General features: G+C 42.1%; 1 protein-coding gene and 1 long non-coding RNA gene across 8 annotated transcripts; both read left to right on the top strand.

Annotated features, from left to right (window-relative positions):
- The first annotated feature begins 3,254 nt into the window (after positions 1-3,254).
- Positions 3,255-32,293, top strand: LOC127952322 (gastrula zinc finger protein XlCGF8.2DB). 7 transcript variants are annotated; one of them, XR_008152899.1, is made up of 4 exons: positions 3,369-3,396; positions 8,406-8,517; positions 27,760-28,972; positions 31,945-32,293. XR_008152899.1 is itself a non-coding variant. In XM_052550717.1 (3 exons), the coding sequence occupies exons 2-3, from the start codon at positions 8,457-8,459 to the stop codon at positions 15,585-15,587; spliced, it is 1,050 nt and encodes a 349-aa protein (XP_052406677.1). In that variant the 5' UTR covers positions 3,301-3,396; positions 8,406-8,456; the 3' UTR covers positions 15,588-16,333. The 7 variants fall into 7 exon arrangements, 6 of the variants coding, with proteins under 6 accessions (XP_052406676.1, XP_052406677.1, XP_052406678.1 ...); XM_052550717.1 differs by lacking the exons at positions 27,760-28,972; positions 31,945-32,293 and adding an exon at positions 14,599-16,333 and having other exon boundaries at positions 3,301-3,396; XM_052550718.1 differs by lacking the exons at positions 3,369-3,396; positions 27,760-28,972; positions 31,945-32,293 and adding exons at positions 3,440-3,633; positions 14,599-16,333.
- Positions 32,294-40,107: 7,814 nt separating this feature from the next.
- Positions 40,108-42,114, top strand: LOC127952334 (uncharacterized). Its single transcript, XR_008152913.1, has 3 exons — positions 40,108-40,181; positions 41,491-41,626; positions 41,743-42,114. It is a non-coding gene; the product is annotated as an uncharacterized LOC127952334 (long non-coding RNA).
- Positions 42,115-53,618: the final 11,504 nt, after the last annotated feature.

The raw sequence follows: 53,618 nt of genomic DNA, 5'->3' as shown, positions 1-53,618 counted from the left end.
TGTATAGCATGTGTGTAAGACTCTAATACAGTTATGAAGTAATAATTTCATGACAAATAAATATTTCAGTGAGTAAAACTGGCTGTCTAGTAGGCTGTTATGGACTACACAGTATTTATATTATTTTTAAATATTTTTTTAATGATTATTATTTTAAATTATTGTCCCTGGATCAGTGCGATACTCTTGTAATAAAGTAGCGGTGGTAGCAGACATATTTTGAGTATCAGTTCTGGTTGAAAAGAAGCGATCTAATCCTGTTTACATGAAATAAGCTGCTCCCGAGCAGGTTTAAGCTGACGGACCTGTTGCTATGACAGCAGCTACGGGATGAACTTCGAAGAACCAAATGATTCAAGATCACGCCAACATTCAAATCCAGCTAACTGAGTTAGCGACGTACAGAGAACAGGCCCCTGTTTGAGTTTGGCACCCCTAATTTAGATGAACATGTTGATGTGATTGATTACCAATAGAAATTATTAAATTAATTGGAGTTTGCCGCTTACAAATTTCTTCCAATCTTTCTGACAACATTCTGTCTTGTCCGATCGGACATAAATAGCCTCTTTTCATTCCCGTCGAGACACGTTACTTCTGATTGACCTGGGGGTTCCCTTTTGTTTCCAACATGTGGTGATTTGACTGCGGCTGTGCGCCAGCTTTTGTTTGCTCCTGAAATGGTGATTCCTTTTGCTTGTTTCAGGCATATGTAAATCAGTTCATGCGACGCTGCAGGATCAAAATGAGACCAAGCAATCTAGAAGTGTTACGGTTCAGTGTGCTTGACTGAGTTTATCGTTGGGTAAGCCTTTATCATAGGAAGTTATGGGTACTGTGTGTTTAGGCACTAATCTGGAAAGTGGACATGCTTTTAGCTTGTTTCAGGCATATGCCAACCAGTTCATGCATATTTTTTTTTTTTTTTGGTTTATTATTACTATTGTTTTCTTGGTTGTTTATATTGACTTGATCTATGCTTAATTTATTTTATTATAATGATTTTGGCTTTTGTGTGTCTGTGTGTGTGCGAGAGTGATTGTGAAGTTCTTTTGCGAGATGCTGAGGACTTCAGCCAGGAATCCTCCCTTGTTTTCTCCGAGTGTTGGTGGTGGTTTGAACACAGGGTGCTGGGTGCAGTGAGACACGCAGATTTTGTGTGTGAGTGATAAGAGTTTACTCCAGTGTCTGGTTGTATTTCTTTAGTCCTCAGCCAAAGCCTTTGAATGTAGTGTTTTTTGTATGTTAATTTTGTAGTGACTGACTGTTGAAAGACCGTATCTCTTCTCTGATAACATAACATTCTTTTATGGGGTTAGTTAAATCGAAAAATCTAAATTATGTAATTAATAACTCACCCTCATGTCATTTCAAACCCGTGAGACCTCCGTTTATCTTCGGAACACAGTTTAAGATATTTTAGATTTAGTCCGAGAGCTCTCAGTCCCTCCATTGAAGCTGTGTGAATGGTCTAATGTCCATGTCCAGAAAGGTAAGAAAAACATCATCAAAGTAGTCCATGTGACATCAGAGGGTCCGTTAGAATTATTTGAAGCATCGAAAATACATTTTGGTCCAAAAATAACACAAACTACGACTTTATTCATCATTGTCTTCTCTTCCGTGTCTGTTGTGAGAAAGTTCAAAACAAAGCAGTTTGTCATATCCTGTTTGCGAACAAATCATTCGATGTAACCGGATCTTTTTTAACCAGTTCACCAAATCGAACTGAATCATTTTAAACGGTTCGCATCTCCAATACGCATTAATCCAAAAATGACTTAAGCTGTTAACTTTTTTAATGCTAAAAATCAAGATAATGAACAAAAGATCGACTCATCGGTTTTCGGATCACCAGTAGTTCTTTCAGACAGTTTGATTCAATAAATCGGTTGAAGAAAACAGTTCACCAGTTCTTTTGCACCGATGTAATGGCGTCATTTGTGATGACTGCCCTTGATTCAAGCCTTCGGTTTACCCGCACCCATAACACTAGCACAGAATCAGTTCAGAATCAGTCACCAAAAGAATCAGTTCAGCATCAATCACCAAAAGAATGAGTTCAGTTCAGACGCTCTGTGTGTCGGTCTGCTTCACGCTGAATCACACATGCGCAGTATCATCAGCTCCTCGGTTCACGAATCGGACGCGTCTGACAGAAACGGTTCTTGACTCGAGAACGAGTCAGTCTATTGTACAAACTTGTTGAAGTAATAGTTAATGACGTGCAGGTAATTCTTAATATGGATATAGACATCCAGCTAAATATAGCCAAAGCTATCTGTACTGTTGATAAGCCGAATAAAAAGAAATGTGAAGATGGTAAACAACACACGATTATGCCAATAAATGATTTATGTGTTTCATCTCCTGGTAATAAAAAAGCATCTGAATAATGCAGTGCTAACTGACATAGCATTTATTACACTTAGCTATAGATACCATAAAATATATCTTCTGCCTTTTTCTGTGATACAAATTGGGGGAAAAAAGTAGAATATAATTATAAAATCACAAAACTGCCATTAGGAAAATATAGGAAAAAATACAAATACAAAATATAAATAATACAAATTAGCAGTAGAAGTTAAGTAACAGAGTGCAAACACTTCTGGCCCATTTTAGAGTGAACTAAATATGCAAGACTGGTTTTACATGTCTCTGTTTATAACAGGGTGTTCATCCTTTGCTGGGCTGTTTTATAGAAAAATGGGGGCATAAATTAAAAGTATACCCACTTCTCCAGGCACAACTACACCACTGCTAATGTCAACCCATTTTTCATTCTCAGTCAAAATGCAACGTCTGTTTGACGTCATGATCGAGCGTGCTTGAGTGTCTGCTGCTGAAACTGTGGCTCCACATTTGTTTGATCGTGATTATTTGTAATTAGAGATATGATATCACATAGATTTACTTTACATTTATATTTAGTTAATTAGCATACACTTTTATCCAAAGCCACTTACAAATGAGGACAAACAACAAGATTACTGTCTAGACAGCTTTATTTATTTATTTTTGCAGCAGGTCTGTGCATGCATGTATATGATGGAAATAGTTTAAATTTACAAAGACATTTCTTTACACTACATTATTTACAAGTTTACTTATATTGTTGTAATGTGAAATGTTATATTGCTTTAGTACTGTTTCTATCTCAACATTTTTGAACAATTATAAAGTGAGCCAGAAACTGCCTATTATTTTCATAAATTATTTTTATTGTCAACACAGTATTGTTGCTAGTGTACCATAACACTGTTCTATGAAAATTTCTATGCACTTCTGTAATGTTCGACGAGCGTTTGAACTGGACTTTTATTTTGGTGTGGCGCTCTGACGTCACAAGGCGGCGCCGCGCTCCAGCATTTGTTGTGATTCGACTGAAGAACGGTTTGTGGTTTTAAGCATTTAAAGCGTTTAAATCAGTGCTCCCTTTGCGGGATGTTTTTACAAGTGATGTAAAATGGCTTAATTATTATTGCATGTAACACTACAATGCTTTCATCTAACATGTTTTAGCTTTACACATGTGAGTGAAGCGCATCCACACGCGTTACAGAAAAGACGCGTCTCATTTCGCTCCTTATATCGTGAATCAGTTTATAATATACATTAACTCAGTCACTGGTAAGTAGAGATGAATAATATGAGCTTTTAGGATCTTGGATGGAATTTAACCAAATCAATTACCCCGCAAAATGATTAAATGATTCAAATCGCTCGATTCACCGCAGACTGACGGCATCTGCTGCTCAAAACCCTGTAAATACATCAACTTTAACAAACAAACTGCAGATGTTTTTATTTAAAGTATCAAATGCGTTCTACAGATGAATAAATGCCTAAAGTAAACCACATCTGTGCGGACTGCTGAACACAGGAGCTGATTGAGATGCGCCAGAGAGTTTAATCTCGTTCAGACTGTAAGAGCAAATCTGATTGTGTTTATCTGGAGTGAATCTGATTTGAGTGACTGATTGTGCATCGCACCTGTTCATATCTGATCTGTGTGTTCAGAAACTCTTCGTTTTACTGAATGTGCATTGGTTTACATGGCAATGCTGTTTCATAATACAGGGGCCTGTTTCATAAAACAAGTTTACCAAATAAGTCTTATTTCAGTATACTACAGGGCAGTTGAATGCTTGAATCTGATTGGCTGACGAACGTTCTGAGATCTGCAGTTATTTTCAGGGAAAACCGGCAGCTCTCTTGACCGCATTACAGCTTAGTTAACAGTATTTACGGTCACGCAGTTTGCACAAAAACTGATGATTTTATCAGTTACCTGCCGATTTGGGTTGATCTGGGAGGGGTCTGAGCCGGTTGGCCATGACGGTAGGAGACACTATCGGTTGCGGCACCGAGAACTGGACAATTTACCTCAATGCACACATATGGACAGTGTGAATTATCTTGTTTTTGGTGTAAGTCAACGTGCATTCACAATGTTAATGGCTTTAATCTAACCAGGACATTTGCATCTTGCAATCACACATTTAACTACCCTAGCCTACCCAGAACTGGTTTGTCCACTTTGCAGCCCCCAACACAAAAACCTGGTACAGTATGTGTCATTGGGCTAAAATCAAATCATAACTAAACATACACAGCTTTAGCATACATCAAAACATGTTGGAAATGTTTGTGTACATTGAACATCTCGTTACAATCTAGTGTTTACGAAACATTTGCTATTGATTACTTTGTCATTTTCGTCGAGAAGTGTCTGCTAAATGCAATGTAATTACAATACACTAAAACGCATGTGAATATACTTACTTTGGCCAGTACAACACTGTTTTCATCACCTGCTGTAGATGGAACCAGCCACAGCAGAAAGCCTCGTAACTTTCCAAAGACTTGTGGCCTTTAAACTCCTGCATTGTGTAGTAACTTAAACCAAAAACAAGATAATTCACAATATCCATATGTGTTCATGGATGTAAATGGTCCAGGTCTCTGTGCCATTCAGCTGCAGGGAGCTCGTGTGGGTCGATATTTTGGATGCATGAGAGCTTCTCTTATGGCAAAAAAAAATCCTGTGTCCAGGGACTTTTTTTTTCTTTTTTGTCATGCATTGTTCATCGAGCTCATTAATTGCAGCGGTGCCTCAGGTGTTGAAATAGATTTGTTATGCATTATACAGGTTCACACATACTCCGTTTGCAGTGTCAGGTGTATACAGTATGTGTCTGCAGTGCAGAAGCAGCAGCGAGAGTGCGTTATTGTAACATGAAAGCACATTAAAATAATGCACGAGCGCGAATCTCTCTGTTCGCACGCAGATTTCCTTTGCTCTGTCACAAAACCAGACGTTCTTGCTCGAATACACGCTGCTCTCTCGCGGAGAGAATGCGCACTTAAAACATGTCTCCTCTCACTTAAACTGCGTCTTGTGCACTCACAACTCTCTCTATGCTCATGTGCTAGATATTCATTATGTTTGCATGTTTTTATTTCTATCCTGTTACCACGTGAAGTGTGAACGCTCTGATCCGTCAACATGGGCTCGGAAGAGAGACGCATCACAGACAGAGTGTGAACCTGGAGTTAGGCAGATGCCCAGTCTGTTCTGTTCTCGTGATAGGTGCGTTGCTGCATTCTGATTGGATCAGATAGCATACTGCGGGAGGTCAAGGCCGCTGAAAATCGCGATATAAAGTTATTTAGAAATCGCGCACGCCCAAATAGTAATTGGCAGCCCACCTGCAATACCACAGGTTGAAAACCACTGGTGTGAGATATTGGAGCAGTTTTAACGCAGCAGTGGTTCGGTGCCTTGCTCAAGGGCACCTCAGTCGTGGTATTGTCGGGCCAAGACTCAAACCCTAGGGTTAGGAGTCAAACTCTCAAACCAGTAAGCCACGACTTTCCCTTTAACTTATATTTTGTTCTAATACATAAAACATTTAAATTGGTTATGTTAGTATTTTGTGTAGGCATATAATATTATGTAGGCCTATTTTTTCAGGATTGTTCAATAAAACCATTTAATTACTTGGTTTTGATACTTTATTTGAACCGATTATTATTACCTCATGTTAGTTTATAAATAGTCATCATTTTTAAATAGTTTTTCACTTCTGTCTTTTAGTATTACTAAAAAATATTAGATAACTCAATTGTCAAAATAATCAGGAGATTACCAAAAAAGTATTATTTATAGCCATAGATTAGTTAACATGTTTCAAAATACAACTGCATTGTTTTATGTGGGTGAATAAAAGACAAATACTTTGTAATTAAAAAAAAAAGAATCTTATCTTATATTGTCTTATTCTAGTGAACCAAGTATCTGTATATCTCCTGAACTAAGTGTATTATGGTTATATAGGTCATAATTTCCCCAGTGTGTGATACAGCATTAATTCTTAAGGTCAGTCATATTCATGAAAAACAAAATCAGTTTGAACAAGGAGAGCGATAACTTTGCCATAATATCCTTTCAAATGTTAAAGTTGCCACAGTCATTGCATGCTTTTGTGCTGCACTTTATTTGTGCCATTCAGTTTTATAAGTTCATTAGAATTTGAAAGATAATAACAAAATATTTTGATAAGCTATCGAAGTTGCTGAAGTTGATCAGCAGTTTCTAGCCATGCAGTCTTTCTCTTAGCTTTTATGACAGCTGTACCTTTTATGGTTGCAGTAGAACATTAAAACATTACAATCTAAAAAAGTCAGAATTATTGTGCTATAATTCTATTGCGTTCCATCTGTTTAGTGCGCAGCAGCGCTCGTTCACTTAAACGTTGTTCTCTCCTGACAGCAACATTTATATTTATATATATATATATATATTAGAGGTGTAACGGTTCACAAAATTCACGGTTCGGTTCGATACGATTCACTGGTGTCTCGGTTCGGTTGGGTACGGTTCGGTACGTTTTAGATACAGCAAAAAGAAAAAATTTTGCAGATACAATTCCTTGATAAAAAAAAAAAATATTTATTAAAACTAACAGCGTATATATATATATATTTTTTTTTTACATTGAACAATGATGGAGCTATTCTTTACCCATCTTGTATGGTGTTTTCTTAGCAGCATACTGTATAAAACAAAAACAGCTCTTTATTAAAAAAAAATAAAATAAAATGTTATATTGTTGTAGTAGTTATGAACAAATACAAAGATGTAACTTTTTATATGGAATTCTATAACTTTATATTGGGTGTGTTTTTACTCAATTGGTTCTCTATAGGGCTTATGTTTTTTGGAACAAAGCAGGAATTACGCTCTGGCTGAAATGGGCTCGTGAAGGAATATTGTAACGGGGCTCAATTACATTAAGCATGTTCCTAAAACCTGCGTTTTCCACTATAGGCGCTCGCTCACTCAGTACGTGCTGAAGGCTCGTTGCAAAATGACTAAAGGGTCTTTCACACAGGACGCGGTGCGTGGCGCTGGACCCTGGGCTCAGCGTTGCTCTTCAGATACAACGCAGTTTGTGCTGCACTATGCCAAGAGCAAAGTAGGTGGAGTTTTCAAAACTGCCCGTGCATACGTTCTATTTATAACAGTTCTTCTATCTAATTACGTGCAGGCCTGTTAATTGAATCGTACTGCTCAGGAAATTCCGACACAGTACAGTACTAGTCCATTTTGATTTCCGTGCTTGTTTGGATGCCCCGATCGATTGGTAAAGTGCACCCAAACACCAGACCTGTTGGTTACTGGAGAATCTTCTATTTCTGGTCAGTTAAACGCATTGGCCATTTTGCAATGAGCCTTCAGCGCGTGCTGAGTGAGCGAGCGCCTGACTGAGTAGCCTAACATAAACATAAGTTGGTGTTTTTTTCTTCTTCGGGGGTGTCAGGGGCGTTGCCTGTTACGGCGTTTGGGTTATTGGGCTACCTTGTTGAACGCATATCATTATATTTCACAATTTTTTATTTATTTTCCAAATATAATTAATTAGTCCAACGAACGGTTCAATACGAATACGCGTATCGTTACACCCCTGATATATTTATTTATTTATTTATTTCAAGTAAGGTTTTGGACTTTAATCCCCGCTTTGCTAAGCGTCTTTTTATTTGGTAAACTTGTTTTATGAAACAGGCTCCTGATATTGTCTTACAACATGACAACATGTTGCTGTTGTGATTATTTGTCTTTTCCGCTTGACTTGCAGTTCACAACAGAACAACCTTATCTTTGCAAAGATGTCCATGTGTTCAAGTTTTACGAGGTGTGAGAATGTGAAAAAGCTTGGTCAGACTGAAACAGATTTCCAGGATTCGATTTGAATAGGGCTCCAAGTAGTTCACTCCCATTCAAACTATCTAAACATGATCTGATTTAAATTGGATTTAATCTGACAGTCTGAATGAGGCTTTAGTTTGGATTTATTTTTCATTTCTGTTAATTATTGTTATCTTAATCATGACAGAGTGTTGAAGAACATCGAAAGTAAAGCTACTGAGATCCATGTGTCGTAAAGATGGCGTCTATTAAAGAGGAGAGTGAAGACATTAAGATTGACGATACTAAGGAAAAAACAGGTTGGTTTTCGGTCTCAAAGCTGAACGCACTTATTTGATCCTTATTAAAATGTTACATTCTACAGAAATGAATGATTATTGAAAATTATCAAATGAGTGTTTTTTAATTTAAAAGTGGTTTTATTTGGCCTGGAGCGGGTGGACAGACGTGTTGAAATCACATGACCAGACAAATACTAATGCTGCCTCCAAATACAGCTGAGAAGATCCTACTGCTATGTACAGCATTTGTTGTTGTGACATCACACATTAATTTAGGGGGAAAAAATTATACACTAGTAGCCCAAACAAAGCAAAACATTTTCAATTCCCTCAGCCCTCCAATACCATTGTCATGATGCGGTCGAATACATAGGTGTTTAACCATACTAATGCTTGTCCACAAATGCCAACATAATTTTTAAGCTATTATCCAAGACAATGTTGTTTTGCATGTTGCCAAAAGGTGTAACAGCACTAGATGAGAGATAAAAATTTGACTGAATTGACAAATACAGTTTCTTTGCAGAACTGAACAGTGACACTGTGTAACAGAGAACTGAACTGTGAGATGTTACTTTTTTGATACAAGGTTTGAAGCCTTGTTGCAAAATATCACTGTGGCGTGTGGGGCGGGGCCGAGAGCCGTGGGAACGGAGCAAGGCTGGTGGAGTGATTGGAAATGAGCGACACCTGCTTGACCCACCGGTCTCAAGTCCCACGCACTGCTAAAGATCCCTCGCCACTGTGGTGAGTCTGCGGGGCCATCGAGCAGGGCCAGGAAGTGTGCCGCCATGGACGCTCGAGGCGGTGGGCTGGAATGAGTTGCCGGGGACAGATGAGCTCGCTGCCGGCCGCCCGCGATGTGGAGGGGTGGCAGCCATCCGTGAGGGAGCGGAGGAGTCGGCGCCATTCGCCTGAGTGCCGGAGCCTGCTGCCGTCTGCCTGAACGAGGAGGAGCAGGGCATGGGGGACTCCTGCCGGCTGCCCAATACTGGAGGAGCCATCGCCGTCCACCGAGGGCCGTCCAGTGCCACCGCCAGGCACCACGGAGGAGTTCACCCAGCTGGTGGAGGGGCAAGTGGCAGTGTGTCTGGGAACCGTAATTTTTTTTTTTTTTCCAAGATAAGCCCATGCGCAATGAAGCATCCTCCTCTCCTGGACGACCTTGGCTGGCGGGCTGCACCGTGCACACAGAGAACGCGCTGCGGGCGGAAGTGAAAATAAATGGCCGCCCGTTCCTCGCCCTTCTGTTTTCTGGCAATGCGGTCAGCCTGGTCAAAACATCGACTGACCAGGGTACCCCTTAATGTCTTGGATGATGGAGGACATCTGCAAACTGCTAAAGGTCCAACAGCTCTGCACCACTGTGTACCACTCCCAGACCGACAGGCTCGTCGAGCACTTTAAGCAGATGTTGCAGATGTTGTAAGATAAACGGGACTGGGACCAGATGCCCCACTACGTGCTCTTCGCCGTTTGAGAAATACCACAGGCCACCACCGGTTTTACCCCATTTGAACTGCTCTTCGGCCGACAGCCCCGCGGTCTACTCGACGCTGCCCGAGAGGCCTGGGAACAACAGCCGGCGGTAAACCGAACTACCATCGAGCATGTGCGTGTGATGAGGGAGCGGATTGACTGAGTAATGCCCATCGTTCGGGAACACCTCGTCAAGGCACAGCAGGTGCAGCAATGGCATTACAACTGGGTGGCCCGAGCGGGGACGGCCAACGCAAATGCCGACGGACTCTCCCGCTATGGTCAGCTTGCGCAGGTCTGTCAGGCTCTACTCCTCACCTTCCCCCAATCTCCCCGCTTCTCCAGAGGAACAGGACAACGCTGAGGGGGGGAGGGTGACACGTGTCCCGAGCTCTCATCAGCGTCGCCCTGGAAACTGAGCAGGCACACCTTCACATCTTCATTAAGGTCATCCTTAAAAATTATTTGGTTTGCAGTAATAGTAAAAAACAACAAAAAATCGGCGAATCTAGCCCGAATCTGTATCGGTATGCATGAGACTGTCTGAATATCGGCTTTGGTGGTTGAGGGGCCCGCCATTTTTTGTTGATATCTGTGGGCTTGCAGTGAATGAGTGAGAGAATTTAGTCCCAGCATACACCAATTCCTCAATTTTCTGTGAGAAGCACAGAAGTGGAGATGCTAGGGAGAGGGGTAATGTGTCTGGTGAGCGGGGCTGTGTCTCTGGTGTTTCCGGTGCCTGTGATATGTTGTCCTGGCTTCCCTGGCTGTTTTCCAGAAAGTCATCCTTGGGTGCTGAATCTTGTAGCTGTTTCGATACATCACAGTCTGTCTGTGAGGAGCTCTGTGGGCAGGGTTCAGTCGGGATAGTGTCTATCAGTAGTGCTTGTTTTGGCTGTATGGTGTTATCAGTGCCCTTGTGGGATATGTTAACCACATGATGACTCGGACCTGGTGTGTGTGTGTGCTGAATGGATTGACACACTCTGCTGAAGGATTCAATTCAATTCAAGTTTATTTGTATAGCACTTTTTACAATACAAATCGTTACAAAGCAACTTTACAGAAAATTGTTTCTACAATATTAAGTAGTAGCTTATGGTGGTGACTGTCAGTTTGTGCACGTTTGACAGGATTTTTAGAAAAAAATAATACAAGACGTAGTCAGCTAGACGATGAACATTATTAATATTATTAATTAATAATTATTATATGATGCAGTCACACATGTAACAATAATTGCTAGTTCTATTTGTTGATTCAGGGTTAGCATCATCTGAGGTCCTCTGAGGGTCAGCATCATCTCTTCTCCGGTGTTCTGGATCCAGACTGGAGCTTGTGTAAATCCTAGTTACGCAAAACATATAAACAAAATAGAGACATCATTAGCATAGCTGCTGATCCAACAAAGTAAAATTAGTTGAACCCAAGCTAATGAATAAAAATGCACATTTAATCAGATGCAACTGCACTCACAATTTAAAAGATACATTATTCGAATGCTTGGCGAAAGAGATGCGTTTTTATTCTAGATTTAAAACTGAGAGAGTGTGTCTGAACCCCAAACATTATCAGGAAGGCTATTCCAGAGTTTGGGAACCAAATGTTAGAAAGCTCTACCTCCTTTAGTGGACTTTGCTATCCTAGGAACTACCAAAAGTCCAGCATTTTGTGACCTTAGGGAGCGTGATGGGTTGTAGCGTGGTAAAAGGCTAGTTAGGTACGCAGGAGCTAAACCATTTAGGGCCTTATAGGTAAGTAATGATAATTCGTAACTGATACGGAACTTAATAGGTAGCCAGTGCAGAGACTGAAAATTGGGGTAATATGATAGTATTTTCTTAACCTTGTAAGGACTCTAGCTGCTGCGTTTTGGACTACCTGTAGCTTGTTTATTAAAGAAGCAGGACAACCACCTAGAAGTGCATTACAATAGTCCAGTCTAGAGGTCATGAATGCATGAACTAGCTTTTCTGCATCAGAAACGGACAACATGTTTCGTAGCTTGGCAATGTTTCTAAGGTGTTTTTGTAACATGGGAAATATGATTTTCAAAAGACAAATTGCTGTCTAATATAACACCCAGATTTCTGACTGTAGAGGAAGTAACAGTACATCCGTCTAGTTGCAGATTGTAATCTACAAGATTCTGTGTAGTGTTTTTTGGTCCAATAATTAATATATCTGTCTTATCCGAATTTAATTGGAGAAAATTATTTGTCATCCAATCTTTTAAATTTTTAACACACTGTTAGCTTAGATAATTGAGAAGTTTCATCTGGTTTCGTTGAGATATATAGCTGAGTATCATAGGCACAACAGTGGAAGCTAATTCCGTATTTTCTAATAATATTACCAAGGGGCAACATGTATATTGAAAATAGAAGGGGACCTAGGACGGATCGTTGTGGCACTCCATATTTTACTAATGATAAATGAGATGACACCCCATTTAAGTAAACAAAATGGTAGTGATCGGACAGGGAGGATCTAAACCATCTAGGAGCCTGCCCTCTAGCACCAAGGATGACGGAGGGAAAAGTAGATATTGTCCTTAAACACTGTAGCACCAAGTTTGTTTGGGTGGAGGCCATCCGGTTTAAAAAGTTGTCTATGGCCCCAGAAAAGATTGAAGTTGTCAATGAAATTCACATCTTTTATACTGCATAATCTTTTTAGCCATGTGTTCAGTCAAAACAACCGTGAAAACATATTTGTTGCCCTTGCTGGGAGTGGTCCACTAATGAATGGCTGAACTTTGAGTCTTCGAAGTGTTTCAAAGGGTTTACTGAAGTCCTTCTTAAGGAGTTCTGACTGCTCTTTCCGAATATCTTTCTTCCCTAAACGCATGATGATTCAATTTTTAGTCTTGTGCTTCATCAGAATGTTCTGAAGTTCCTTGTTCACATCAAAGACTGTTGCTTGAGGAAGACAGGATGTTGTAGTCCTGCTACTAATGTTTCTGTTAATAGAGTCACCTTCTATCAGAGTCCTGGGCTCGGCTGAGCTCTGAGCTGAATGCAGCTGTCTGCTCGACCTTGAGCGCCTGTTAGTAGCGGTGTTAGCTGCTGGCTGATCCGATCCATGTTTAATCTTATTTGGGGATTCCTCACCCGCATTCATTAAAGGGTTAGTTCAGCCAAATATAAAAATTATGTCATTAATAACTTACCCTCATGTTGCTCCAAATCCGTAAGACTTATTTTTATTCTGTCTTTTATTCTGACTTAATTCTATCTGACCCTCTGATGTCACATGGACTACTTTGATGTTTTTCTTACCTTTCTGGACATGGACAGTATAAAATGTGTTCTCGAGATGTATAGGGGGAGTTAGAATACTGGTATTTTCAAGCCTTGTCATAGTCGAATCTGGGGTAGAGGAAGCTACGGCAGCAATACGAGAAAGTATTATATCTCGTGAGCCCTTGCGTGTCGCTCCCTGTTTGAGCCATCGATTAGTGTGGCGATCAGTTTCGGCTTGTTCCTCTACACTTGGTATAAACTGTTGAGATTCAGAAGATTAATGGTACTCACAGACTGTATGCTGAGAGGGTCCATGACGTTCTGATGAGTGTTCCGCCTGTTTTGAAAGTCCAGCAAGTAACTTTGTTTCAAGTATCACAATCCTTTGTAGAAGTTTGCAGCAGTTCATGCAACAAGTAAATCCAACAGGAGGCATTTTCTCTCTCTTCTGTTTGAATGTAGGAAGTTATCCCATCTCCGGAATGTAAGCTGCCGGCAGTGGGAAGCAAAGTCTTCTTTTTGTAGTATTATTCCAGTCCCAAAGTTTTTAGTTTTAGCATTTGTGCCAAAAATCTGTTGTCTGAGCAATGTGCTGATCCGCTGAAGTAAAAATCTTAGAAAAATCACAGAAAAGTACAGAAATAAGAAGCAAAGCGCAGAGCAGTAAGCTAGAACGTCTGAATGGTAGCAAAGGTGGAAGCTAGCAAAGTGTAAATGGAAACATTTTAACAAATGAGTTATCCGATCAGCAAAAACGCATGAAATGACCAGATGTAAACAGACCAATAGGCTGTGTGAATGGAGCTAAACTCATCCCTAAAACCAATGTGTTTGGTAAGCTGGGCCAGTGTGTGCTGTGATTGGTTAGATGGGCCAGTGTGTGCTGTGATTGGTTAGCTGGGTCAATGTGTGTTGTGATTGGGAGCACTCGGTTCCTGGTCGGGAAATGTCATGCCTCTTACCATAGTCGCCTGTTGCGAGCTTCAGTTTAAATATTGCATCAAAATCAAATCAATTTGAATATGATTTAAACCTGGACGATTGTGACAACTCTTAGCTCGTCTGCCTTTGGAAAGCTAGTGTATCTCCAATGTAGTGATAACACTCATTGCCTTCTCTAGTGCAGTTCAATCAGATTTCTTCCCATTCATCGATCTTTGTGATATTATGGATGTGACAGTTAATCGTCACATCTCTAATGTATTTTAAAGTATATTTTAGAACTTTATTGTTATAATATATACTATTGTGAGCAATCTGACACGCCCTCCGGAGTTTTTTTGTTGTTGTTGATCTTTTACATGTCTATTTAGTTGTCTTTTGCTTTGTGCCCATTAAACTGGAGTTAACTTGTATTTTTCTCTTTTAATTTTAGATCTGATGCCGCAGAAAGAGGAGAGTGAAGTACTTGATGGAATGAAAGAAGAAGGACAAAGAAAGAAAAATCGAGATACCGTAACTGAAGAAATATCTGATAAGACTTCCTCACAAAAAAGTAATTTCACCTGCCAACAGTGTGGAAAGGGTTTCTCTTTAAAGGCAAGCCTGAAATGCCACATTAAAGCTCACTCTGGAGAGAGGCCTTATGCCTGCCAGCAGTGTGGGAAGTGTTTCATTAGAAAAGGAACCCTTGAAGACCACATGCGTATTCACACTAAAGAAAAGCCTTACGAGTGCCCTCAGTGTGGAAACTGTTTCTCCAAGCGAGGAAATTTAAACACACACATGAGAGTTCACACTAGAGAGAAGCTTTTTGCCTGCAACCTGTACACTGGAGAGAAGCCTTACGCCTGCAAACTGTGTGAAAAGAGCTTTACAACAAAACTAAACCTTAAGTATCATATAAACAGTCACACTGGTGAGACGCCATTTACATGTGATCAGTGTGAAAGAAGCTTCCGACGTAAGGTAACCCTTAAAAAGCACATGAAAGTTCACTTAAGAGAGATCAGTTTTGCTTGTCATCAGTGTGGAATGAGTTTCTCAGACAGCAAAAACCTTACGAATCATGTGATCACTCACACTGGAGAGAAACCATACATGTGCCTTCAATGTGGAAAGACTTGCTCAAACAATACAAATCTTGCTGTTCACATGAGAGTTCACACTGGAGAGAAGCCTTTCACCTGCCCTCAGTGTGGAATGAGCTTCAGATACAAAGGAAACTTACAGACTCACATGGGAGTTCACACAGGAGAGAGGCCTTACATCTGCCCTCATTGTGGAAAGAGCTTTAGATTAATTGGAAGCTTTCGGGTTCACATGAGAGTTCACACAGGAGGGAGGCCTTACAAGTGTCTTGAGTGTGACGAGGGTTTCACATATCAGAGAGACCTGAAAACCCATCTGCTGACTCACTCTTGAAAGGAATTCTAGTGTTTCCTCAGTGGCAAGAGATTTACAAAATAGAACAATTTCAAAAATCACCTGTACATTCTGTCTAGAGAATAACAAATTGTGAAATAAAATTTGGCTCTGCAATTTAAATGGGACTAGAAAATACTAGTAATGCTGTAAAATGTCAACAAGTTTCAAATATGAATATTTGTGAGTAGGGATGCACAATATTGGATATTTTCCGTTATTTTTCAACTACTATATTTTCCAGACTATAAGTCGCACTTATTTTCATAGTTTGGCTGGTCCTGCGACTTATAGTCAGGTGCGACTTATTTATCAAAATTAATTTGACATGCACCAAGAAAAATAATTACTGTCTACTGCCGCGAGAGTGCGCGCTATACTTCTCAGTGCTCCTGTAGTCTACACCTGAAAACATAGAGCGTCCTCTCGCGGCTGTAGACTTTAATGTTTTCCCTTGGTTCTTGGGTCTAAGTGCGAATTATATGTTTATTTCCTCGTCATGACGTATTTTTGGACTGATGCGACGTGTACTTAGGTGCGACTTATAGTCAGAAAAATACGTCAAATGTAGCCGATGCCAATATATTTTCATTTGTTTGTATGTAAACAAACCAAGGCTCTCCTGTGCATTATATACGAATTTTTGTTGTTGTTGTTTGTTTTTAAAAACTCTTATTAGAATTAAATAACCATGAAGTTATTTTATAATTACAGTACATTGAAAGATAAAAAAATAACTAAATCAATGGCTGCATTGTTTTTTTTTTTAGATGGGATGCAGTGGTAACCCTAACATATTATTAAAAGATTTAACATTTGTATATGGTCTAAAGCAAAAGAGAGGGATAAATTAGAGCTGCTTGAATTTAAAGTAATAGTTCACTTCAAAATGAAAATGTCATTTATCATTTACTCACCCTCATGTCATTCCCACTGAAGCTAAGCGGGACTGAGCCTGGTCAGTACCTGGATGGGAAACCTCCTGGGAAAACTAGGTTGCTGCTGTAAGAGGTACCAGTGAGGCCAGCAGGGGGTGCTCACCCTGTGGTCTGTGTGGGTGCTAGGGCCCCAGTGTAGTGATGGGGACACTATACTGTCACCAAGCACCGTTTCGGATGAGACGTTAAACCGAGGTCCTGACTCTCTGTGGTCATTAAAAATCCCAGGACTTTCGGAAAGAGTAGAGGTGTGACCTCAGCATCCTGGCTCAATTCGCCCATTGGTCTCTGACCATCATGGCCTCCTAACAATCCCCATATCCACTGATTGGCTTCATCACTCTGTCTCCTCTCCACCAGTAAGCTGTTGTGTGGTGGGCGTTCTGGCGCACTATCGCTGCAGTCGCATCATCCAGGTGGATGCTGCACACTGGTGGTGGATGAGAAAATACCCCCTGTCTATGTAAAGCGCTTTGTGTGCCTAGAAAAGCGCTATATAACTGTAATAAATTATTTTTATTATTATTATTATTCCAAACATGTATGAGCTTCCCCATTGCCTCCATTGACTTCCATAGTAGGGAAAAATACTTTGGAAGTCAATGGGGACCAAGAACTGTTTGATTACCAGCATTCTTCAAAATATATTGTTTTGTTTCCAACATAAAAAAGAAAAGTAAACAGGTTTGGATTGCCTGGTAATCTTTTTGAAAAAAAAAAACATTACTCATCAATGTACAAATCTGTATATATCATAAGTTTCATACTTGTAATGCAAATGCTAGTAAACTGCAAAAACAACATTAAGATTGTGTTTATGATTTAAAATAGTAGTAACTGATGTCATAAAATCACAAGTAGGCCTGTAGCGCCCCCAAAGTAAATAAAACACCTTAGCAGACATCCAAATTTTGTGTATGCATTCTCAAAATAATCTAATCACCATTGAGCAAAATGTTCACTTTAAGAATGATCACACTGCTGATATGATCTTACAGCTAGCACACTCTGAGCTTACTTATTTACTTTTTAAGCCATTATTGTCAAAGTCCGATAACATTCGGATAATATCGTGCATCCCTAGTTGTGAGATGGTCTATAATTTTGATTGTAAAGAGGTGTCTTTCATATATTTCATTCAGTTTAATATTTTGGAATAAATGGCAATGTAAAAAAAAAACCTGGATTAAATAATGAACATTGCAGTGGGTTATTTTAGTGAGAGAGTGCAAACATAAGCACAAGTTGTCAGTCTGGACTTTAATATGGATATTGTTGGGGAACATCTGAGGTGTGGTGTATTCCAGAAAGCAGGGTTAACTTAGCATCTACTAAACCCTGAACTCTCAGTTGAAATATATGACTTTATATAACACATACTGGTTTAATAAAAATGTATAGCCTGAATGCATTGTAAGTCGCTTTGGATAAAAGTGTCTGCTAAATGCATAAATTAAAATATTACGTATATTAGTGCTTTATAATTATATGTGTGCGGGTGTGTGTATTGTTTAGTATATTACATAACTATATTATAATAATTGTAATAATATATAATACTGTCCGTGATCTGTCATGCTCACTGGAGACTCATCATTAGGTGACGCATGTGTTGATAGCACTGAAGTGAACTAACCCTGAAATATAACCTACTCCAGAGCAGGTCATGTTCAGAGAATAACTTGCTATGGCTACTTACATAGCGTTACCTCTGTTTTTGGAACCGAAAGCTGAGTTTATCCACTTGCTCACCATTAAACATACCCAGGTATGTCACATAACCTGCTTTTGGGAACACCCCCTGGGGTGTATTCCAGAAAGCATAGTTAACTTTCAGCTAAACCCCCGAACTTTCAGCTGATTAACCTAAACCTTGCTTACTCGAGGTATGTGGCTCCAAAAACGTGTCCAGGACTAAGTCACTCAGAATATGTTCTTGGTTAAGACTCAAGACATTCTCAAGAGCGACGAATCAACGAGTCACTATGGAAATGGACGCTAAGAAAAAGTGCACGAAGTGCATGATTCAAAATGCCATCAATAAAATCCACCTGTGTTCATTGTCCATAACATACGACTGTCCGTACCATAACCACACCACCAGCATGTGTCACTCAATCCAAAATGCTGACATCTGCAAACCACTCACCCACACGACACCATACACGCTGTCTGCCATCTGCCCTGTACAGTGAAAACCAGGATTCATCCATGAAGAGAACACCTCTCCAAAGTGCCAGGCGCCATCGAATGTGTGCATTTGCCCATTCAAGACGGTTACAACGACAAGCTGCAGTCAGGTCGTGAGCATGCAGATGAGCTTCCCTGAGACGATTTCTGACAGTTTGTGTAGAAATTCTTTGGTTGTGCAAACCCATTGTTGCAGCAGCTGTCCGGGTGTCTAGTCTCAGACGATCTTGGAGATGAAGATGCTGCATATGGAGGTCCTGGGCTGGTGTGGTTACACATGGGTGTGCGGTTGTGAGGCTGGTTGGATGTACTGACAAATTCTCTGGAACACCTTTGGAGACTGCTTATGGTAGAGAGATGAACATTCAATTCATGGGCAACAGCTTTGGTGGACATTGCAGTCAGCATGCCAATTGCATGCTCCCTAAAAAATTGTTACATCTGTGGCATAGTGTTGTGTGATAAAACTGCACATTTTAGAGTGGCCTTTATTGTGGCCAGCATAAAGCACACGTGCAATAATCATGCTGTCTAAGCATCTTGATATGTCACACCTGTGAGGTGGTTGGATTATCTTGTCAAAGGAGAAGTGCTCATGAACACAGATTTAGACCGATTTGTGAACAATATTTGAAAGAAAAAGGCCTTTTGTGTCCATAGAAAGTCTTAGATCTTTGAGTTCAGCTCATGAAAAATGGGGTTAAAAACAAAAGTGTTGCATTTATAATTTTGTTCAGTGTGTATGTATATATAATATATATATAATAGACTATATTACATATTGTAATAATATGATGTGCATCTGTCAAGCCCACTACAAGTAAAGTCACCTTTATTTATATAGCGCTTTAAACAAAATACATTGCGTCAAAACAAAATACATTGCGTCAAAGCAACTTAACAACGTTAATTAGGAAAATAGTGTGTCAATAATGCAAAATGACAGGAACCACCAGGGGGGGTATTCCAAAAAGCAGGTTACCTGACATACACTACAAGAAACCTACCTACAAAACTACAGTACTGTGAAAAGTTACAGGCACTTGTGTAAAATGCTGTAAAGTGAGGGTGCTTTCAAAAATAATGTCATAAATAGGTTTTATTTATCTAAATAACTAAATCAAATCAACATTTGGTGTGACCACACTTTGCATTTAAAACAGCTTTTGTCCTAGGTGCACTTGTGCATAGTTTTTCCTGTAGCTTTACAGAAAGGTTTCATTTAGCATCTTGGAGACGTTGCCACAGTTCCTCTGGATTTAGTCCGTCTCAGTTTTTCCTGTTTCTTCATGTAATCCCAGATAGACTAGATGATAATGAGATCAGATCTCTGGGTGGAGCACTGGTTGTCAGACTCTTTGTGTATACAAAAATTTATTACAATTAATGTTTTAATGTTTAAAATTAATGTTTTATTACAATTAATGGCAAAAGTAATGCTTTTTTTTATTGGTGAAAATAATAATGGCTGTACTGTATACATATAAATAATAGGCTACATAACATATTGTGATATTTTATAATGCATGGTATCTGTCACGCCCGTCAGTTGATCACATGTGCGCTGAAGTTAACTAACCCTGGAATATAACCTGCTCCGGAGCAGGGTATCTTCCTTGAGCAAGTTACTATGGTTACTATGGTTTGGTTACCGTATTTTTCGGACTATAAGTCGCACTTTTTTTCATGGTTTGGCTGGTCCTGCGACATATAGTCAGGTGAGACTAATTTATCCAAATTAATTTGAAATGAACCAACAGAAAACATTACCGTCCACAGCCGCTAGAGTGCTCCTGTAGTCTACCACTGAAAACATAGAGCGCCCTCTCGTGGCTGTAGACTTTAATGTTTTCTCTTGGTTCTTGGGTCTAAATAAATGCGGCTTATAGTCCAGTGTGACTTATATATGTTTTTTTCCTCGACATGACGTATTTTTGGACTGATGCGATTTGTACTTATGTCACAGGGGCCGATAACTGGTTCCCCACCAAATGTACCACCTCCACTTCCTCGGTCCAGGAATTGTACAAATTGGAAAGAGACTTTTTCACAGCTGCTTATCTTCTAAATATATCAGTGGATCTTAGAGCAGACAATGATTAAATCGACTCACTCCACGACCTCTCTTCAAAGTATTACAACAGTTTATGGAACAGATGGTAGTACGAGGTCGTCACACACAGCGGCTTCCCTTTAGAGCAGACAGCAGAATTATCCACCCACACTCGTGCCTACAATTGATCACTTCAAAGAATAACACGTGTTCACTTCACACTAGGCACTGCAGTCCACAGCAAACTCACAGCGAATATAGCTCTCGCTCACGGTCACCGCCGGCATCTTCTACCATCTAGAGCTTAAATCTTCAACATTGTGAGGAATATTATGAAGAGATTTCAATCCATGTCTTGAACTAATGTAGAAACGCTATCCACTGGCAATTGTACCCACAAATATAAAAGACAAAAGTGCTTCACAGAAGAATATCCAAGATCCACCTAACTGCTGTATAGATGATAAGCGTGTCCAGCCGCTCTCCAATACTCATCCAGTTCACTCTGTTGATTCGTTCCTCAAATCCGTCCGTTTCGTCCCGTCCCCGCGGCACTAATCTGTCTGCTCCGTACCGTCCCCGCAGGACTAATCTGTCCGTCCTGTTCCCGTTCCCAATCTGTTCTTCCCCTCTGTTCCTGTCAAAATGTCCCTTTTATATTCCACCTAATCACTCTGCATCCCAATCGCCGTTGACTTCCCTCCTATTGCACAGCTGAAACTCATCCCTTCATTACATAGTGGCGCCCAGACACAATACATGGGGGAAACTCCCACAACCGGCCCGGTGTCACACCAAACTGCTCCCACCCGGAAACATTTCCCGGGACAAAAGTTCCTCCCTGTCTGTCGTCCCGTGATATTTGCGACTTATAGTCCGAAAAATACGGTACTCACCCTAAAAGTAACCTCAGAATTTGGAACTGAAAGCTGAGGTTTTCTGCTTGCTTATCCTCAAAAATTCCTGGGTATGTCATGTAACCTGCTTTTTGGAATACCCCCCTGGTGGTTCCTACTGTGCGTTTTGCAATAGCAAATATTCTAGCAGTCTTTATGCTGATCCTAGTTATTTGTACCAAAGGGTCCTTTGAAATGGCAAGTTTTGAGTACTTCAGTTTGGAACGACCCTTCAAAACGGGAAAACGATTGTTGTGATATATCCAGTTGGGAACTCACCCACTTTCTTGCCGAGTTCAGCTCCAGCCTTAATCATACACACCTGAACCAGCTAATGAAGGTCCTCAGGATCACATAAAAATATGATGAACATACGGACCATTTTTTACGGGACGTGTACTTGGCAGGATTTCAAGTTTTATGGAAATTTTAGATTTTGTTAATTTTGCATTGATCTCATTGAAGTATCTTTTGAAACATACTGATCAAGGTAGTATATAGTGCATAGGGACATTGAGTTTTTTATGTAACTTGTGCACGTTACTGCTTTCGGTTGAAAACAACATACTGTATAAGGGGAAACTGTGTACAAGGGACGGGCAGTTTTGAGAGTAACCAGACATCTACCATGAAATTTGGATGAGATGTGCATGTGTTATGGGGTGATGTTGTGACGGCTGGTGAAAGGACAGTCTGGAAACAATAGCGAGTTACAGATATTTAATGAGAAGATATGAAGATGGTACAAAGACACACAAGGACGATGATACAGCAACACTCCAGAGGGATGGTTGTGGCGGTGAGAAGGTGAGGAATCCGGGTGTTGACGGCGTGAGGCAGCAGGAGAGAGTGGCACAGTAACTGCAGGGAACAGAGCCGAAGGTAAGTGTCCGTGGCTGAGTGATCGTGCGGAGAGTGGATGAGGTTCTGGGGAAACACAGACTTCCAACGCAAACTACACAGAAGCCAGACGGGGGTAAAAACAACGACATGAAACAACGATCTCACAAACACAAGACATGAGACAAGCCATTATATAGTGAATGAGTAATGAGTGGCAGCTGTTGCTGATACAATTAATGGAGACACCCACAACTAATCAGTGCAGACGCGGATCACACAGAATTCACCACAAGGTGTAAACACACCGAGATCACCGTTTACCAACCGTGACAGTACCCCCCCCCCCCCTCTAAGAACTCCTCCTGGAGTTCCCAGAAGGGCCTACCTGCTGATTGTAGTCATCAATAAGGGAGTGATCCAATATCTCCCTAGCAGGTACCCAACTCCTCTCCTCTGGACCGTAACCATCCCAGTCCACCAGATACTGGAATCCTCGTCCCCTCCGTCTCGAGTCCAGAATGTGATTAGCCGAATATGTCGGTTCCCCATCTACGAGACGCGGCAGCGGGGGAACCGGAGTAGGCGGATTAATACATGCATAAAACAGGTTTAATTTTGGACACATGAAAGGCGGGGTGTATCCTCTTGTACGCAGGAGATAGTTTGAGGCGGACTATCACCGGACTGATGATCTTGGTGATAGTGAACGGGCCGATAAATTTGGGAGCTAATTTATTAGAAACGAATCGCAGAGGAATTTTACTGGTAGAAAGCCAAAATTTTTGACCCACGGCGTAGACGGGGGGCTTTGACCGGTGGCGATCGGCCTTGGCCTTTGTGCGCTCCCTCACCCGGAGCAGAGTCTCACGGGCTCTGGTCCAGGTGCGGTGGCACCTCTGGACAAACGCGTGAGCGGAGGGGACCGCGACTTCAGATTCCAGACTGGGAAACGCTGGTGGCTGGTACCCTACACTACACTGAAACGGAGAGAGGCCCGTAGCTGACACTGGCAACGAATTGTGGGCGTACTCCACCATAGAGAGTTGTTGACCAAACATCTCAACGTCCTCTCTAAATTTTGGTTGGCTCGCTCAGATTGTCCGTTGCTTTGGGGATGATAACCCGATGACAAGCTAACTGACGCCCCTAACAATTTGCAAAACTCTTTCCAAAATTTGGATATATACTGAGATCCCCTGTCTGAAACCACGTCTACTGGGAGGCCATGAAGCCGAAAGACGTGATCTAAAACAGTAACCGCTGTCTCCTTGGCTGTCGGTAATTTGGGCAAGGGAATGAAATGTGCCGCCTTCGAGAACCGGTCCACTACGGTCAAAACGACCGTCATGCCATTAGAGGGCGGGAGGGCGGTAACAAAATCTAGAGCGATATGGGACCAGGGTCTCGAAGGGATAGACAGCGGTTGAAGAAGCCCATCAGGAGGGCGGTTAGATGACTTACCACTGGCACAAACTGAGCAAGCCAAAACAAAATCGCGGACATCGCGAGCCATACATGGCCACCAGAATCGTTGTCTAACCAAACCATTAGTTCTACTTATCCCTGGGTGACAAGCCATGTTAGAACAATGACCCCACTGGACCACTTCGGACCTTAACTCCTCCGGCACAAATAAACGGTTCGGTGGTCAACCGGATGGAGGCATTACCCCTTCTAAGGCCGTCTTGATCTTCGACTTGACCTCCCATACGAGTGCTGAGACCACTAATCTCTCAGGCAAAATACACTCGGGAGTAACGGGACGGGCGGAGGGATCAAACATCGGGTTTGACATTTTTGGAACCCGGGCGGTACGATAGGGTAAATTCAAAACGACCGAAAAAAAAGTGCCCACCGAGCCTGCCTGGAATTGATTCTTTTGGCAGTTCTGATGTTTTCTAAATTCTTGTGATCGGTCCAAACAATAAAGGGAACCCCTGAACCCTCTAACCAGTGGCGCCACTCCTCCAACGCTGATTTGACCGCCAACAACTCTCTATTGCCAATGTCATAATTACGTTCGGCAGGAGATAATCGATGTGAAAAGAACGCGCAAGGGTGTACCTTATCGTCCGAAGCAGCACGTTGGGATAACACTGCTCCTACCCCCACCTCTGATGCGTCGACCTCCACCACGAACTGCCGTGTGGGATCAGGGGCCACAAGGATGGGAGCCGAAACGAAGCGGTTCTTGAGGTTAGTGAACGCGTCCGACCACCTGAACGGAGTACTGGGGGAGGTCAAGGCTGTCAGAGGTGAGGCTAGTTGGCTGAAATTAGGAATGAAACGTCTATAGAAATTGGCGAACCCCGGAAACCACTGTAGGGCCTTACGGGAGTCTGGAGATGGCCAATCTATCACAGCCTTAACTTTGTCAGGGTCCATACGTATTCCCTCAGACGAAACGATATACCCTAGGAAGGGAACAGACTGCATGGAATACGCATTTCTCCGCCTTGACAAAAAGCCCATTCTCAAGTAACCTCTGGAGCACTCGTCTGACGTGTTGAACGTGTTTCTGGAGAGATGAAGAAAAAATCAGTATGTCATCCAGGTAAACATATATAAACTGATCTACCATATCTCTCAACACGTCATTCACGAGTGCTTGGAAAACCCCGGGTGAGTTGGAGAGCCCGAACGGCATCACCAAGTACTCAAAGTGCCCTCTAGGGGTATTGAAGGCGGTTTTCCATTCATCCCCCTTCCTGATGCAGACCAAATGATAAGCGTTACATAAATCCAATTTTGTGAATATGGATGCTCCCTGCAACCTCTCGAAAGCTGAAGACATGAGTGGTAAAGGATAAGTATTCTTAATCGTAATGTTGTTCAGCTGCAAGGTCGCAGAGAACCATCCTTCTTACCCACAAAAAAGAACCCCGCCCCCGCTAGAGAAGAGGAAGGACGGATGAACCCAGAGGCTAAGGAATCAGAAATGTATTTCTCCATGGCCTCCCTCTCAGGAATAGAAAGAGAGTATAACTTGCCCTTAGGCGGAGACTTACCTGTCTTTGGCACAGGTCGTAGGGACGATGCGGAGGGAGAGAAGCAGCACGGGACTTACTGAACACTTCCTTCAGGTCCAGATACTCAACGGGCACGTTTGGCAAAACCATGGTCTCCTTCTGAAAGACAGAAACAGGAACAACAGGACAAGCAGAAACCAGACAAGACTCGTGACATCTTTCACTCCACAATGTGACAGTGTTAGAACCCCATTCCACTCGTGGATTATGTTTGGACAACCAGGGGTAACCTAATACAATGGGAGCAACAGGGGAGTCCATGAGGAAAAAGGATATGGTTTCTTGATGGTTGCCAGATGTGATGAGTGTGATGGGTTCTGTATGGTGGGTGACGTGAGGCAGTTCCTGGCCATTGAGTGCGGTGACATGGATGAGGAGAGACACAGGAAGGACAGGAATGTTCAAGTGATGTGCCAGTGATGTGCCAGTCTACCCACCTGCATGGGCTCGTGATTGTTGACAGAACTGACCGTGTTCTCTTGACTCAAGCGCCCCCTACCAGGAGAGAAGGGAGGCCTGGAAGGACTGTGTTGGCGGCCCAGATCCAGATGCGGGCAAGACGGAGCCTAGACAGCGCAGTTGGGAAACATCTGGTGACGTCACTCCCTCTCACTTGCAAACATTCATGAGAACCCAGACTGGGACGGAGGAAAACTGGGGACAGCCTCCCAGCCACAAAAGGGGTAAGTGACTTCCGTTACTGTCATTTTACCCTGTGGTTGGTTGAGGCCGTCACTAAAACCCGGTTTCTCTATCCCTGTTCTCTATCCCTGTGCTGCGAGAGGGAGGACCGCCCGGAGAGGAATCCCCGCCCACTCCGACCGTTTGGAGCCTGTTTGAGGATGGTATCACTCCCGTGTGGGCGGCGCCCTGATGACGGGGATGTCGCTTGGGAGGGGGAATGTGACGAGTCAGCTGCCTCCTCCCAGATTGTCACCGGCACCCCGTCCTTAATCGCTGCCCTTCACCAGGCTCCCGACTGGAGTGGGTGTGTGAGAGGAGGGGTGCTGGACGAGTCAGGGCTGGTGGCGTGTGATGGGGCACACCTGAAGGAAATGAAGCCTCATCACCGCCGCTGTTTAAAAGCCCAACGCGCCTCTCCTCGGGAGACCAGTCTCTTCCCCGTGCATGCACGCTGGTGTCCTCGTGGGTCCAGGAAGGGTGCGTTGAGGGACTCCCGCGCCACAGAGAGCCGCACCCGTTTACACGGCCTGTCAGAGCACTGAAAAGGAGAAGGAATTTGAAGCAGAAAACAACAACATTAAATTGCAATTGTCTTTACAAGAAACTGAATGAAAAAGCTTTAAAGCACAAATTGGCACATTTAAAAAGAAAACTCTAACACCTGAACTTCTTCAAAGCAGTGAAATCCACAAGATGTTGGAATACAGTACAGGGTTTACATATGAACGATTCAATCAACTGTGCACAATATTTGACATTCCAAATGATCCACACACCACTCAAAAAAATTTACCCCTAAATCACAAGCAAAATGATTGGAAAATAGCAGAGATGCCCCTCCGTACCCAGTTGCTGTTTGTTTTAATGAAACGCCGCAACAACGAAGACTTCAAAAGCCTTGCCTTCACATTTAATATAAACATGCAAGCAGCAAGTAATATTTTCAATTCTTGGATTCATTATATGTTTGATGTATTAAGTGAATTACCAATTTGGCCTCACAGAGATGTCATAACACCAAACATCCCAGAAACGTACAAAGTAGACTACCTGACCACATATGCAATATTAGACTGCACAGAGCTAAAAATGGAAAGGCCAACATCACTAGTACTTCAAAGCCAGAGCTAATCAAACTACAAAAGTACAAACACACTAAAATAACTAGTTGCCTGTGACCCCTGTTGTGCGTCACTTCCTGTTTGTTGTTGACGGCTGTACTGCGTTTGAGCTCCGTCACTACATTCTTTACATTGACTATTTTTAACTTAATCAATTTTATACATAATCGTTTCCGTATATATAACGTATGAATATATCCTCTATTGTATTCTACAACAAAAACAATCAGAGCGCCTCGCTATCACTAGTTTTATTTTGATCTCCCAGGTCCGCTATTAGCTTTTAGCCAGTTAGCATCAGCAAGCGTGGTTGCTGCTAACTGCGCTTACATTGCTAATACTCTATTCACACACATTACCACTGCTGTACTCACTGTTACTTGCTTTAATGGCGGATGAATGTCTCCACTCTGTGCAGCTCAAGCTCGATGCCGTGGGGAAGCAGATTCGCGACCTGGAACAGAGGCAGGCCCAGCTGAGAGAGTGGAGAGCAGCGCTGGAATCATCCCGGGCTGACTCTCACAAGTCTGGGGTAAGTATACAGCGTGCTGTTAACAGTCCCACCACGTCTACTCCGTGTGTTTCTCTGCACAGGCCCGGTGCACCCAGGACGCGATCTTCCCAGATGTCCTTCACTGCGACGCCGGGACACCACGGACCCTGGGTGCATCCACAGCGGAGGACGCGAGCCGGGTCCCGGTGTCCTGACATTTTATCCTACCCTTTCAGATTTTCCTACCCGGGTTTACTGCGCACACGAACATCAATATCGCGTCCGTTGTCTCATGCTAATCAAAGATATTTAATGTATCTGGATTACTGTAAGGGTAGGTTTAGGGTTGGGGTAGGTGTAGACTTTAATAAAAACGCTATCTAATTGGTAGAAAACAATATTTATTGTTGGTTTCCTGACGCTGTATCCCTTCTAGCTACAACCGCGGATATAACACATAATTACTGTATTTGCAGTACTGTAAGGGTATGATTAGGGTTGTGGTAGGTGTAGACGTTAATAAACCATAAATTTACAGTAGCGTTTTTGGTTGTGGAATTGTACTACCCACTGTTTTAGTGGAAGAGAGATCTCCATCCAGAACCGCTTCGCTCCCCTCCACGAGACAGGACGCGACGCTGTGATCATCGGAGACTCCATCGTCCGACACGTAAGTGCTACGTTAGCCGAAGGTAAAGTGCACACTCATTGTTTGCCTGGTGCTCGTGTTCTCGATGTTTCTGCGCAGATACCCGCGATCCTGAAGGCCGACGAGAGCCCCAGAGCGGTCGTGCTTCACGCCAGGGTTAACGACACCATGCTGCGGCAGACAGAGACGCTGAAGAGGGACTTCAGGAGCCTGATCGAGACGGTTCGCAGCACGACGCCCGCGGCGACGATCGTCGTGTCAGGACCACTGCCCACGTATCGACGAGGACACGAAAGGTTCAGTAGACTTTTTGCTTTAAATGAATGGTTGTTGTCATGGTGTAAAGAACAGAAACTGCTATTTGTTAATAACTGGAATCTTTTCTGGGAGCGTCCTAGACTGTTTCGCGCTGATGGATTACACCCCAGCAGAGTCGGAGCGGAGCTGCTCTCTGACAACATCTCCAGGACACTTCGCTCCATGTGACTAGTAAGACAATTCTCAGATAACCATTATGATGAGTTTTGTTCCACCTGCTTAAATGATAAAAGTACTTGTGCTGTAAAAACTATGAAGACTGTGTCTGTTCCCTAAATAGTGAGGTCAAAATATAAATATAACTATAATGTAGGATCTAGAAAAAATCTTTATCGTAATTAAACCAGAAAAATGTAAAGTAAATGAACAAAAACTATTTTTAAAGTTTGGGCTCATAAATATTAGATCACTCACACCAAAATCATTTATTGTAAATGAAATGATCACAGATAATAGTTTTGATTTACTCTGCTTGACTGAAACCTGGCTAAAACCAAATGATTATTTTGGTCTAAATGAGTCTACTCCACCAAACTACTGTTATAAGCATGAGCCCCGTCAGACTGGTCATGGCGGAGATGTTGCAACAATATATAGTGATATTCTCAATGTTACCCAGAAGACAGGATACAAGTTTAACTCTTTTGAAATACTTCTGCTAAATGTTACTCTGTCAGACATGCAAAAGAAATCTAATGTATATCTTGCTCTGGCTACTGTGTATAGACCACCAGGGCCGTATACAGAATTCCTAAAAAAATTTGCAGATTTACTCTCAGACCTTCTAGTTACAGTTGATAAGGGGCTAATCATGGGAGATTTTAATATTCACGTTGATAATGCAAATGAACTATTGTTCCAGCCACCAAAGAAAGATTCGCAAATAACCTGCCTGATCTATCTCAACTGCTATTTGTACCCAAAAATACACATGAATTAGACAAAATTACTGACAACGTGGGCACTATTTTCTCTAATACATTAGAAGCTGTTGCCCCGATCAAATTGAAAAAGGTTAGAGAAAAACGTACTGTACCATGGTATAACAGTAATACTCACTCTCTCAAGAAAGTGACTCGTAGTCTTGAACGCAAATGGAGAAAAACTAACTTAGAAGTTTTTAGAATTGCATGGAAAAACAGTATGTCCAGCTATAGACAGGCTCTAAAAACTGTTAGGGCAGAGCATATACACAAACTCATTGAAAATAACCAAACAATCCAACGTTTTTATTTAGCACAGTGGCTAAGTTAACAAATTACCAGACGCCACCTGATTCAAATATTCCACCAATGTTAAATAGTAATGACTTTATGAATTTCTTCACTGATAAAATAAATAACATTAGAAATACAATAGCGAATGTAGATTCTACAGCATCTAACACTTCAGTTTCATCCATAGCACCCAAAGATAAACTGCAGTGCTTTACAACCATAGGACAGGAAGAGCTAAATAAACTTATCACTGTATCTAAACCAACAACATGTTTATTAGATCCTGTACCCACTAAATTACTGAAAGAGCTGTTACCTGTAGCCGAAGAACCGCTTCTCAATATCATTAACTCGTCGTTATCTTTAGGTCACGTCCCAAAACTATTCAAGCTGGCGGTTATCAAGCCTCTTATTAAGAAACCAAAACTAGATCCTAGTGAACTGGCAAATTATAGGCCTATTTCAAATCTTCCATTTATGTCTAAATTTTTAGATAAAGTTGTATCTGCTCAATTGAGCACCTTCCTGCATAAAAATGATCTGTATGAAGAATTTCAGTCAGGTTTTAGGCCCCACCATAGCACAGAAACTGCACTTGTTAAAATTACAAATGACCTGCTTCTTGCGTCAGATCAAGGCTGCATCTCATTTCTAGTCTTACTTGATCTTAGTGCTGCGTTCGACACCATAGATCATGACATACATATACAAAACTATACAGGTATTCAAGGGCAGGCTCTAAGATGGTTTAGATCCTACCTGTCCGATCGATACCATTTTGTTTACTTAAATGGAGTGTCATCTCATTTATCATCAATAAAATATGGAGTGCCACAAGGATCCGTCCTAGGTCCCCTTCTATTTTCAATATACATGTTGCCCCTTGGTAATATTATTAGAAAATACGGAATTAGCTTCCACTGATATGCTGACGATACTCAGCTATATATCTCAACGAGACCAGATGAAACTTCCCAATTATCTAAGCTAACAGTGTGTTAAAAATGTAAAAGATTGGATGACAAATAATTTTCTCCAATTAAATTCGGATAAGACAGAGATACTAATTATTGGACCAAAAAACACTACACAGAATCTTGTAGATTACAATCTGCAACTAGACGGATGTACTGTTACTTCCTCTACAGTCAGAAATCTGGGTGTTATATTAGATAGCAATTTGTCTTTTGAAAATCATATTTCCAATGTTACAAAAACTGCATTCTTCCATCTTAGAAACATTGCCAAGCTACGAAAGATGTTATCTGTTTCTGATGCAGAAAAGCTAGTTCATGCATTCATGACCTCTAGACAGGACTATTGTAATGCACTTCTAGGTGGTTGTCCTGCTTCGTCAATAAGCAAGCTACAGGTAGTCCAAAATGCAGCAGCTAGAGTCCTTACGAGGTCAAGAAAATATGATCATATTACCCCAATTTTACAGTCTCTGCACTGGCTACCTATTAAGTTCCGTATCAGTTACAAATTATCATTACTTACCTATAAGGCCCTAAATGGTTTAGCTCCTGCGTACCTAACTAGCCTTCTACCACGTTACAACCCATCACGCACCCTAAGGTCACAAAATGCTGGACTTTTGGTCGTTCCTAGGATAGCAAAGTCCACTAAAGGAGGTAGAGCTTTCTCACATTTGGCTCCCAAACTCTGGAATAGCCTTCCTGATAATCGTTGGGGTTCAGACACACTCTCTCTGTTTAAATCTAGATTAAAAACACATCTCTTTCACCAAGCATTCGAATAATGTGTCTTTTAAATTGTGAGTGTAGTTGCATCTGATCAAAGGTGCATTTTTATTCATTAGCTTGGGTTAAACTAATTTTACTTTGTTGGATCAGCAGCTATGCTAATGATGTCTCTATTTTGTTTCTATGTTTCGCCACGGGATTCACATCCTGTGGTAACTAGGATTTACACAAGCTCCAGTCTGGATCCAGAACACCTGAGAAGAGATGATGCTGACCCTCAGAGGACCTCAGATGATGCTAACCCTGAATCAACAAACAGAACTAACAATTATTGCTAAATGTGTGACTGAATCATATAATAACTTAATTAATAATATTGATAGTTCATCGTCTAGCTGACTACGTCTTGTATTATTATTATTATTTAGATTTTTTCTAAAATCCTGTCAAATGTGCACAAACTACTAGCTACTACTAAATATTGTAGAAACATAATTTTCTGTAAAGTTGCTTTGTAATGATTTGTTTTGTAAAAAGCGCTATACAAATAAACTTGAATTGAATTGAAAACTTGAATTGGTGCTGTGATTTTTTTCATCTGCCCTGTTCACTGGAGCAATGTCAGACAAGGAGCTAGTCAGGCAGTCTGGCATCCTCCCACTACTAGAGAAACTTATAGACAGTAGCTATTTGCATAGAGGGGATGGCATTATGGCTTTAATCGAGGAAGAGATGCAGGAACTTGGACTGAAGTTAAACCTGCCACCGTTTTCAAGGTCTAAGAGGCAAATGCCAGCTGGGGATGTGCTGGTGACAAAGTACATTGCAAAGCACAGGGTGCATGTAGAGAGGGCCATCGCTAAAATAAAAAAGTTCAAGATAGTGTCAGGCAAATTTCCTAATACACGGTCAGGGATTATAAATCACATCTGGTATGTGGTGAGCATGCTTTCAAACTTCCAGCCACACATACTTAAATAAGAGTCAGTCAGGGAAAGTAGTAGCAAAGCAGGAAATCAAAGTAATGCAACATCATATATCTTTAACTGTTTTAACTGTTATTTTTACTGCATTTTGTAAGCCTGCAATAGTAAAGTCCTATAAACAGATTTCTGGACACTATGTAGTTCAATCCCTGTTTAATGTGTTTTTGTGTCTGTGTATATAATATGTCAGGCCAATGATTATTTTATTTTTACAACAGTAAGTAATGCTTCTATTGATTCTGACTGGTTTGTTTACATCTTTGATTGTTCATCTTACCTGGTGGCTTAGACCCCACCCCAATGCATATTTCCTGCCTTTAATTTCTACCTCTGGTGCAATTTCAGTAGCTATGTAGCTTATGGGTGCATCAGTCATCTCCCTCAGTAGACCATGTACTCCTGTCCCTAACTTTTTCCTATAACAATACATGCTGGTGAGTATTGTCATGTGACAGTACATAGAAATATATTCAGAACAGTGTGGTGGTACATAATAGTGTTAATGTAGAATACATGGAAAGTTGGTGGGGGGGGGGGGTTGTGATGGGTTTGCGCTTGCGGTTGACTTTGGCCTTAGCTGCCACTACACTACTCGCAGGTTGTCCAGTAATTTTTTTTACCCCTGGCTTTGTGCCACTGCTGGGGCTGGCTTGTGGAGGAGATGTCATCACTTCTGGCACGGCACAGGTCCAGTGTGTGCATCAGGCCCACGATATGAGAGCAAGACCCTGGTGAACTAAATTAAGAAGAATTACAGAAGTAGCATTAGTTACTAATGTTATTAGTTATGTTATTAGTATTAGCTGTTTTCAGAATCAGAATGTTTTATATCCATTGTTGAACATAATTCACAACTAGGTAATATCTTTGGCTTAGTTAAAGGTACATAACAGATAATAAAATAAAATGGATGTCTGAATGCCTTATTTTATTTTATGTATTTCTTTTTATTATTTTATCTGTTATGCACCTTTTAAGCCAAAGCAATTTTCTATTTGTGAATTCTGTTCATCAACAATAGAAATAAAACATTCTGATCCTGATTCTCAAAACAACAGAGAAATGTTGGTTAGCTTTGAATGGCTTTGACACACATGTAGGTTTGGGTAGCTAACATACCCTTGTATTTGAACAAAATCGCTACTCGCAATAGACAATAATAGACCATAACATATGAAAGAGAACTTACTCGGCAGTGCAAGAGCATGACTGGTCTACAAGGCGGTGCTGGTTGCATTTGAGGTACAGGTCATGGGGTTTCTCTGATTTCGCTTGAGACTGGTAAACATTAGCCTCGATAGTAGTCGTGTCTCCTTCGTCGTATAATTTTATATTTTGAATGTATCCCTCCACTGCATACCGTAACCCCTTTTGCCTCGATCTGGAGGATATCGCGGATGTATTGCTCCAAAAAAGGTCACTGACACACACTGGTATACCTCTTCCCGTCATGGCAATATGTCGCGCTGGTCGTGTTTGACCATTTGTTTGTCGGAGGTAGCAACAGTAACTAAGGGGGGGTGGGGCTCAGGGAAAGGCTAATTGAGAGGCAAGTCTCTCCCCTGGAACACCTCCAAAAATAACAAACTAAAATAATAAAGAAAATAATAAATCAGTAAACCATAGTGAGAACCGGTGCTAAGCACGGTCCCCCTGGTTTACTCTGCCTAGCCGGAGTTCGCTCAGCACCAGCACCATCATCATCATCTGCTTACACAAATCAATTAAACAAAGTTATCCCGGACGAGCCCCTAATTTATGTTACAAAACTCTCTTTAGAACTGGTAGAGAAAAGGGTTGCATAACATAACGAAGGACACATGAGACCTAAATGAAATGCTAGAACATTTATTCAACCCTTATGCGTAAGTTGGAGATGTTTTCGTCTACTACGGGGTAAAGTTGAGCCTTATTTTGGCCACAACTTTCTCTGTGTTTCAGCAAATTTGATTTGTGATTTTTGGTGACCAATCTTATTTTGACATATTTTGGGAAAATGTTTTGGAAATTAAAAAAAAAAATCAACAATACACTGTGGGCAAATTCACTACCCTTTCGTTATGTTCGTGGATGAAAACATCCACTAAATTAAACTGCTGTAAAAAATCTATCAGTTAAATATTTTTTTTCACATTTTTTGCATAAATCTATTAATCAACCTCAGTCTTGATCAAAAAAAAAAATCCAAGATTTTAACTCTTTAATTACCAAGTCCATATATTATGTCACTGATTTGGGGAGGGAAAAAAAACACAAAAAATGACTTATTTTCATTATAAAAAGTAATTGTGGACTGGATATTTTTTAACCTTTTATCACAGTCTTGGTCATGTCAAAGATTAGTAACAAGATTGGCTTTGATTAGGGCTGGGACAACGCGTCGAGGTCATCAATGACGTTGACGCAAAAAATACGTAGACGCAAAATTTGCGCATGGATTCATCGACCTGTTTTTATTTCTCTAAAAAACGTTTGCAAAACATTTACCTTATGTGCGCTGAATATATGCGATGTCCGGATCAACATTCTGTCCAACGTTATATAACCAATCCAGGGTTTTTTTCTGCATTGATCTTTTTTTTTCCAGCCATTTTGCATATGTTGTTCATTAAGAGTCATTGTTACTAGTGTGAGTCTTCATTTTCCAGTCCTCAGTGATAATGTGCACCAAGGTATGCTTCTGTTGCAAGGCTAATCCAAATGTCAACTGTCAGTGCAATGAAGCTTTTTCCTGCCCAAATAGTTTCCTTATCTTTTAAAAAGACATCAGAACATTTGTTTAAATGTTTATTAATTTTCTTTTATTAAATAACAATAAATAACTGAGCAGTACATTTGTCACAGTATTTATTCTTTTTTAATAAATAAATTAATTAAACACAATGTAAATGTTGAAATTAACATTGTGATCAATACTGAAGACCAGTGGTTTTCAACCTGTGGTCCGGTCACGGTGGTATTGCAGGTGGGCAGCCAATTACTATTAAAAGAAATAATATTGTTAATATATGTAAAAATGTCTAAGTCGTAACATCATTTCATAAATATATATACATATATATATATATAATTAAATAACAAAAAGAAATATTAAACTGTTACTATGCTTCCACTATTAATGGCTGTTGTGTTTCCTCCTGACTGATTGCTCCGGTGACTATCTACCCACTGCCGAGCCCTGCCTGGATCTGGTTTTCCCGTTTTGCTGAGCGGTGCCAGCCAGAGTTATTTTCTGTTCATTTCCAGTCCAGTCCAATCCATAGGGTTGTGCGATTAAAAGAAATCGTCATAAAAATCACGATTTGAGCGTGCATGATTTATAAATCGCTTTATAGCACGATTTTCAGCGGCCCTGACCTCCCCCAGTATGCTATCCAATCCAATCAGAATGCATTGCGCCTAGCACGAGAACAGAACAGACTGGGCATGTGCCTAACTCCAGGTTCACACTCTGTGATGCGTCTCTCTTCCGAGCCCATGTTGACGGATCAGAGCGTTCATACTTCACGCGGTAAAAGGCTAGAAATAAAAATGTGAGAAAATAATTAATATCTAACACATGAGCATAGAGACAGTTGTGAGCGCAGTTGTGAGCACACAGGACGCAGTTCAAGTGAGAGGAGACTTTTCTCCGGGTGAAAGCAGCGTGTATCTGAGCAAGCACGTCTGGTTTTGTGACAGAGCCAAGGAAATCTGCGTGCATTATTTTAATGTGCTTTCGCGTTATATTTATACGCTCTCGCTGCTGACCGCACACACCAGGGGTGCTCAACCCTGCTCCTAGTGATCGACTGTCCTACAAAGTTTAGCTCCAATCCTAATCAAACACACCTGAAGCAACTAATTAAGGTCTTCTGGCTCACTTAAAAATTAACGGCAGGTGTGTTTGATTAGGGTTGGAGCCAAACTTTGCAGGACAGTCGATAGCCAGGAACAGAGTTGGGCACCCCTGGCATACACATACTGTATACACACTGCAAACACCGGAGGCACTGTTACAATTAATGAGCTCTATGAACAATGCATGGCATAAAAAGAAAAAAAAAGTCCCTGGACACAGGATTATTATTATTATTTTTTTTTTACCATAAGTCTGTACATTTTGTTAAATCTTTTCTATTGTGATAATTGTGACTTATGTTTGTTCTAGAGACGTTACAATTTTTTTATAAAGCTTTAATTTTTTTTTTTTCTTTTTTAAATATGTTTCAAATTAATCCTGAATGCATTTATGACTGTAAAAGCATATCACAATTGCAATCGTGTCACAATCGCAAAATTGATCAAAGAAATCGCAAAGCCCTAGTTCATTCAATAAATACAGTTAACAATCTAGCTTTTGAATACTTGGTTATTAACCCAACAATTTTGGGGTCAGTTAATTTTTTTGAAGTGGGCCGCACAAACATATGTGTGGGCTATGAGATGAAAAAGGTTAGGAACCACTGCTGTAGACATATGGTTCATTATTAGTTCATGTTAATAAATGTAGTTCTGTAAGGTCTATTAAGTCAAAAAAAAAAAACGGGCAATAAAAATAATGTAAGAATTTTTTGTTGAATACATTGCAAAAAATAGCAGAGAGTCAGAGGACAGCAGCAGCAGCAGCATTGGGGAACGCTTACACAGTTTAGAGCTGAAATATCTTCCCTGTGAACAGGGCAGGCAACATGACATAAAGCAAATGCCACATTATAAGGAGGAGCGAGCAGCAGCCTGTATGAGCAAACTGAATGTGCTTTACATAGGGTGCCTTGTTTGAGCTTTGGCCATTGAGCAGCGAGGGGAGTTAACCAGCTAATGCAGCTCAACTGGAGCAGATCAGCTGATGGGACAGTGTTGTTAGCAAATAGCATTAGCAGCATCTTGACTTCCTGAAAACCAGGTTCTGGACATTGTTTTCCTGGCCTGCATGATGAACAGCGGCTCCTGCGGATAAGCACTGGGGTGGTACCTCAAATAAGACAGCATGGAAATATTTATGGCCTTTGTGTATGAGCCCAGTCATTTGTTATCTCTTTGTACTAAGAACTACAGTCCTTCTTCCTTTTAAATTAACTCTGTCGATGACAGAAAGCTCATCTTTGAAATGCTGATATGGACTTGGCAGCGACTCTTCTCCAGGTGAGTTGATTTTACAAGTCACTTCCTGTAATACACGGTCACTTGCTGTTGTGTCTGCAAACTCAACCCACTTCTGTCGTGAAACAGGTATTTGGTTCATTATACAATCCACATGAACTCGCAGGTTATATAGCTTTCTGTCAAACTCAGTAGACTCTGATATTATTGACCCAGGATGCTGATGAATCCCTTGAGGCTGGAGGAACTATGGTAGCTCAGGGAGTTTTCTGTCTGATGTCATCAGGTTTCCTTAAATCAGATGTAAATTCTCCATGATCACTATGTGTAACAAGGAGTCAGAGAAGTTCGGATCCATATGCAGTGGTTTGATAAAGAGAATGGTCAGACAGGCAGTAGTCAGAGCACAACGTCAAGTATGTCAGGGATATCCAGAATCAGCAACAGTAACAAGTAGAGGTCGAAGCAGAGAATCAAAGTTGGTATACACAATCCAAAGTCAAACATGGAAGGAACAAACACAGGGAAAACGCCAGACAGAACTAAACAAGACTTCGCCCTATTAGAGAGTCCAAACACAGTTTATATAGAGGAGTGGAAATGGGTAGCACCTGGTGGTTATTAGCCCTAAGCATGGGATTATGGGAAATGGAGTTGGGAATGGAAATACAAGATGCCAGAGACCTGAGTGGAGTGCCCTCTATAGGAGGAGTTAATAGGCACTTCAGCTGATGATCGTGACATAGCCAGCCCCCCCAAGGAGTGGATTCCAGATGCTCTAAACAATCTTAGGAGGGCGGTGGAGCGAAGGCAGAACACGGAGAGGGGCAGAGGGCACTGTAAACACAACAGTCGAGCAGACGGGACAGAAGCCCAACAGGGCAGAGCAGAGGACCACCACAACCGAGCATATGGGACAGAAGCCCACCAGGGTGGAGCAGAGGACCACCAAAGTGGAGTCGATGGTAAAGGAGAGCAAGTCTGGTCAGGTAGGACTGAAATAGAGAACATGAACAGGTTAATGGCGGCCTCCGTGGCCATGGGTGTGGTTAAGGAGTTCCCAAATGGCGTCCATAGCCGTGACAGGACAGACAGTGAGTTGGTGGATGGCCTCCGTGGCCATGACAGGATAGGACGAGAGTTCATGGATGGATACTACTGACACCTCTAAAGGTTCTGCAGCAGTAGCTGCCACCTCTGGAGGTTCCACAGTGGTAACAGTCTTCTTGACAGCAACACAACAGGCTGAGGGAACATTGCTGGGTGCAACAGATGGGATGTGACGAGGCTCTGGAAGTTCAGTTGAGACGAGGCTGAGGCTCTGGATGATCTGTTGTGATGTGATGAAGTAATGGTAGGGCTGTTTTGACCTTGGTTCGAATGATGGTGGATGGAGTTAGTTTAAAAAGCGTCTGCCAACAAGGCGGGCTATTTACACAGACAGATTTGTTTATCATGATCTGACTCCAAAACAATCTACATTTTTTTCCCAAATTCTTCTGCTGTGCAAATACATCGTTACAACTTTACATTTTAACCAGAATTGGAGTTTCTATGCTTTTTGTTTATAGTTGGAATCTCTGTAGTGGCATTACTGACTACTCAGTAATGAAATCATAATTTTTATTTAATTAAAGCTATACTCTGACTCATTTTATAGTGAACTAAATATGCAAGACTGGTTTTACATGTCTCTGTTTATAACAGGGTGTTCATCCTTTGCTGGGCTGTTTTAAAGAAAAATGGGGGCATAAATTAAAAGTATACCCACTTCTCCAGGCACCACTACACGACTGCTAATGTCAACCCATTTTTCATTCTCAGTCAAAATGCAACGTCTGTTTGATGTCATGATCGAGCGTGCTTGAGTGTCTGCTGCTGAAACTGTGGCTCCACATTTGTTTGATCGTGATTATTTGTAATTAGAGATATGATATCACCTAGATTTACATTTATATTTAGTTATTTAGCATACACTTTTATCCAAAGCCACTTACAAATGAGGACAAACAGCAAGATTACTGTCTAGACAGCTTTATTTATTTATTTTTGCAGCAGGTCTGTGCATGCGTGTATGTAATGTAAATAGTTTAAATTTACAATTAAACTGTTTTTAAACTACATTTAAACAAACATTGAAATAACATTACTAATTGCTCTCAGTGTTGTAGTTTTGTTTTTCACGCTTTTGATTTACAAGTTTACTTACATTCTTGTAATGTGAAATGGGTGGGGGTCCTCTAGCCAATGGCGGCGCCCAGGGCTGCTTCAATAAAATATTAAAAAACCCTGCCCCCCGGTTTAAACTGTACTTTTATTTTGGTGTGGCGCTCTGACGTCACAAGGCGGCGTCGCGCTCCTGCATTTGTTGTGATTCAACTGAGGAACGGTTTGTGGTTTTAAGCATTTAAAGCGTTGAAATCAATGCTGCCTTTGTGGGCTATTTTTGTTTTTACAAGTAATGTAAAGTGGCTTAATTATTATTGCATATAAAACTGCAATGCTTTTATCAAACATGTTTTAGATTTACACATGTGAGTGAAGCCCATCCATACGCCTTACAGAAAAGACGCGTCTCATTTCGCTCCATATAGCGTGAATTAGTTTATAACAGTGGTGGATACAGAACGTCATTAATAGGTGGGCTTGGTGAATATACGGAGGGGCCTCGGGTTTTTTAATCTTATACACCTGATTCCCGGGCTCCGTATTATAGAGCTTTCACACTGCGCGCAGATGCGGTCCGGCAATCCGTTCCATGTGCGGTGCAGTGCAGAGATCGTTTCCGCACCGTGACCGAGTCTATTTCTGATGTGCTGCACGCGCTGAATTAAAGTGACAGGCTGACAGTGCGTGGTTCGTGGTCAAAATGAACACAGGTTCACGTGAAAATATAATAATTTCACCATAAATGCGTTTAATTAAATAAAATGTAGTAATCTCACCATAAATGCATTTAATTTAATTATACTCTTTTACACAGTCATCTTTTTTTTACTTTAGGACCGGGGTAAAAAAGCAAGGAAAAATAAAATTTACTTCAACAAGGCGACATAATGAACAAATCTCGTCTCATTCCTGATTTAGGTGAAAAAAAAAATTATTTGTGACATGCAATATTTATTGTATTAAAACTTAAATGAAAAAGAAAAGGCATGATAGGCGGCTGTTTTTGTCAATTTTAAGTTTTAATTAGAAATTTTTGCGATTTTAATATAAGTACTAGCTACATGGTTAAATATTTTACCACTTGTTTGAGTGGTAAACTTAATATATAAATCCATATAAGTAGCGCTGAAAAATACATTGTTTAAATTGTGTTAAAACGTCTATTGAAGAGTGTATATGTACAGAGAGAATCGCAATGCTGACAAAACTCTGTAAATACATCAACTTCAACAAACAAACTGCAGATGTTTTTAAAGTGTCAAATGCGTTCTACAAATGAATAAATGCCTGAGAACGTGAAAAAGTAAGGTCAGACTGAAACAGATTTCCAGGATTCGATTTGAATAGGGCTCCAAACCACATACTAATGTAGCTCGAAACGGATTTGTACAAATCAGATTTCACGTAGTTCACTCCCATTCAAACTATCTAAATATGATCAGATTTAAATGGGATTTAATCTGACAGTGAGCAAGGCTTTAGGATTTATGTTTTATTTCTGTTAATTATTGTCATCTTAATCGTGACAGAGTGTTGAAGAACAACGAAAGTAAAGCTACTGAGATCCATGTGACGTAAAGATGGCGTCTATTAAAGAGGAGAGTGAAGACATTAAGATTGAAGATACAATCAGTGTGAAACAAGAAGATACTGAGGAACAAACAGGTTGGTTTTCAGTCTCAAAGATGAACACATTCATTTGATCCTAATTAAACTGTTTTATTCTACAGAAATGAATGATTATTGAAAATTATCATATGAGTGTTTTTTTAATTAAAAAGTGGTTTTATTTGGCCTGGAGCGGGTGGACAGACGTGTTGAAATCACATGACCAGACAAATACTAATGCTGCCTTAGAGTAAAGCTGAGAAGATCCTACTCCCAGGTTAAAGGATTTGTTAACTTTCAAATTAAATTTTCTTGATAAGTTACTCACCTCCATGTCTTCCAAGATGTTTATGTATTTCTTTTTTCAGTCGAAAATAAATTAAGGTTTTTGATGAAAACATTCCAGCATGTGGTAGACGTCTTGGACTCCAAATGGTTCAAGGTCAAAATTACACTTTCAGTGCACCTTCAAAGGGTTATAAACCATACCAGAAGATGAATAAGGGTCTTATCTAGCGAAACGATTGGTCATTTAAAAATATAAACGCGTTGCGTTATTAGTGACGAGCGCAGAGAGAACAAAACAAAACGCGGATAACTAAGTAGAAGTACAAAACGAGGTTTTATTTAAGGAAAATATCAGATGATATAAGCCAAGAGGAGACTTGTTTTCCTTTGCTAAAGTAAGAAAATCATGTTTCCTTTTCTTTGACATTTCCCAGAGGTGCATGCGTGACCCATTCCAGGGTGAGTAAATTATTAGGAAGTTTTAATTTGAAAGTGAACTAATGCTTTAAGCATTTGTTATTGTGACATCACACATTAATTTAGGGGTGAAAATTATACATTAGTAGCCCAAACAAAGCAAAACATTCTCTATTAATTCACTCGACCCTCCAATACCATTGTAAAATTTGAATGAAATTACATAAATACAGTTTCTTTGCAGAACTGAACTGTGAAACAGAGAACTGAACTGTGAGATGTTACTTTTCTGATACAAGGTTTGAAGCCTTGGTGCAAAATATCACATCACTAGTAACGAGTAAAGATGTTCACAAGTCCATATGACGGGAATAAAAATGTGATTGTTTCAGATGTCTCACTTATGAAACACCCATTTGAGATTTTGTGTCTAATTATGAAATGTGGACTTGAATCCGGTATGTTTGATTAGAGAGACATCTAATATACAGTGTTTGAGCTCCAGGATCAGGTTTGGGTCTTAAAGATTGTAACATTCCCATGTCAGTTAACTAGATTTGCATTTTTCTATTAACATAACAATAACATAACAATAACACCTGTAAAGGTGCTTTGAAACTGTTTCAAATATTGCAATCAAGAAGCCAGCAGTGAATGTGACAAGAAAAAAATGTCAAGAGAAAAATTATTTGAATATAAAAAAATTTAATCCAATCGATCCCTAATCAAACACACTTACGTGTAATCTTCATCAGTCATGAAGATTTATGGTTGTTCACACCTCGTCACTTAAGGTGTTTTAGTTATCCGATCATGAAAAACCAGGGCCTGTATTCACAAAATATCTTGAGGCTAAAAGTAGCTCCGAACTTTCCAATTTAGGAGAAAACTTTGAAAATAGTGGTCGTTTCAGTCCTAAATTTAGGACTCCTAAATTTTTGCTCTAGGAGTATTTCACAAAGCGTTTTGGCACTAAAATTAGCTCCTAAATCTGTGAAACGTTAGGAGAAGTGAGGAGGACTCTCACTAAGACCAAATGTGAAATATCCTAAAATGGCTGTTGCATTTTTTCTAATTGGTTTGGTTTGGAGGTTATCCCAATTTCAAATGTTTGATTATATAACCTTAATATAGCTGTTCTTGCTTCCAGATTGATTTTCTTTTATGTTTGCATGTGTTTCTATCAGTCATGCCTTTTCTGCTAAATAAATGTATTAAATTAAATTAATTAAATTTTCTGCATATTACCAAAATTGTATCAGTCAAAATTGTATTACCCATTAACGGCTGTTCTTTGTGGTAATATACATCGGACAGGACATCCATATGCACACCTAACATTCATTGACCTCAAATATGGCTTATCATCTGAGAAATGTATGTAGTAGCAACTTTACATGGCAGCTCAATCTAATGTTAGCCTACAAAAAGTGCACGTGTGTGCCATAGACAGTAAAAGAAATGGACACAGCATACCCATTGGAACTCAATTGAGACAAGTGAAGCCCATTTTTAGCGTTTTTTAACACTTCCGTTTCTGACGCGCAGACTCAAATGAAAGTTGACGACGTCAGCAACCTGTCTGACAGATGTAAATGTTCTAGTAGCTGTGCATGCAAACTGCCATCATTAATCTTGCAGAGACGGCGAGCTTGAGCGGGGAGTTCTTTGTCGTGAGTGAGCAGGAGTAAGTATTCTGATTAATTGTTTTGTATAGTATTTTAAAATGTAACGCCAGTACGCCATATTAAGTTAATTGCCTGCAAGCCTCTCCTCCTGTCTGTACGGTAATGCGACAGGCTAACGATTGCGTCATAACCACTCGACTCTCTATTTTTACAAAAATAGACCATAATGTAACATAGAAGGTAATGGAGCCCTTTATACATTGTCATGTATCTTTAGAAATAAATAATGGAAAAATGGAGTCTTTAAACATCTCAGATGTAAAGTTATTAGCTGTCAAAGTGACGCCAAAATGAATGGGAGTCAGTGGGAATGCTAACACAAGTGAAGTTCTGCTACAAGATGGCAGCCCCCACCCAACTTCAACTTCCGGTCGACTTCCTTGCCCCCTGGTTTGTGCGGGGTGTCAAAGCTAAACTGTAGCGAACTTGGGGTACTGCATGACAGATGGAGGCCACACTGCGATCGTTTGCTCTTAAAATACTTCATCATTTTTGGTCATACAGATAAGAGTAATGCATCTTTTGTTTCTGTTTCTGAATAGCAATGAAATGTTGTGCTATTGTAAAATAATTAAAGCAAACATGATGCTTTCTGTCGTCTCGGACTCTGTGAACTTGAGCCTGTCACTTCAAAACTCTGTGTATGTTTGCCTTATTACAGACATGAAAAATATATCTATAGAGTGAAACTTTTAAGTAAACCAATTCAAACACAAACAAATATTCTCATATTATGTAATCTGTATGAAACATGCATATAGGTGAATACTGTGGAGATGAGTCACTGTCGAAGACTTCATCTCTTAAATCGGAAACAGAAAGCACTAGTGCTACAATAGATTACAATGTTACAATAAATTAAAACAGTAATGCAGTGTTTTTGTAACGGCGCTAATGGAGGACAGGAGACAAATGCAAGTACGAGTAAGTTTATTAGAAGTATGATGATGATGAAAGGTCGGAGAGTAACGCAGGAACCACGGTGGCAGCACAGACTGGTGAGTTGAGACGTGGGGTGCGTTGAACGACGATGACAGCGGTGATAATCCAATAGTGGTGAGTGTATTCCAAGCGTGACGACAGGATCCGAACAGAACGGCGACAAGGCAAGGCAGGAACAACACGAACACGACATCAAACACCAGGATCTACAAACAACGATCAGACAAACAGGAAACGAAAGACAGGGTGTTAAATAGTCTGTGGGAACTAGCCGCACCTGCCGCTGATCAGTGATCAGCGACCACACCCACATGAAACAATCAACATGACGTAACCTGACTACAGCTGGAGACGGTGCATTCACGAACCGTGACAGTACCCCTCCTCCTAAGAACGCCTCCTGGCGTCCCCAGTATCTCTTACCTGTCGATTGTAATCATCGATAAGGGAATGATCCAGGATGTCCCTAGCAGGTACCCAACTTCTCTCCTCCGGACCGTAACCCTCCCAGTCCACCAAGTACTGAAATCCGCGTCCCCTCCTTCTAGAGTCCAGAATACGATTAACCAAATAAGTGGTCTCCCCATCTACGAGACGCGGCGGGGGAGGGACCGGGGTAGGCGGATTAATGGGAGAATAAAATACAGGCTTTATTTTGGATACATGAAAGGCGGGGTGAATTCTCCTGTACGTCGGAGGGAGTTTGAGGCGGACTGTCACCGGACTAATGATCTTGGTGACAGTAAACGGGCCGATAAATTTGGGAGCCAGTTTATTAGAAACGGAACGGAGAGGAATGTTCTTAGTAGAAAGCCACACCTTTTGACCCACGACGTATACGGGAGGCCTAGACCGGTGGCGATCGGCTTTGGCCTTGGTGCGCGCCCCCACTTGGAGTAGAGTCTCGCGGGCTCTGGTCCAAGTGCGGTGGCACCTCTGGATGAAGGCGTGAACGGAGGGGACCGCAACCTCGGATTCCATACTGGGAAAAATTGGTGGCTGGTACCCTACACTACACTCAAAAGGAGATAGGCCCGTAGCCGATACTGGTAAGGTATTGTGGGCGTACTCCACCATAGACAGTTGTTGGCTCCAGGAGGAAGGATTCTTGGAGACCAAACATCGCAACACCCTTTCCAAATCTTGGTTGGCTCTCTCGGTCTGGCCATTGCTCTGGGGGTGAAACCCTGAGGACAGACTTACAGTCGCTCCTAGTAATTTACAGAATTCTCGCCAAAATTTAGACACAAATTGGGGTCCTCTGTCAGAAACCACGTCTATCGGGAGGCCATGTAAACGAAAGACGTGGTCTATGACGGTCAACGCTGTCTCCTTGGCTGAGGGCAACTTGGCCAAAGGAATAAAATGGGCGGCCTTCGAGAACTGGTCCACCACGGTTAAAACAACCGTGTTGCCCTGGGAGGGCGGGAGGGCGGTAATAAAATCTAGTGGGATTATGGGACCAGGGTCTCGAAGGTACCGGCAGCAGTTGGAGTAACCCATCCGGGGACCGATTGGAAGCCTTACCAGTGGCACATACCGAGCAAGCCAAAACAAAATTGTGAATGTCGCGAGCCATAAGTGGCCACCAGAATCGTTGCTTGACTAAAAATCTAGTATGGTTAACCCCTGGATGGCAAGCCACATTAGAGCAATGTCCCCACTGGATAACGTTGGACCTTAATCCCTCCGGCACAAATAAGCGGTTCGGTGGGCACCCGGGCGGAGGCGTTACCCCTTCTAAGGCCGTTCTGACCTTCGATTCGATCTCCCATGTGAGAGTGGAGACCACTAATGTCTCAGGAAAAATACACTCGGGAGTGGACGGGCGTTCGGAATGGTCAAAAATACGAGACAAGGAATCGGGTTTGATATTTTTGGAGCCCGGGCGGTACGAAATAGTAAAATCAAAACGTCCGAAAAAAAGTGCCCATCGAGCCTGCCTGGAGTTCAACCTTTTGGCGGTGCTAATGTACTCTAAGTTCTTGTGGTCAGTCCATACTATAAAAGGAACCCCCGATCCTTCTAACCAGTGTCGCCATTCCTCCAATGCCATCTTGACTGCCAACAATTCTCTGTTACCAATATCGTAATTACTCTCTGCAGGAGATAAACGATAAGAAAAATACGCGCAAGGGTGGACCTTGTCGTCTAAGGGAGAACGTTGGGATAACACCGCTCCTACCCCCACCTCTGACGCATCGACCTCCACCACGAACTGCCGTGTGGCGTCAGGGGTAATGAGAATTGGAGCTGAAATGAAACGGCTCTTCAGTTTCGCAAACGCAGCTTCCGCTGTGTTTGACCACCTGAAAGCAGTCCTGGCGGAGGTCAAGGCGGTCAGAGGCGCGGCTAGTTGGCTGAAATTGCGAATGAAACGCCGGTAGAAGTTAGCGAACCCCAGAAACCTCTGTAGGGCCTTACGGGAATCTGGACTTGGCCATTCTACCACAGCCCTAACCTTCTCGGGATCCATGCGTATTCCCTCAGTCGACACGATAAACCCCAAAAATGGAATAGACTGTGCATGAAACTCGCATTTCTCCGCCTTGACAAAAAGCCCATTCTCTAGCAACCTCTGAAGCACTCGTCGGACGTGCTGCACATGTTCCTGGAGAGAAGAAGAAAAAATCAATATGTCGTCCAGGTAGACATAAATGAACTGATCAATCATATCTCGCAGCACGTCGTTGACGAGTGCCTGGAAGACCCCTGGGGAGTTGGAGAGCCCGAAGGGCATGACCAAATATTCAAAGTGCCCTCTGGGGGTGTTAAACGCGGTCTTCCATTCATCCCCCTCCCTGATCCGAACCAAATGATACGCATTGCGTAAGTCCAGTTTTGTGAAAATAGACGCTCCCTGCAACCTCTCGAAGGCTGAAGACATCAACGGCAAAGGATAAGTATTCTTTACCGTGATGTTGTTCAGCTCTCGGTAATCAATACAAGGTCGCAGTGATCCGTCCTTCTTTCCCACAAAAAAGAACCCCGCCCCCGCAGGAGAAGAGGAAGGGCGGATGAATTTGGAAGCTAGAGAATCAGAAATGTATTTCTCCATAGCCTCCCTCTCTGGCACAGAAAGTGAATAAAGTTTGCCTTTAGGCAGAGACTTACCTGACAATAACTCTATGGCACAGTCGTAAGGACGATGCGGAGGAAGAGAAGCAGCTTGAGACTTACTGAACACTTCCTTCAGGTGGAGGTACTCAGCGGGCACGTTAGATAAATCCACCGCCTCCTCCTGTAACACAGACACAGACACAGACGGACAAGCAGACACTAAACAAGACTCATGACACCTTCGAGACCAAGAAAAGATGGAATTAGAGGACCAGTCTACTTTGGGGTTATGGAGAAGGAGCCAAGGGTGCCCGAGGACAATGGGTGCCAGGGGAGTGTCAAGGATGTGAAATGAGATAGTTTCGGAGTGGTTGCCAGAGGTGATGAGTGTGATCTCCTCAGTGCTGTGAGAGATAGTGGGGAGTTGCTGTCCAGTGAGGGCATGGACCGTGATGTGGTGCGGCAGGGCTTTGAGGGGAATGTGGATCTTGTGTGCAAGGTGACGATCCATAAAGTTACCTTCTGCCCCAGAGTCCAGTAGTGCCTGACAGTGGTGTGTCTGTGCTGACCACCGCAGTCTTACCGGAAGGAGCGTAGATGATGGCGGTGATGAGGTCTTCTCGGCAGAGATCCCACCCGATAGTAGCCTCATGCGTACTACCGGGCTTGGCCTTTTACTGGACAGGTATGGGCTTGATGTCCGGCTCCCCCGCAGTACATGCAAAGACCCAGGGATCTCCGCCTCTCCTTCTCCTCCCGGGAAAGCCGAGCTCGCCCTACCTGCATGGGCTCGTGATTGTAGGTGGGGCTGACCACGTCTCCGCCACTGAATCGCCCGTCCGCCGGGCCCCTGGATGGGGTGTTGAACAGCCCCCTCCTCTCCATCCGAGTGAGGCGGGCATCCACCCGTAACGCTAGATCAATGAGTCCATTAAGAGAGGGGGCAGATCCAGGGCGTAGATCTCCCTCTGGACGCGGTCAGCCAGCCCATGCAGGAACATGTCCCACTGCGCCTCCTCGTTCCAATGGCACTCCGCCGCCAGGGTTCTGAATTCGATAGAGAAATCTGAGACGGACCTCTCCCTCTGGCGTAACTCCGCCAGCCTCCTGGCCGCCTCCCGTCCTGCGACGGCCCGATCGAAGACCCGCCTCATCTCCTCGGAGAGCGCCAGGAACGAGTCGCAGCATGGGTCCTGGTTCTCCCACACCGCCGTCCCCCATAGTGCCGCCCTCCCAGAGAGTAAGGTGAGCACAAAGGCCACTTTCGCCCTCTCGTTGGCGAATGTCCTGGGTTGCAGGGCAAAATGCATATCACAGCGGGTTAGGAATGCTCTACAAAAGCTGGGCTCACCCGAGTATGCTTCCGGGATAGGAAGACGCGGTTCCGGCTGGGAGGTGGTCACTGGTGGTACCGGGAGAGCGGGCGGTGTGGGTGGCGCAGTGGGCGCTCGAAGAAGATGGAACTGCTGGGTGAGCTCGGACACCTGCGTTACCAAGGCTTGGACCGCGCGACCAGTGTCGTTAAGAGTCCTCTCCTGGGAGTCCATCCTCCGAACACTGGCGCTGAGAAATTCCTCCAGAGATGAAGCTTGAGTACTCGCTGCCTCCATGATGGTCTGATCGTTCTGTAACGGCGCTAATGGAGGACAGGAGACAAATGCAAGTACGAGTAAGTTTATTAGAAGTATGATGATGATGAAAGGTCGGAGAGTAACGCAGGAACCACGGTGGCAGCACAGACTGGTGAGTTGAGACGTGGGGTGCGTTGAACGACGATGACAGCGGTGATAATCCAATAGTGGTGAGTGTATTCCAAGCGTGACGACAGGATCCGAACAGAACGGCGACAAGGCAAGGCAGGAACAACACGAACACGACATCAAACACCAGGATCTACAAACAACGATCAGACAAACAGGAAACGAAAGACAGGGTGTTAAATAGTCTGTGGGAACTAGCCGCACCTGCCGCTGATCAGTGATCAGCGACCACACCCACATGAAACAATCAACATGACGTAACCTGACTACAGCTGGAGACGGTGCATTCACGAACCGTGACAGTTTTTCCCTAATAAAGTCAAAATTATATTTGCCAGTGCACTGTGATAAGCCTTTTTTGCGTGCGCCTGAGCGCTTATTAGGCTATGTAAGCAATTAAAGGCTCATTATTATGATTTATATGGTTTATTAAAAGTGGGACTAATAGTCGACTAATGCTTAAAAATGAAAAAAATCTTTAGTCGAAGGCTAGCCCCAATGCTCATAAATGGTTATTTTGTCAGTGACCGGGTTAACAGGGAAGACATTGGATGTTATTTTTGTTCTGTGGTTCATGACAGGGTTAACAAGGCTTACAGAACCTTCATTTACAGCTTCCATTGCCATGACAGGCAGGGATTAGGATTCACGAATGGGCCCTATAGGCACAGCAAAACAGTCAGGTATTTCACAGCCCACATGCTTGGGTGTGACAGACAAAGCTGAAAGTTCTGAGGTAGCCTCCTCGGTTGGGTCAGGGCAGGACAATAGTTCATAACTGGCCTCCATAGCAGTGACAGGAGGTAGAGAGTTCATAGATGGTTACCACTGACACCTCTGGAGGTTCTGCAGCAGTACCCTCAGGAAACGGGCAAAGTTCATTACCAGGACAGATAGTGCTTATCTACGATTCCTTCAACCTTGACATAATGGGCTGAAAGTGTATTGTTGGAGCGCCGCCACCATCATACAAGGAGCTGAAGTGAGTCCTGCTGCTTTGAAAGGTTCTGCTGCATGCGCCGCCACCTCTGGAGAAACTGCAGCGGGCACCATCGCTTTGGGGAACACGGTTGAGGGCACCACTACCTCGAGGTTATGCAGCATCAGTTGACACCTCTAGAGACACCATAGTGGGCATAAAGCGATCCCCATCATGGTAAACACTTGAGACAGTAAAGTGAGTGGGTTTGGGGAAACCAGCTGCTCGTGCAGACACCAGCAGTTCATCCCTCACACTGGAGACCAGACTAGTCTTCGATCTGCGATCATAATCCAGGGGGGCAAAACTAGAGCGATAATCCATAAAGGCGAGCAATGGTTCAGGCAGGAACAAATGGAGTCCAAATGACAAGATGATAGAGCAATCCAAGAATAAACATGCAATAATCAAAACTCAGGTAATCCAGGCAAGGAACTAGACTGAGATTAGGACTATAATATAAGCAAAGGCTAAAGAACAGGTTGATTGTGCAATAATTTTTCGTTCTTTTTTTCAGTTTAATCTTTAATCCTTGAGAACAGGGCTGGATTGGTAATCGGGCATACCGGGCACTTTCCCATTGGGCCGACGCACTAAAGGGGCCGACATATCTATAGTATTGAAGTGGTGGTGGCCCGCCTGGACCAAAAAATGCCAGGGATGATTTTTTTTTTTGTCCCAGTCCAGCCCGGCTTGAGAATATGGAAAATACTGTCATTAACCCCCATGTCATTCCATACCCATAAAAGCTTTGTTTGTCTTCGGAGTACAATTTAAAATATTTTGGATGAAAACTGGGAGGCCACATGAGCGTAGCAGCATTTTGGAGATCATCTGCTGAATGCATGCATTGTACACTCTTCTGTGTCGCATGTGCTGTATTGCGGCTGACATGGAATAGTCTACGCAGTTTGCATAGTATTGCTATTTTGTTGGTTTTAATTGCTTCTATTGTCCTCATTTGTAAGTCGCTTTAGATAAAAGTGGCTGTTGAATGACTAAATTTAAATAATGTTAATAACAAAACCGAATTGAAATTTTAAATCAAGCCCCCAAATCAAATAAAAAAGTAACAAAAATAAAATAAGTCTCTTATAAAAAAAATAAGGCTTTGCTCTTTCCATTTAAGATTAGAGGCAACCACTACATTTTAATCAGGATCCAACCAAACATGTTGCATACATGCAACATGAGCAGTTTTTAATCTAATTTAGGCTATAATTTAAAAATTTGAAGCAAAAACATAATGTTCTGACTTTAGTCTTGTGAAAATATATATAAAAATATCTGCATGAAACCGAAACCTTCATATAGACTCCTCTTAATTGTATCACGATTTGTAAAGCATCTCAACTGATTTGAATCGTCACATATTTGAATTGTTTTTCAACCAGCTTGCGGTTAATCGTCTAATCCCTAATGTATATAAAGTATATTACAAAACTTTGTGATAATATATATGTAGAACAATTCAATAGACGATGGACAAGGAAGTCTGGGGTGGTGAAAAAGGCTCTTTATTAACTCAAAATAAAACGGGATGAACAAAAGTAAACTGCGGCTCGGCTCTCTGCCTTCACACATATATATATATATACACCCACTACTCGGCTCAGCTCTGGCTCTTCCAACGATCCAGCTATCTCTCCCCTTTCCCCAGTCTGCTGGGCAATTATAACTCCTCTCTTCCCAAACACTTGAATTACAAACAGGTGTTAATCATTAATCATTTGACCTCCTAATTACCTCTCGTCCCCACATTCTTTCTCCCGCTGCAGCTTTTTCGGCTTCCCACGCCCACCTCACCACATACCCCACTGCCCGACTCAGGCCGGGGCCATCTGGGCGCGTGGTCCAAACAGAGAGTGAATTGCCGCCCCAGGAGGTAATAGCGTAGAGTGAGGACAGCCCACCGAATGGCTAAACATTCTTTTTCAATGGTGCTGTATCTAGTCTCTCTCTTTGAGAGCTTTCGACTTAGATACAGCACCGGCCGCTCCTCTCCTGCGACCACCTGAGACAGGACAGCACCCAGCCCTCTGTCCGTCCATCTGCAACAAAAACGGGAGATTAAAGTTAGTAGAGTGCAAGAGCGGCCCGCCGCACAGGGCAGCCTTTACCTTGGTTAGGGCCTGTTGGCACGGCTCCGGCCACTGGACAGGATTTGGTGCTTCCTTTTTGGTGAGATCAGTCAGTGGGCTGGTGAGCTCCGAATACGTAGGAATAAACCCTCTATAATATCCCACCAGCCCCAGGAACTGTCTCACCTCCTTTTTGGTCTTGGGGCTTGGGCAAGCTGCAATTGCTGCTTTCTTGTCAATTTGGGGACGCACCTGCCCATGACCCAAGTGGAAGCCCAGATACTGTACCTCCTCGCGCCCAATTGCACACTTCCGTGGGTTCGCCATGAGTCCAGCCCCCCTTTAAGGATCTCAGGACTGCATGCAGATGTTCCATATGCCACTGCCAATCATTACTGTGTATAATGATGTTGAGATAGGCAGCAGCGTACGCCCAATGGGGCCGGAGAATCTTTTCCATAAGACGCTGAAAGGTGGCGGGAGCCCCGAATAACCCAAAAGGAAGGGAGACAAATTGGTGCAACCCAAACGGCGTGCTGAAGGCCGTTTTTTCTTTGGATAATGGCGACAAGGGGATCTGCCAATACCCTTTTGTTAAATCCAGTGTCGAATAAAAGCGAGCCTAACCTAACTGATCAAGCAGCTTGTCAACTCGGGGCATTGGATAAGCGTTGAATTTCGACACTGCATTCACCTTTCGCTAATCACCACAGAAACGGACCGAGCCGTCTGTTTTAGCAACTAAAACTATCGGGCTCGCCCAGTCGCTATGCAATTGTTCTATTACTCCCAACTCTAGCATGGCCGTTAATTCATCTTGAACCACCTTTTTTT

Source organism: Carassius gibelio, chromosome B3 (genome assembly GCF_023724105.1).
Source record: "Carassius gibelio isolate Cgi1373 ecotype wild population from Czech Republic chromosome B3, carGib1.2-hapl.c, whole genome shotgun sequence".
Lineage (NCBI taxonomy): Eukaryota > Metazoa > Chordata > Actinopteri > Cypriniformes > Cyprinidae > Carassius > Carassius gibelio.
The sequence above is the reverse complement of the archived record's forward strand: the minus strand, read 5'-3'. Positions and strand labels throughout refer to the sequence as shown.

Excerpts from the sequence above, each read along its gene's own strand:
- LOC127952322 (XM_052550716.1), top strand. The coding sequence starts at position 3,294 with ATGTTCGACGAGCGTTTGAACTGGACTTTTATTTTGGTGTGGCGCTCT. Across the intron at positions 3,397-14,598 it reads TGTGATTCGACTGAAGAACG|ATCTGATGCCGCAGAAAGAG; the intron begins GTTTGTGGTTTT and ends TTTTAATTTTAG.